General features: G+C 46.6%; 1 protein-coding gene across 1 annotated transcript; it reads right to left on the bottom strand.

The window, feature by feature from the left end:
* Window positions 1-24,999: 24,999 nt before the first annotated feature.
* On the bottom strand, window positions 25,000-60,776 carry GHRHR (growth hormone releasing hormone receptor). The gene is made up of 13 exons (XM_083406567.1): window positions 60,389-60,776; window positions 53,671-53,773; window positions 51,260-51,367; window positions 47,214-47,311; window positions 41,108-41,205; window positions 40,309-40,441; window positions 37,870-38,023; window positions 36,789-36,849; window positions 35,711-35,780; window positions 34,373-34,464; window positions 32,480-32,609; window positions 30,430-30,471; window positions 25,000-28,155 (listed from the first exon to the last, which is right to left on the bottom strand). The coding sequence occupies exons 1-13, from the start codon at window positions 60,773-60,775 to the stop codon at window positions 28,030-28,032; spliced, it is 1,602 nt and encodes a 533-aa protein (XP_083262693.1). The 5' UTR covers window position 60,776; the 3' UTR covers window positions 25,000-28,029.
* Window positions 60,777-72,089: the final 11,313 nt, after the last annotated feature.

The following is a 72,089-nucleotide window of genomic DNA, read 5'->3' as shown; positions in this document are numbered from 1 at the left end:
TTTGCTTGCCTTCTCTCCTCCGCTATTTGTAAGGCCTCATTGGACAGCCACTTTGCTTTCTTGCATTTCCTTTTCATTGGGATGGTTTTCGTTGCTGCCTCCTGTATAATGTTTCGAGCCTCCATCCATAGTTCTTCAGGCACTCTGTCCAGCAATTCTAAATCCTTAAACCTGTTCCTCACTTCCACTGTGTATTCATAAGGGATTTGGTTTAGATTGTATCTTACCGGCCCAGTGGTTTTTCCTACTTTCTTCAGTTTAAGCTTGAATTTTGCTATAAGAAGCTGATGATCTGAGCCACAGTCAGCTCCAGGTCTTGTTTTTGCTGACTGTATAGAGCTTCTCCATCTTTGGCTGCAGAGAATATAATCAATCTGATTTCGGTGCTGCCCATCTGGTGATGTCCATGTGTAGAGTCGTCTCTTGTGTTGTTGGAAAAGAGTGTTTGTGATGACCAGCTTGTTCTCTTGACAGAACTCTATTAGCCTTTGCCCTGCTTCGTTTTGAATTCCAAGACCAAATTTGCCAGTTGTTCCTTTTATCTCTTGATTCCCTACTTTAGCATTCCAATCCCCTATAATGAGAAGAACATCCTTCTTTGGTGTCACTTCTATAAGGTGTTGTAAGTCTTCATAGAATTGGTCAATTTCAGTTTCTTCAGCACCAGTAGTAGGTGCATAAACTTGGATTACTGTGATGTTAAAAGGTCTGCCTTGGATTCGTATCGAGATCAATCTATCATTTTTGAGATTGCATCCCAGTACAGCTTTCGCCACTCTTTTGTTGACTATGAGGGCCACTCCATTTCTTTTACGGGTTTCTTGCCCACAGTAGTAGATATGATAGTCATCCGAACTGAATTCGCCCATTCCCGTCCATTTTAGTTCACTGATGCCCAGGATGTCAATGTTTATTCTTGCCATCTCATTTTTGACCACATCCAACTTACCCAGGTTCATGGTTCTTACATTCCAGGTTCCTATGCAATATTTTTCTTTACAGCATTGGACTTTCCTTTCGCTTCCATGCATATCCGCAACTGAGCGTCCTTTCGGCTTTGGCCCAGCTGCTTCATCAGCTCTGGATCTACTTGTACCTGTCCTCCGCTCTTCCCCAGTAGCATGTTGGACGCCTTCCGACCTGAGGGGCTCATCTTCCAGCGTCATAACTTTTATATGCCTGTTGTCTTTGTCCATGGAGTTTTCTTGGCAGGGATACTGGAGTGGCTTGCCGGTTCCTGCTCCAGGTGGATCACGTTTGGTCAAAACTCTCCACTATGACCTGTTCATCTTGGGTGCCCTGCTCGGCATAGTTCATAGCTTCTCTGAGTTCTTCAAGCCCCTTCGCCACGGCAAGGCAGTGATCCATGAAGGGGGGCTTTTATTAGTTTTTCCTAATATTTATTCAGAATTGCATTTCTTGTCATTTGAATCCCTTGGTTCGAGTCCTGACCTCTGAAGTTGCAGAAAACCAGCTCGCTCCATCTTCCATGTGACAGCCGTTCAGGTAGTTGAAGATGGCTGAGCTAAAGGATCATGAGCTGGGTGGAGCATCACTGTAAGACAACTTCATGGACACTGAAGTCTAATACCAAATATATTGATCTGACAATCTGGACCATTGGCCAGTCAGCTCCATCTTCAATGCCAAGGATAGACAATGTGGCGCCTTCCAGATATTGGTGGACTACATCTCCCATCTTCCCTGACCACTAGCCATCCTGACTGGGCCTGGCAGAAGTCGGAATCCCAACATCTGGTGGCACAGGTCAGAGGCAGCCAAGGTGGTACGCTACAGATGTTACTGGACCACAATTCCCATCACCCTTGACGATTGACCATGCTGGCTGGGACTGATGGGACTTGGAGTCCCTCAGTGTCTGGAGGAGACCACCTTGGACACTTCTGTTCTGCACTAACATATGCCGAGGGCTGTTACTAGGGTAACTTTTGCCGCGCAAGTTCATTCCGGCTCAGTTGACAGCTTGAAATCTTGTTGATATTCTATTATCAGGTTCCTAATGAGCATGTAAAGGAGGTTGTACACTGAGATTGCATTACACCAGAGACTCACCCCTGTAGACTCGCTTTCGCTTTATAATTCTATTTCCCCACATTATAGCACTCGATGGGTATCAGAATACCACTTACACTTTTACAAGACACAATAAAGCTTGTAGGAAATCTAATTGGTTTTTCTTGCAAATCTGTGCTCCTCCCCCCACCCCCATCTTGTAAACACCGCATATACATTTAACGAAGTGCCATTCAGGACCTGCACGGCTGAGATCTTAATGGCAGGTCTTGTGTAGCATCCCAGTGTTTAAAAACATATTAATAATGTCCCTTTGACATGAGGGCATCCCACCAGGATTCTAAACAGGAGGCTTGCTTGCAAGGCAGCGGATCACAAGAGAGGGTTTTCCTTTGTGATGCCCTCTGTGTTGGTTTCTGCCGAGGCTGCAATATATGCATTAAGAACCCCTTGGAAAAGAATTGCTCCCTCTAGGTTTAATTATATGGGAGACTGGCTAAGCATATTTCATGGTTCCTAGGCTACATAAAGAAACAGGGCTAGATTAGCCAGTAAACCAGGAATGCTGCAGCACAGAGCGTCTAGGCTTGCAGCATTTTTGAAGATTTCAGCCATACTCTCCTTGGTTGTGATGGGGAAATAAAACATACTTTTCAGATGGCTAGCTTTGTTTTTCCCGAAGTTATTACTATTTTGTCCGGCCTTTCAAATAAATATATCTCTCCCCCTCACATCACGCTAGGACTTGCAGACATCTGATGAAGATTCACAACAGAGAAAACAAAGGACTTCTTCACACAGCACAGAGTTATACTAGAGAACTCCCTTCAATGGGAGATTGAGATGGCAACCAACTTGGAGGGCTTCAAAATATGATCAGACAAATTCATGGAGGGGAGGGCTATTAACGATGACTACTAGTCATCCTAGAAATGGAGGCAGTGAGAGATTTTATTTTCTTGGGCTCCATGATCACTGCAGATGGTGACAGCCATCACGAAATTAAAAGACGCCTGCTTCTTGGGAGAAAGGCGATGGCAAACCTAGACAGCATCTTAAAAAGCAGGGACATCACCTTGCCAACAAAGGTCCGTATCGTTAAAGCTATGGTTTTCCCAGTAGTGATGTATGGAAGTGAGAGCTGGACCACAAAGAAGGCTGATTGCCAGAGAATTGATGCTTTTGAATTATGGTGCTAGAGGAGACTCTTGAGAGTCCCATGGACTGCAAGAAGATCAAACCTATCAATTCTGAAGGAAATCAGCCCTGAGTGCTCACTGGAAGGACAGATCCTGCAGCTGAGGCTCCAATACTTTGGCCACCTCATAAAAAGAGAAGACTCCCTGGAAAAGACACTGATGTTGGGAAAGATGGAGGGCACAAGGAGAAGGGGACGACAGAGGACGAGATGGTTGGACAGTGTTCTCGAAGCTACCAGCATGAGTTTGACCAAACTGCGGGAGGCAGTGGAAGACAGGAGTGCCTGGCGTGCTCTGGTCCATGGGGTCACGAAGAGTCGGACACGACTAAATGACTAAACAACAACAACAACAAGCTGTCCATCTGGGTGGGTTTCCCCAGCCACTCTGGGGAGCTCCCAACAGAATATTAAAACCACGATAAAATATCAAACATCAAAAACTTCCCTATACAGGGCTGCCTTCGGATGTCTTCTAAAAGTCTGATAGTTGTTTATTTCTTTGACATCTGATGGGAGGGTGTTCCACAGGGTGGGTGCCACTATCCCTGTGAGGGAACCGCCAGAAGGCCCTCGGCGCTGGATCTGTATCCAGGCAGAAGGAGATGGAGATGCTCCTTTAGGGCATTGGCCCTTTATATGGAGTGGGGCTTGAATTTGTGGATTTGTGAGATGATTTGTGAAATGGCATATAAATATATTGTGCCCCTATCAGTTCCTCATAGCATAACCAGAACCAAAGCTGGATGATAACTCGTAACAGAAAGACCCCATCTTTGACCCTGGTCATTGGAGAGACCGACAATTAAAAAAAAACCACCATTGCATTTTATTGCATTTACATCGCACCTTCGTTCCTCCAAGAAGCTCAAGGTGCTATACATAGGTCACCTCATTTTATTCTCACAACAACCATGGGATGTAGAGTGAGTGACTGGCCCAAGGTCACCCAGTGAACATCCTGTGGGGATTTGAATTCTGATCTCCCAGGTTTTAGACCAAAACTCTAATCACTATACCACATTGGCTCCAATGGTCCCTACTTGGAACTGATGCAAATTCAGGGGACCCAACTTTTCCTGATTGGCTTCAGCTGATCCTAGCTTGAGATCTTCCCTAATCAGCCCCAGGAGCAGAGATAATGGAACGTTGAAGCTAGTCAAAAGACATCTTGTCCCATTTGGCAGACCTAGATTTCACATGACGATGTATGTTTTGACTCCACAGAGTGGGAAGTGATGGAGACAGGATGTTTGTGTTTCTGTGTTCCATGAAGTGGGACTATTGTCCTTTGTTCTTTTTCTCTTTGCTGCCTGATGCTAGAGAGAGAGGGAGCCATGTTGCAGTGCTCCGTGCGTGTCTATATGTCAATAAAGTAGATTAGCCAAAATGCTGAGTTGCTGAGGTCTGTTACGCATGATGCGCAAACTCTGCAGATCCCTAAGTGTGCCAGTGTCACTTGGCATTGATCGCTGTGATGTTTGGTCTGAAGATAGCTTTTGAAGCTCCAAAATGAAAGACCAGGAGGGAGAGAACATGCCAGTCAGGCATGTGTCTCTGCCAGGGTCCTACTCGAGTGTAGGATGAGCTCCTGACACATATTGTATGGCTCAGCGCACTGTGGCTATGGCTGGACAGCTCCTTCAGTCTTGTGGACTAGAAACCTTGATTACCAACCGGTTAGATAACTTTGCAACCTTGCTGGTAAGGTATGAGCTTAAGTCAGGTGGAAGTGGAGGTGAGAATGGAGTGAAATGTGGCAGCCGGTAGAAACATGGTAAGGATTTATCCAGATTCCTGGAATTTGAATTATGCAAAGGCAGGCGTTTGCAATTCATTTAACCCAGAGCACAATCCACCAGGACTTTCTCCTGAGCTCGCTGCATTGAGATGAATGAGAGCAGCAGAAAAACACGACACCTGGGACCTAACTGAAAATATAGTGGATGTAAACAACAGGACAAATATTGAGAATTAGGAAAATAGCTCATAGCAATGCAGCAAGCCTGGCGTTCATCTCTGTGTAAATGTCGGTAGTACAGTTGAGCAAATGAAATTAAATCCAGGCAAAGCAGATGCAGATGATGCATTAATAAAGATAACATTTGCCAGGAGGACCCAGTCATTTCCCCTATTACAATCTTTATGTATAACTTTGTGAAATCATTGCCGACCTCCACCTGAATGCATCTCCCACCACACCCACACACAAAAACACCCACACCCACAATTCAAATGTTGTATTGTGGAACGTAAAATCTCCATAGGGATCCAGTGGCCCCAGTGGATCCTGCCGCCTGAGGCAGTCATCTCGCCTTGCCTCATGGGTGAAACAATGTAGGGAAGGAGACTAGAAAGGGTTTTGGTGTAACCTAGCAAAACTCTACTTCTGCCGAAAAGAACCAGAAGCAAAATAAATCTGCCCTCTTTCCTTGACGTTGGTTTTAATGCGATGTTCATTTGCATGAACAAGACAGCAGATTTTAATGAAAACCCCAATTATCTCCCCTCCCCCCCCGCCAACTGTTTTCAGTACAATTTTGTTGGTGCTGTTGGTTTGGAATTAAAAGTAAATAAATGAAAAAGCTGATAAAGGCTACAGAGCCATTTGCTTTTTAAAAATGACTTTTCAAGCAACAACCCACAAATTAGTGAGCCCGGAATATGCGGTGTTGTTATATGCAATTAATCGATGTTTTTTAAGCTGCACAGCCCTACCAGATTAATCAGTGCTCTTTAGCCATGTGCTCGTGCCAGACCCTCAAAATTGCATAAAATCTCAGACGTCTGTAAAAATGGTAATGGGTACCCAGACACAGGGGTCACGGTTTCCTTTTGTGTTGGTCTGGCTGATGGGTGATTCCAGAGGCATTGGCGACGAAGTGTGGAAGAGAAAAGGGCCGGCTATGTCAAGTGTTTTATCTTTTAATTGAGCTCCATGGCTCTCTCTGTTTTTGGAGGGGGGGGGGGAACATCAGCGAAAGCATCTTTTAGAGTAGGAAAAGTAGCAGATACGGGCAGCTGAAGGTATCAGAGGGCTGGAGCATTTTCCAAATGAGAAAAGGTTGCAAATAATTGGGGCTTTCGAGTGCAGCAAAATAGCAAATGCTGGAAATATGAGAATGGTCCGTACAATTAGGCACAGTGTAGAGAAAATGGATAGAGAGACATTTCTCTCATAAGATTAGAACTCAGGGCCATCCATTTCTGTTGCAGGATGGAAGATTCCGGGCAGGCAAAAGGAAGGTGGTATTTGACCCCTACTATGCTGGCAAAAGGGACGCAGGTGGCGCTGTGGGTTAAACCACAGAGCCTAGGACTTGCCGATCAGAAGGTCGCGGTTCGAATCCCCGCGACGGGGTGAGCTCCCGTTGCTCGGTCCCTGCTCCTGCCAACCTAGCAGTTCGGAAGCACGTCAAAGTGCAAGTAGATAAATAGGTATCACTCCAGCGGGAAGGTAAACGGCGTTTCCGTGCGCTGCTCTGGTTTGCCAGATGCGACTTAGTCATGCTGGCCACATGACCCGGAAGCTGTATGCCAGCTCCCTCGGCCAGTAAAGCGAGATGAGCAACCCCAGAGTCGTCCACGACTGGACCTAATGGTGAAGGGTCCCTTTACCTTTACCTATGCTGGCAAAAATATATAAGTCCAAATACCTGCTGGAAGTGTAAAGAAAAAGAAATTAACTTTCATCATATGTGGTGAGTTTGTAAGGTAACAAAAGCTTTCTGGGAGGTGATATATAATGAAGAAGAAGAGTTTGGATTTGATATCCCGCTTTATCACTACCCGAAGGAGTCTCAAAGCGGCTAACATTCTCCTTTTCCTTCCTCCCCCACACCAAACACTCTGTGGGGTGAGTGGGGCTGAGAGACTTCAGAGAAGTGTGACTAGCCCAAGGTCACCCAGCATGTGGTCACTCCGCTGCATGTGGAGGAGCGGAGACGCGAACCCGGTTCACCAGATTACGATTCCACCACTCTTCACCACTACACCACACTGGCTCTTCAGTAGCTCAGGGCCTCATCAAACCTAAATCCGGCCCTGCTGATGAGCTTATATCTGGGTTGTGGGCTTCCCAGAGGCACTCTGGTTGACAATTGTGGAGAGACAGGCTGCCAGACTAGAATCATAGAATTGTAGAGCTGAAATGGAACCTGAGGGTCACCAAATCCAACCCCCTGCCGTAGAGGAATCTCAACTAAAGCATCCATGACAAATGGCCATCCAGCCTCTGCTTAAAAACCTCCAAGGAAGGAGAGTCCATCATCTCCTGAGGGAGTTTGTTCCACTTTCCAACAGCTCATACCATCATAAAGCTGTTCCTGATTTTGGGCCTCTGTTGGGCCTCCATTGGATAACAACCATTCCTAGACCTGTCCTTCATGCATGTGCCTGTTTCTGAACACATAGCTTTTGCATCTGCATCAAAGTTTCACTTGTCCTCCCAAATCTCTCTTTGTTGTTGTTTAGTTGTGTCCGACTCTTCATGACCCCATGGACCAGAGCACGCCAAGCACTCCTGTCTTCCACTGCCTCCCGCAGTTTGGTCAAACTCATGCTGGTAGCTTCGAGAACACTGTCCAACCATCTCGTCCTCTGTCGTCCCCTTCTCCTTCTGCCCTCCATCTTTCCCAACATCAGGGTCTTTTCCAGGGAGTCTTCTCTTCTCATGAGGTGGCCAAAGTATTGGAGCCTCAGCTTCAGGATCTGTCCTTCCAGTGAGCACTCAGGGCTGATTTCCTTCAGAATGGATAGGTTTGATCTTCTTGTAGACCATGGGATTCTCAAGAGTCTCCTCCAGCACCATAATTCAAAAGCATGAATTCTTTGGCAATCAGCCTTCTTTATGGTCCAGCTCTCACTTCTATCTAGATCTCTCTAGTTTCATCTAAACTCTTTTTGACTTCCTTCAAAATTCCTCAGATGTCTTGCCTGAATGGGAGAAATCTCTTGGTGGCCACTTTCAGTATCAGTTGTAATACATGTGCAGACTGGAAGAAATGATGTATCTAAATATGGTAAGTATTGCAAATAACATGCTAGATACTCTGGAGAGACAGTCCCACAACTTGACAGTCCCTGTAACTTGACTGCAATCTGGTTTCTCCATCGGCTGATGTTTCCGCTCACTTCCAGTGGGTGTTCTGGTCACGAAAACACAGTTACTCTTTTGCATCTGCATCCCATACACTGAGGTACAGAGTGAATCATCACAGGTGTGTTGAGAAGCTCAGTGTGAGCTCAAGAGATCTCATCAATATGAGAGCAATACTGCTCTCTACATGTGTCTTGCTTTGCCAACTGAAGAATCATTGAATATTCAAGTTCTTGCGGAACAGGATGACGTTCAGGAAGGTGAGAAGAATTAAGTGAAGAGGTTGTCAATCTCGAACTCTCTGGGTGGAATAATGCATTGCAAGGAACTCAGGGCAGCTAAAAACAAAAGGCATGTGAAATGTTCTCCTACGTTCAATGTCTGGAACGATGCACTCTATGACCTGACATCAGGAGATGATTCTAGCAGTGCCATAACTAGCAATGTAATTGGGTGATGTGGACGGAGGGGGAATCACAGTCCTTGAGAATGGACAAAACACCTTCTGTCTACCTTCTAAGAACATACAAAGAATTCTGCTAGCCCAGGTCAGCATTCTGTTACCACAACTGCCAACCACACATCTATGGAAAGTCTTCAAGCAGGAGCTAAACAGCAGCATTCTCCTGCGCCTCTTTCAGAGGCATGCTGCCCAGTAGCGTAGCATGGGTTGCCAGTGCCTGGGGTAATAATAATAATAATAATAATAATAATAATAATAATAATAATTTATTTATACCCTGCCCATCTGGCTGGGGAAACCCAGCCACTCTGGGCAGCTTCCAACAAAATATTGAAATACAATAGTCCTTCAGATATTAAAAGCTTCCCTAAACAGGGCTGCCTTCAGATGTCTCCTAAAAGTCTAGTAGTTGGTTTTTTCCTTTGACATCTGGTGGGAGGGCATTCTACAGGGCAGGCGCCACTACCGAGAAGGCCCTCTGCCTGGTTCCCTGTAACTTTGCTTCTCGCAGTGAGGGAACCGCCAGAAGACCAGAAAATCGCTCGCCAGCAGTGCGGCGGCAGAGGGAGGCCCCATTAGCTAAAGTGGTAACTCAGGTTAAGAACAGTTTCAGGTTAAGAACGGACCTGTGGAACGAATTAAGTTCTTAACCCGAGGTATCACTGTAGAAGGAAATATATGGGGAGGAAAGGCACCCCTTGTCTCAGACGGGAGGGCCAGAGGAGACACAATGTCTCCTACCCCTGCTTCCTTGTGGTTATATACATATACATATACTGTGGTTATATACATATACTGCGCAGAACTCTATTTCCGCATTAGCCACGTCCCCATACTTATTCGGGACTGGGTTCAGAGCAGGTGATGTTCCCGAGGTACAGCCAGAGTGGGTCAGCAGTTCCCTCCCCACAGATCAGAGCCATGGGGCAGATCAAGGTGTGCCTGTGTTTGGGCATAGCCCTAGTTAACACTGACTCCCTTTCCAGGACATGATGTGAGGAGAGGAGAGGTTATAACTGTACCAGCCCTGTGTTTTTTGATGTGCTCTATTCCATCCATCCTCTATTCCGGAATTAAGATTGCCGGAAGAAATATCAACAACCTCAGATATGCAGATGGCACAACCTTGATGGCAGAAAGTGAGGAGGAATTAAAGAACCTTTTAATGAGTGTGAAAGAGGAGACTGCAAAATATGGTCTGAAGCTCAACATCAAAAAAACGAAGATCATGGCCACTGGTCCCATCACCTCCTGGCAAAGAGAAGGGGAAGAAATGGTGGCAGTGAGAGATTTTACTTTCTTGGGCTCCATGATCACTGCAGATGGTGACAGCAGTCACGAAATTAAAAGACGCCTGCTTCTTGGGAGAAAAGCAATGACAAACCTAGACAGCATCTTAAAAAGCAGAGAGGTCACCTTGCCAACAAAGGTCTGTATAGTTAAAGCTATGGTTTTCCCAGTAGTGATGTAATGAAGTGAGAGCTGGACCATAAAGAAGGCTGATCACCGAAGAATTGATGCTTTTGAATTATGGTACTGGAGGAGACTCTTGAGAGTCCCATGGACTGCAAGAAGATCAAACCTCTCCATTCTGAAGGAAATCAGCCCTGAGTGCTCACTGGAAGGACAGATCCTGAAGCTGAGACTCCAAGACTTTGGCCATCTCATGAGAAGAGAAGACTGCCTGGAAAAGACCCTGATGTTGGGAAAGATGGAGGGCACAAGGAGAAGGGGATGACAGAGGACGAGATGGTTGGACAGTGTTCTCGAAGCTACCAGCATGAGTTTGACCAAACTGCGGGAGGCAGTGGAAGACAGGAATGCCTGGAGTGCTCTGGTCCATGGGGTCATGAAGAGTCGGACACGACTAAACAACAACATTCCCTCCTGATGTTACAGAGCATCACATCTCCAAACATTTTGGGGTGAATGGCTTGATGTTCCTTTCCCCAATTCTCTCTCCCCATCACTTCTTGCCTCCCTTAATAGGCCTAATTTCCTGAATGCACTCCACACCCCCAGCCTTGTTGTTCAGTAGCAAACTAAGTAGCTTTTAACTTCAGGCTGGATATTAATTTTACCTCTCTGAGCTTTAAGAGCTTTGGGGAGTGTGGGGTGGGGTTGGGAGAGTAGCTTTTAATAAAGGGGAAAGCATTGGAATGGCAATCATTTCACTTTTCTCCCTGCCTCTTCAGCGGCTGCAGAGAGCGCTATTTAATTAGATTAATTCACAACTCATATGCAGAAAGCTTTTCTCCCCTTCCTATTTTTCCAACCTCTCAAAGCACCTGAAAGGTATTCAGCCACCTTTGCTCAAGAGCTGCCTGTGAGCAACAAGTACCCTCATTTACTCTTTCGGTAACAAGGCAGCCGGCCAATGAGGACAGAGCTATATGCCCAATTACTCCAGAAGAGGGGAAATGGATCGCATTCATGCAAAGAGGACAGAGATGCACACACGGAAATTGAACACGCTAATGGATGGGTGGGTGCAAATGCAGACACAATCACGATAATTTAAACACCGCGCAGCACACAATAGTGGAGATGATCTCCAAAGTCCCTGCTCAGTCTGCAGTCTGCGTCTCACTGTGGATGCGTAACTTCTTCTTCTTTTTAATAATAATATTTTATTAAAGTTTTCACAAAAGAGAAAAAGAAAAATACAAAAATGATAAAGAAAAGCAATTAAAAACAATTCAATTTTTCGTAATATATCTTGCATTTGCTTGTTTCCCGGACCTCCCCACACATCCCCTCTTTGTATTCCAATTCAAATTATTTATTCAGCAAATCCTTTCCCTCTACCTTATCCTTATCTTGGTCTTAATATATTATGCCTTTAAGTTTTCACCTGTTAACTTTCCATTTTTACACATTCTTTCGTACCATTGTTACTAAAATCCCCTTAACCTCAATCCAACATCATTCTAACATTCATTAATTTTATAATATTTCTGTAAATAGTCTTTAAATTTCTTCCAATCTTCCTCCACCAACTCTTCTCCCTGGTTTTGGATTCTGCCGGTCATTTCCGCCAATTCCATATAGTCCATTACCTTCATCTGCCATTCTTCCAAAGTGGGTAGCACTTGTGTCTTCCTGTGGATGCGTAACTTCAGGGCCCCTCCAGCTCTCCCGACTTAGAATTATTGACCTGCAAACTGGACTCATACCAGACAGCCTTTCAAACAAAGGATGCCTTTGTGAGCAGAGGACATCCTCTGTAAAGTAGGACACTTGGGCACTGCAGGAGGCAGTGGGATCATAAGGTAGATCTAGGCCAGGCTATGTTTTTAGGGGGGTGCACTCCTCCTGGCACAGGGACTCGGGTGGCGCTGTGGTCTAAACCACTGAGCCTCTTGGGCTTGCCGATCGGAAGGTCAGTGGTTTGAATCCCAGCGACGGGGTGAGCTCCGGTTGCTCTGTCCCAGCTCCTGCCAACCTAGCAGTTCGAAAGCGCACCAGTGTGAGTAGATAAATAGGTACTGCTGCGGCGGGAAGGTAAATGGTGTTTCCGTGTGCTCTGGTTTCCATCATGGTGCTCCGTTGCACCAGAAGCGGTTTAGGCTTGCTGGCCACATGACCCAGAAAGCTGTCTGTGGACAAACGCCGGCTCCCTTGGCCTGAAAGCGAGACAAGTGCTGCAACTGCATAGTTGCCTTTGACTGGACTTAACTGTCCACACATCCTTTTTTTTTTACCTTGTGGCTAGTTGCCACTGATAGTGTTCTCCTCCATGAAATTGTCTAATCCTCCTTTTAAAATCTCCGTGTTGGGGGCCACCACTGCCTCCTGCACTGTCCTTCCTTTTGTCTTCCAATGTTCTAATGTTCAGGAGAAAGGGAAGAAAACCTCTCTTGTCCATTTTGCCTCATCAAGCATCATTTTGCACACAAACACACACCCACACACCCAATAATATAGACAAAACCATTTGCAAACATAGTCGTGCTTAGCTTGAGGCATTTTGCGCCTTCAGAGCATAACCATGGCTCAATTTAATCTCAGTCATCATTATCATCATCATCATCATCATCGTAGTAGTAGTAGTAATAGTAATTTTATATCCCACCCATCTTGCTGGGTTTCCCCTGCCACTCTGGGCACCTTACAGCATGTATAAGAACACAACAAAACATCAAACATTAAAAAACAAAATGTCCTATACAAGCAACAAACAAACCAATAAATCAATCGAAACCAATAATAACAACAATAGCAGTAATAATAAGCAGTTTGCAGTTATACCCAAAATAAAATAACCTCCAACCCCAACTAAACATTTAACCAACATCAGCCTGACAAAAACAAAACAGAGGAACCAAAATTAGAACTATTTTCAAACCATTTTAGCCAGTTGTATGACTGAGAAAGTAATGGGGGGGGGGGGATTTCTAGATCTGAATAACAAATGACCTGACTTGTTGCATCCAGTGACCCTCTGATCCATACTTGGTGCATATATCTTCCCCCCACTATAATATGCGCCTCCAACGTTATGCAGACATTAGCCACTGCAGAAACGATAACTCTCAAATTTAGAGTATTTCAAGGAAAAGAAACGCCTGAACATTTCTACGCTGCATGGTGGGGCTTTATCAGCCACAAAAGAAATCTGGAACTTATAATATAAATGATTCTGATACTTAAACACACACATATCCATACTGAGGCGACCGTTTTGACCTGTATATCTGTTGCTTTAGGAGTTGTTGCGTATCGGGTTCTTTGAGATATACAAGGCTAAATAAACAAAGATTATAAAATACAGTGGACACTCAGGTTGCGAACGTGATCCGTGAGGGATGCACATTCGCAACCTGCAGCTTCGCATCTGTGCCCGTGCGGGTTGCGTTTGGCGCTTCTGCGCATGCACAAAGTGCGATTTAGACCTTCTGCATGTGCGCAACTGCCGAAACCCGGAAGTAACGCAACCTGAAGCGTCTGTAACCCAAGGTATGGCTGTAAGATGAAAAGTGGAACCTAAGCTATGCACACATGGTGGCATATCTTAGCCTTCTGAAATGTGAAATGCCTCTCTCTGATACTAATATTGCTGTCGTTTTGACTAGTGACTGGGTAGACGACTGGTAGTCAGTGGCGTAGCGTGGGGGGTGCAGGGGGGGCCGGCCGCACCGGGCGCAACATCTGGGGGTTAGGGTTAGGGGGCGCAAATCCACGGGTTAGGGGGTGCAAATTACTTGCCTTGCCCCGGGTGCTGACAACGCACGCTACGCCACTGCTGGTAGTTGCTCGAATCCTCTCACAGTCTCAAGTGGTACAGTCATCTGCAGCTGATGTACTGCAGCACAACCACAAAGCCAACCTCCCCATGTCCAGCACAGCCGTAGTTTACCTGGATGAAGCAGAGGTGGGGTGGGGTGGCAAGTTTGGAGCTGGTGGTATGGGCAGAGTGGCTCAACCACTCCCTAATATCCAGAAGCTGCCTGCAAAAGAGAGAAGGAATCTTCTCCACATGAAAAAGAAGAACCCCGTTTCGCAGAAAACTTTTTTATGTAGGAAGCATTTCAGATCTTTTATTGAGATTGCCATGACAACGGCACTCCGAGCTTGGTCATCCTTATTTTATGGGCAGAAAGCAAAGGATTTCTTTGCCCTGGCTCTTTTCCTCAGCTGGATTCTAGAACATGCTGGAGAGAGAGAGCTCAGACTCCAGATTTTAGATGCTGTGCCCTCATTAAGAACTCCCCTCTCCCTCGCTTCCAGGAAGGCGATAAATATCTCGTGGAAGAGATTCCAGCTTTGACAGATGCATCTCGTGCCCAGAATTCCTTCTGGATATGTGGGGCCAAAAGCCTCATCCTATCCACCAAGCCTTTCAGCTGCATACCCTCCAACATTTCTCTGATCAAAATAGAGACATCCCGTTCCATAGCCTTTAACATTTCTCTGATTCAAATACAATGGCACCACTGGTTGCGAACAGGATCCATTCCGGAGGCCGGTTCGCAACCTGAAAAGAATGCAACCCACGTCTGCGCATGCACAGGTCACAATTCGCTGCTTCTGCACATGCGCGAGCGGCGAAACTCAGAAGTAACCCATTCCCTTACTTCCAGGTCACCACGGGACACAATCTGAAAACATGCAACCTGAAACAAACGTAACATGAGGTATGGCTGTAGAGATTTCCCCCCTCCAACATTTCTCCAGCGAAAATAGGGATGTCCTAACGAAAAGCGGGAGGGACGCGGGTGGCGCTGTGGGTAAAACCTCAGTGCCTAGGACTTGCCGATCGTCAGGTTGGCGGTTCGAATCCCCGCAGCGGGGTGCACTCCCGTTGTTCAGTCCCAGCGCCTGCCAACCTAGCAGTTCAAAAGCACCTCCGGGTGCAAGTAGATAAATAGGGACCGCTTACCAGAGGGAAGGTAAACGGCGTTCCGTGTGCTGCGCTGGCTCGCCAGATGCAGCTTGTCATGCTGGCCACGTGACCAGGAAGTGTCTGCTGACAGTGCTGGCTCCTGGCCTCTAGAGTGAGATGAGCGCACAACCCTAGCGTCTGGCAAGACTGGCCCGTACGGGCAGGGGTACCTTTACCTTCACCTTTAACGAAAAGCGGGACATTCCGGGATCTAATAATAATAATAATAATAATAATAATAATAATAATAATAATAATCTGTTATTTATAGCCCGTCCATCTGGCTGGGTTTCCCCAACCACTCTGGGCGGCTTCCAACAAAAGATTAAAAGTACATTAAAACATCTGAATATGAGACCAGGATGGCTTCTGTAAATCCGGAACTGTCCCTGGAAAATAGGGGAACCTGGAGGGTCCGGCAACTGTAGAATTGGAAGGAACCCAGAGGGTGAAATATACTCGGACTCAAGTGTGGATTTCATGCTCTTCATTCAGCTCATAGTAGTGAGGAATGGAAGTTCCCACGAAATGTCTGCTTTAGGTACATTATTTACACAATGGGTCCCACGTGATTGGCTAATTCTGGGATTTTCCTGTAGGCCAATCAGGTTGCGGATTCACTTCCACCTGGAGATGGATTGGGTGCTTCCTGTGGACCAATCAGACTGCTGTATTCTGGAGCCTATTGTTCTAGGACCAATCAGACTGCTGCATTTTGGATCCTAGTCAACTCAGTACATAACAGAGGGTCATCTAATTCAACCCCCTGGAATGCAGGAATCACAACTAACTTTTTAAGTTCTCCAACCTCATCCCCATATAAAATGGGGCTTATCGACACTGGTGTTTCCTCCACAATTTCTAGGCATGGTCCACATTCTTTTCTTCACCACAGAGCTTTCTCGGTGAAAACCGGTTCTTTCCTGCTGAATTGGAGCAAACCCAAATCCATCTGATATGCAGGCTGAGACCCTACCTGCCCACACACTGTCTTGCCAGAGTGGTGTATGCTCTAGTTATCTCCTGCTTGGACTACTGCAATGTGCTCTACGTGGGACTACCTTTGAAGGTGACTCGGAAACTGCAATTAATCCAGAATGTGGCAGCTAGACTGGTGACTGGGAGCAGCCACCGAGATCACATAACACCGGTCTTGAAAGACTTACATTGGCTCCCAGTATGTTTCCGAGCACAATTCAAAGTGTTGGTGCTGCCCTTGAAAGCCCTAAACGGCCTTGGTCCAGTAGACCTGAAGGAGTGTCTCCACCCCCATCATCTAGCCCAGACACCAAGGTCCAGCTCTGAGGGCCTTCTGAGGGTTCCCTCACTGTGAGAAGCAAAGTTACAGGTAACCAGGCAGAGGGCCTTCTCGGTATTGGCACCCACCCTGTGGAACGCCCTCCCATCAGACGTCAAGGAGATAAACAGCGAACTAGCCTTTAGAAGACATCTGAAGACAGCCCTGTTTAGGGAAGTTTTAAATGTTTGATGTATTATCGTGTTTTTAATATGCTGTTGAGAGCCACCCAGACTGACTGGGGAAACCCAGTCAGATGGGCGGGGTATAAATAATAAACTTGCTCTTTAAAACCGAAGCACAACAAATAATAATAATATATTTGTTGTGCTTCGGTTTTAAAGAGCAAGTTGTCACTGGGAAACTTGGACGGGGGCGGGGGGGAGAGCTGTCTGACATGGAGCTTTAAATCTGTGCCTGGAAAGGGTGAAGTAAAGGATAAGTGTGGATAAGCTCAGATCTAAAGGCAGATGCAGAGAGATCCTCCAGAAATGGCTGAACTACAGCTCCCATAAGCCCCAGGAAGCATGGACAATGGGCAGGAATCATGGGAGTTGTAGTTCAGTAACATCTGGAGGGCCAAATAGGACTTTAAACAATACAGGAGATGGTATACCTCCAGCACTAAAGCATTTTAAGCTTTTTCAATTTCAAAAAAGAGATAAAGGAGGAGATGCAGAAAAAAGATGATACCCCAAGCTTGATATTCATACGTCCCTGGGATCCCCAATGGATTATTGTTCAATCCATCCATGCAGCAAATCATGAGTCTGACTCGTGCCGTTTTCTCTTTAAATTTCTCCCCGCAGAAGCTATTCACCAGCCAGCTGCCCTCACGCTGGGAGACTGAGCTGCAGAGGCAGTCAAAACATCTCAGCGGAAAAAACCCAGCAGTCTGGCTTCCAGAGACTGCCTGCCACCTTGTGGCTGAGAGACTGGATAGCTGCTCAGCTCTCAGGTGATTTTGCTTCCAAACCAACAAATGGCTTCTGAAGGAAGAAGGCTTTCAGTGGACCAGTAACGCGAAATCTCCAGCAGGGCCGGCCCTTCCATTAAGGTAAAGGTAAAGGTACCCCTGCCCGTACGGGCCAGTCTTGACAGACTCTAGGGTTGTGCGTCCATCTCACTCAAGAGGCCAGGGGCCAGCGCTGTCCGGAGACACTTCCGGGTCACGTGGCCAGCGTGACATCACTGCTCTGGCGAGCCAGAGCCGCACACGGAAACGCCGTTTACCTTCCCGCTAGTAAGCGGTCCCTATTTATCTACTTGCCCCCGGGGGTGCTTTCGAACTGCTAGGTTGGCAGGCGCTGGGACCGAACAGCGGGAGCGCACCCTGCCGCGGGGATTCGAACCGCCGACCTTTCGATCGGCAAGCCCTAGGCACTGAGGCTTTAACCCACAGTGCCACCCGCGTCCCAGGCCCTTCCATTAGGCTATGTGGAAAAGCTGCCTCGGGTGGCAGATGCTGGAGAGGAGGGCGCAGGCAGCAGGGTGAGGTGTTGGAGAGCATCATAGGTGGTGTGCCACATTTCCAGCAGCTTCCCCTAAGCTCACCTGCTGCACGCTGGTGTGGTAGTGGGTGCTCACAGAAGGCAACGAGGAATGCTGGAGAATTCTGGCAAAAGCAGAAATAGGAACAGAGTTTGCTGCTGTTCGCTTGTTCAATCCATGTTCAAGACAGGATTCAATTCAACGAATATGAGCTCAGTATTGTTAGTTTGTGAGCGCAGGTAAACAGGAATATGTTGTTGTTGTATAGTCATTTAGTCGTGTCCAATTCTTCGTGTCCCCATGGACCAGAGCACACCAGGCACTCCTGTCTTCCACTGCCTCCCGCAGTTTGGTCAAACTCATGCTGGTAGCTTTGAGAACACTCTCCAACCACCTCTCGTCCTCTGTCGTCCCCTTCTCCTTGTGCCCTCCATCTTTCCCAACATCAGGGTCTTTTCCAGGGAGTCTTCTCTTCTCATGAGGTGGCCAAAGTATTGGAGCCTCAGCTTCATGATCTGTCCTTCCAGTGAGCACTCAGGGCTGATTTCCTTCAGAATGGATAGGTTTGACCTTCTTGCAGTCCATGGGACTCTCAAGAGTCTCCTCCAGCACCAGAATTCAAAAGCATCAATTCTTTGGTGATCAGCCTTCTTTATGGTCCAGCTCTCACTTCCATACATCACTACTGGGGAAACCATAGCTATAGACTGATCTATTAACAGGTTTAAGGGATGACTGCCCTGGTGGGACACAATATTCAGATGGAGGAATGGGAAAGACTATGGAAGAATGAGAATGCGCTCTGGGAAGACGGATGCCAGTGCCATTTATACTCCACCTTTCCTCCAAGGAGCTCAAGGTAGCATGCATACTTTCCCTCCCCATTTTACCTGGTGAGGTAGGCTGAGAGCGAGGGACTGGCCCAGGATCACCCAGTGAGCTTCATGGCTGAGGGGGGATTTGAAGGACCAGGTGAGCAGCCTGGGAGTCATTTTAGACTCACAGCTGTCTATGGAGGCACAGGTCAATTCTGTGTCCAGGGCAGCGGTGTACCAGCTCTGTCTGGTACGCAGGCTGAGACCCCACCTGCCCGTGGACTGTCTCGCAAGAGTGGTGCATGCTCTAGTTATCTCCCGCTTGGACTACTGTGCTCTACATGGGGCTACCTTTGAAGGTGACCCGGAAACTGCAATTAATCCAGAATGCGGCAGCTAGACTGGTGACTGGGAGCGGCCTCCGAGACCACATAACACCAGTCTTGAAAGATCTACATTGGCTCCCAGTGCGTTTCTGAGCACAATTCAAAGTGTTGGTGCTGACTTTTAAAGCCCTAAACAGCCTCAGTCCTGTATACCTGAAGGAGCATCTCCACCCCCATCGTTCAGCCCGGACACTGAGGTCCAGCACCGAGGGCCTTCTGGCAGTTCCCTTGCTGAGAGAAGCGAAGTTACAGGGATCCAGGCAGAGGACCTTCTTGGTAGTGGCACCCACCCTGTGGAACGCCCTCCTAGCAGATGTCAAGGAAATAAACCACTATCTGACTTTTAAAAGACACCTGAAGGCGGCCCTGTTTAGGGCAGTTTTTAATGTTTGGTGCTGTATTGTTTTTAATATTTGGTTGGAAGCTGCCCAGAGCGGCTGGGGAAACCCAGCCAGATGGGCGGGGTATAAATAATAAATTATATTATTATTATATAAGCCTGGTCTTCCATGTCCCATTCCACTATATCACACTGGCTCTGACCCCACAGGCATAGGTTGAGAAGGAGGTATCTGAGTCCAGGGGAGATGGGAAGCATAGGCAACTGCTTCACACCATCTGACCATTGGTCCACCTACCTCAGTATTGTCTATCTGACTGGGAGCAGATTTCCAGCATTTCAGTTTTCCCTACATTTATCTGAAAATACTGGGTATCAGACCTGTGACTTTCTGCCTGCTCTACCACTAGAACTGCATGATGCAACAGTCAACAAGGAACATTGCCTGCAAAGAATTTGCCTCCCACCGACTGAAGACATTTCCAAGAACTGCAAGCTAGATGTCATGTGAAGTCCGCCGTTCCACTTGATTGAAGAGGTACAATTACATTGTTGGGTGGAGGGCATGTCCCAAGTCCAGCGCTCACGTGCCCGAGGTTCCTATTATGAGGCACTCAAGAATGAAATTACCATCCAATTATTCCGGGGAGCATAACACATTTAATCAAGAGCTATTCTCCAATCCAAATCACACAGCCCTTGAAAGCTTGATCTGGAGTCGTTTGTGGGGGGAGAAGATGGGCTATTTGATGAAAATTGTCACATAATTTAAAGGTCTGAGACCAATTACAGATACTTTGCCAGAGGAGAAGTGGCAGTGGGGTAGAGATTTCTATTCCGTGTCAAAGCAAAGTTCATTAAACGCTATTTCTCGGGATGGCCAGAGGGGCTTACGATCCTTGGGGTTATTTATTTCTTAATTTTATTACATTTGCATTCCATTCTTTTCCCCTCCAGGGTGGGTTGAATATAGCATGCATGGTGTTTGCCTAACATCTTAGACTCAAGGAAATACTGGGGTTTGCTGATGGAATTGCAACAACTGACTCCTGGCCATATCCTAGACCCGGCATCCCCAAACTCAGCCCTCCAGCTGCTTTGGGACTACAGCTCCCATCACCCCTAGCTAACAGGACCAGTAGTCAGGGATGATGGGGATTGTAGTCCCAAAACAGCTGGAGGGCCGAGTTTAGGGATGCCTGCCCTAGACCAGTGTTTCCCAAACTTGGGTCCTCAGCTGTTGTTGGACTACAACTCCCATCATCCCTGACCACTGGTCCTGCTATCTAGAAATGATGGGAGCTGTAGTCTGAAACATCTGGAGGGCACCAGGTTAAGAATGTAAGGTGAGTCTGCTGGATCATGACCCATCCAGAAGTCTGGGAGTTGTAATTTGTTAAGGGTGCTGAGTGTTGTTAGGAGAACCCTATTACCTTCCTGGAGCTACAATTTCCAGAGTGGCATCAGTGCGTCTTTCCAGGGAACTCTGGGAATTGTAGCTTTGGGAAGGGGAAAGGTTCCCTCCCTGCGAGAAGTGAGGTTACAGGGAACCAGGCAGAGGGCCTTCTCAGTGGTGGCACCCGCCCTGTGGAACGCCCTCCCATCAGATGTCAAGGAGATAAACAACTATCTGACTTTTAGAAGACATCTGAAGGCAGCCCTGTTTAGGGAAGTTTTTAATGTTTAATCATGTATTGTGTTTTTAATATTCAATTGGGAGCCGCCCAGAGTAGCTGGGGAAACCCAGCCAGATGGGCAGAGTATAAATAATAAATTATGATTATGATTATTGCCTAACCGCTCTCAGCAACAAACCACAGCTCCCAGATTTCTTCTGAGGAAGCTATGACCGTATAAATTAGCATTATGCATTGCAGAGGATTGGACCAGATGATATCTAGGATCTTTTCCAACTCTACAATTCTATGATTCTATGACGGTATGATATTTTAAACATATGGTGTGAATGTAGCCTTAAATGACAACACTTAACAAATGTCTTTTTCTTAGTGCGGTCAAGATTCACCCACACACTGCGCAAATATAGAATTATACAGCTGCATCTTTCCTCCACTTTTATGTATAAATTTAGACAAATAAATTTTGCAGATAATGTAGATTACACTGTGGTAGTAGGGCCAGGGCGGGAGAGTGGCAGAGCTCTGTCTAGTCAAGTTGTATGGGATCAGTTTCAACCCGTAGGCTCTGAGGATGTGGACCTACTGCTTGGACAAGTGAAAGTGACCACCCATCTCCTTGATCCTTGCCCATCGCTCATAAAAGTGAGCCAGGCAGGGTTAGGCAATGGGCTCCATGGGCTGGTGAATGCTTCCCTCTGTGAGGGAGTCTTACCAGACCCACTTGAAGAAGCTGTTATTAAGCTGCTTTAAATATTTGGTTTTCTAAAAAACCACCATCTTTGGATCTGGCCGTTATGGCTAATTATCGCCCAGTCTCAAATCTTCCATTCCTGGGCAAGGTGATTGAGCAGGTGGTCTCTGAACATCTCCAGGCACACCTGGAGAATGCAGACCATTTGGATCCCTTCCAGTTGGGATTCAGGCCCCATCATGGGGCTGAAACCACGTTGGTTGTGCTGGTCGATGATCTCCAGCAGGCCACAGACAGAGCCATGTATGTGGACCAGTGGAAACAAGGAGTTGTCCGGAGTGGTCCCTGCTGGGTATGGGATTCAGTTTACCACAGCAAAAGAAAGTGTAGTAGAGATTGTTTGACTTAGTAAATGCCATCATGCACAATATAGATGTGACCAAACAGTTTTCTAAGTTCCTAAACTTTCCCAGTAGTGATGTATGGAAGTGAGAGCTGGATCATAAAGAAGGCTGTTCACTGAAGAATTGATGCTTTTGAATTATGGTGCTGGAGGAGACTCTTGAAAGTCCCATGGACTGCAAGAAGATCAAACGTATCCATTCTGAAGGAAATCAGCCCTGAGTGCTCACTTGAAGGACAGATTGTGAAGCTGAGGCTCCAATACTTTGGCCACCTCATGAGAAGAGAAGACTCCCTGGAAAAGACCCTGATGCTGGGAAAGATGGAAGGCACAAGGAGAAGGGGACAACAGAGGACAAGATGGTTGGACAGTGTTCTCGAAGCTACCAGCATGAGTTTGACCAAGCTGCGGGAGGCAGTAGAAGACAGGAGTGCCTGGTGTGCTCTGGTCCATGGGGTCACAAAGAGTCGGACACAACTAAACAACAACAACAAACACAAAACACAGTATATACAAACAGTTCCTTGAGGAAGTCTTCTCTCTCTCTGAGCCCAGAGAGGGCTTTCTCTTTCAAAGCCATTGCTTAGGCAAAGCTCACAAAGCAAGTATAAAGTCCACTTGCCAAAGTCCTGCACCACACAGATCTCCAAGTCAAGTTCTCCAGTGGTCTTCCGATTCTCCAGCTTCTCTCCATCTCCACACTTCGTGTTATGTACTGAAGTTCTCACCCTGGGCCAGCAGGGGGATACTGTAGATAGTTCAGGTCCACATATGCAAATAAGGGATCAAAAGTGACGTTCAGTGATTGGATAGTTACAGAAAGTTGCTACAGTTACGTTGTACTGGAGCTCTATATAAGCAGGCTTGCTGAACCCTTGAGTTCTGTTCTGTTCTGGCCTGTGAATAAACAAGAGCTGATTGAAGAATCGCTGTGTCGTCTGATATGTTCACCCACAACTTAACACTTTGTCTTCACACGTCTCCAGAATTTCTGCCTCAAAGGAATGCTGTGAAGTGAGCCCCTTACACAGGCCAGCAATACTTGCCAGGCAGCCCAGCAACAGAGATCAGGAATCTTGTACTGAGAGAGCAGCGCCACTCTGCTACTGGCTGGTGATGCCATCATGCTGAATCTTTTCGCTATAATGGCATAATAAGCTATAATGATAATGTCTCATCTCCTGTCAATTTGCTGGGTTTTAAATAGTTGCCGTGCTTTCATTTCACTTATTTCTTGCATGGTTGTTTTTGTATTTTATCTATTATAAGCCACCTTGAAAGGCAGCCTAAAAATACATTCATATATAAATACAATTATTTGCCTCCACTGAAATGCCGCAATTACTGTTTGTTTTTCTTTAATGCAGTTTTAGATCAGATTATCCAATGACATGCAAACATCCATAGGCAACATGTTTGCTTTCTGCCTTGAATTCACTTAACTCAGCAGAACATGTTGGCAGATTCTGCGGTTTCACCTTTTCCAACTGTGGCCGGTGTTTAGTTCAGCTTAATTTGTTGTATGTTCACTGATGTAATTGCTGGCAGCTGTATCTAACTTCCACATCGCTATTGATTTAAGGTTTGTCTTAATCTACAGTTTGTAGATAAAGATTTGAATTTACTGTGCTCGGGGCCCACTTTGCGGTTCTTTTTGTAATGAAAAATGGGCTGGAAATATTTTTCAATGAATATTCAATTATTATCATTTTAAAATAATTTGGGAGTGTCAGCTTAGGTTTTATGTAGCCTGAAAGGCTACGTTCTACCTATCCTGTCACAAGCAAGATGCTTCTGTCAATCAGTCACTGGGAATCGCAGAAGGATCCAGTGCTCTTTTACTCTGGCTTCTGGTTATTTTGAATTTGAATTCTGGTGCTGGAGGAGACTCTTGAGAGTCCCATGGACTGCAAGAAGATCAAACCTCTCCATTCTTAAGGAAATCAGCCCTAAGTGCTCACTGGAAGGACAGATCGTGAAGCTGAGGCTCCAATACTTTGGCCACCTCATGAGAAGAGAAGACTCCCTGGAAAAGACCCTGATGTTGGGAAAGATGGAGGGCACAAGGAGAAGGGGACGACAGAGGGCGAGATGGTTGGATAGTGTTTGCGAAGCTACCAGCATGAGTTTGGCCAAACTGTGGGAGGCAGTGGAAGACAGGAGTGCCTGGCGTGCTCTGGTCCATGGGGTCACGAAGAGTCGGACACGACTAAACGACTAAACAACTGGTTATGGGCTTCCAATAAGCATCTTGTTGGTCACTGTGGCAATATGATGTTGGACTAAATGGACCATTGGCCTGATCTAAGAAGGCTCCTCTGGTGTTCTTAACCAAACAGGCAGGTGTGGAGGACTCCCTGGTCCTGAATGGGGTAACTGATGTTGGGAAAGCTGGAGGACACAAGGAGAAGGGGACGACAGAGGACAAGATGGTGGGACAGTGTTCTCGAAGCTACCGGCATGAGTTTGAGCAAACTGTGGGAGGCAGTGGAAGACAGAAGTACCTGGCGTGCTCTGGTCCAGGGGGTCATGAAGAGTCGGACACGACTAAATGACTAAATGTTTAACAACAATTAAACATTAAACGCTTCCCTAAACATGGCTGCCTTCAGATGTCTTCTAAAAGTCTGGTAGTTGTTTTTGGTAGTCTGGTAGTTGGATGTCTCAAAGGGTTATATTCTGCCCATGATTTGCAATGGCAGTGACTAAAGCATAGCCGAAATGCTCTGGCTCTTTCATTCCTGAGGAATAAAGCAGCTTTTTTTCTACTTCCTGGTGTGACAAGTTCTTTATTAGGCACAAGTTTTAAAGGTATACACACATATTTTTAATGGGCACATGTCAAAATGTTGCATTCCTCTCAAGAGCGGACGCCAGGTCTATACGAGTGGTGAACACGTACGCAGGTTCAGACATGCACCTTGTAACAACAAACACACACGAAATTGTGAAAGCAAATTCATTTGGTATGGTTCTTTTGTTTCAAAGCAGACATATAAAGTAAGGGTTAGTACTTTCGCACAATTTCCAATCAATTCTTGATGCAAACTTATCCAACCTTGTCCACGTTTACTCACAGGACCCCTTGAGTTCAACAGACCCTAGGCTACGATCCTAAACACATTTATTCAGGAGTAGGCTCCATTGAGCAGAGGTGGGCTTACTCATGGGTAAATAGCACCCAGAGGATTGGGTTCCATGGCTGCTGAATCATATGCTAGCTTGCTCAGAGGCCAGACCACACTGAAGTCAAAACGAATTTAGCGGGGCGAAACAGAAGCAGAAATTGTCCGCGATGATATATCTGCGGTGATTCAAATATTCACATCAAATTTGTGTTCCGGGAGCCTCAGCGACACATTTCCAAATCTGGATTGTTTTAAACAATGCAGACAACGTCAGGCTGTTAGCCTTATCGCATCATGGGGAGAGAAGTAATCATACTGAAGCTGGATAATTTCTGTTGTCTGGGTTTAAAAACTCAATTAATTGCCTGGGGGGTTTTCATATGACAAGCCCTCTGAATTAATTCTGTTCCTTACAGATCGCACATTACATAAGGCCCTCAGCTAGGGGGAAACTCCTTCCTCTGGAGACATTTACATTTACATGATAAATCGAATGCTCCCCGCCACTTAAATGTGCGGTATATTTTCCCCCCAGGTGATCTCGGCTGAAAACCCTCAACCTTCCCTGCGCATATTAACCCGAAACGCCCTCCTAATTATGATTAACGATCATGTTCCCTCCTCCAGATGTCTGGAGGGAACTGTAAGGGGTGGCGTTGCTATGGCAACATCGAGTCCATTCCCATGGAGTCCATTTCATGAAGCAGTCCTCTCCTGAAGATTAAGGCTTATTCCGCACTTCACAGAGGGCGAAACAGCCAATGTTGACCCAGGCAGAAACTGGGTAAGTGGAAAGCTGTGAGAAATGTCCTTGAAATGTCCCATCCGAACTGGATGCGGTGGCCTCAATTCCACAATTTGACTTCTGGAATCTTGTTGCAATTCCGATAGTAAAGCATTCGTAGGGATGAGCCGAAAATCCACGTTGAGCCAAAATGGCCTCCCAGAATTCAATGCACCATTTGTGGGTGACAAAATGAAACAAATTTGTGGAGGTGAAAATCAGCAAGGGCCACCAACCCTAGTGGCTATGGTCTGCTTCCACGGCTGGAGGCAGAATGACTCTGAATTCCAGTTGCCGGAATGTCCACAGGACAGGACATTTGATGTTCTCAAACTCCAATTCCCATCAGCCCCAGGCAGCATTCCCAATGGTCAGGGGCGAGGGGTTTTGTAGTCCCTCAACATCTAGAAACGTGCTTCCCAAACTTAGGTCTCCAGCTGTTTTGGGACTACAACTCCCATCATCCCTAGCTTGCAAGACCAGAAGCATTCCAGGGGGTGGGGGTGGTCCACTCCAGGTACCATTCCAAAGGGGGGGGTGTGACAAAATGCCGACCCCTGATCGGTGACACCCCCTGGGGCGTGCGCCACGCCCCCTGGGACAAGCGCCGCTCCAGATACCGGAGCAGGTTCCTTTGCCTCTGAGCAAGACGAGTGGTCAGGGATGATGGGGATTGTAGTCCAAAAGCAACTGCAGACCCAAGTTTGTGAAACGCTGGCCTAGCGGGTTCCATGCCCCTCATCCCTGTGTTAGAGTCCTGGCTGGCGGTGACTCTACCAGCCCACAAATGGACTGGTGTGACCATGTGACAAGATGAGCAACCTCTTCCCTTATATCAAGGAGAATCAGGACATACATTTGAGGGTTGGGGAATAGTCAACATGGAGTCCAACTCCCATTAGCCACAAACAGCAGGGCCAATAGCTAGGGGTGATGGGAGTTGTAGTTCATCTCTAGAGGCCCATCTTGACTACCACTTTCACATCGCAATAGGGCACAGCTAATCTATTTTTATTTTAGTTTTTGTTCTGGGGTAAGTTTCCATATTGTGATTAGGAAGTATCATGGCAACACCATGAGTTACTATGGCTTTATCAAATTGTATTAATTGTTTGGATGAATCTGGTGTTGTAGATAAATAGGTACCACTCCAGCGGGAAGGTAAACAGCATTTCCATGCGCTTCTCTGGTTTTGCCAGAAGTGGTTAAGTCATGCTGGCCACATGACCCGGAAGCTGTCAGTAGACAAACGTCGGCTCCCTCAGCCTATAGAGCGAGATGAGCACGCAACCCCAGAGTCATCCGCGACTGGACCTAATGGTCAGGGGGTACCTTTACCTTTACCTTTACCTGTGCTTGATATTCTAGCAATTGCAATGTTTGGGACGTTTGTGTGTTTTCAAGGTTTTTGTGATTATTGGGAGCCTCCCTGAGCTCAACATTTGTCGCTGGAAAAGCAGAATACAAATATTAAATCAAATCCAAGTCAATAATCTGCTCCCTGATCTTGCCAATGGTTGAATTTTGCTTGCAAAGCAGGGGCTTGAGCCATAGTCTATTCCACAAAGCAAAACGAAGCAGCTGAAATAAGCAGAATGCAGCACTCTGTATACCACAATTTGAGGAGCGGGGGGAGGAACAAGGGAGATTTCTTAACCATCATTTCCATTTCAGAGGCAGGTGCAAGAGATCCAAAATCTGAGAAATGAGAAGGTCATAATGGTCTATGCTGAAGCCACAATCTTTAAGCAATGGAGGTGCTTGGTTTGGAGAACTAACTCTCAGCTTAGTGATGAATCTGGGTGACAGCATCTTCCAAAACTCTACATTGCTTTCTTCTGGTCCTTCCTGTTTCCTTTCACCTTATCAGTCACCCCTAACACACCGAGGTTGTCATCTTGATGCCAGAACTCGATGGCATGGTCCACCTTGTCCTCTTCCTCCAAATCGGCATAACTCCATAGCTGTTGCCACGCCATTTCCTACAAATTTCTGCCTGTACCTTTAAAAATCAAAGAGCTGCCATTACCAGAAAGCTGCCATTTCAGTTCTCAGACACAGTCAGAGTAAAAGTGCAAAGCTCTTGTTATATGTCAAGCACAGAAGGAATAAACCTAAAACCTTTGGATTATTCTTAGCTATTTTGCACTTCGACTGAAATTTGTCAGTGCCAACAAATGCAAAAGTTTAGGTGTCAACTGTTGGCATCAGAAAACACAGTGGACACTTTTTTGCGGGGGGACTTTATGGTTTTTCTAGTGTTGCATCATTATTATTTTCTTAGTTTTGCTGTTTAACGTCTACCTACCTTAGAGACAGGGACGCGGGTGGCGCTGTGGTCTAAACCACAGAGCCTAGGGCTTGCCGATCAGAAGGTCGGCTGTTCGAATCCCCGCAACAGGGCGAGCTCCTGTTGTTCAGTCCCAGCTTCTGCCAACCTAGCAGTTTGAAAGCACATCATGTGCAAGTAGATAAATAGATACCGCTCTGGCGGGAAGGTAAACGGCATTTCCGTGTGCTGCTCTGGTTTGCCAGAAGTGGCTTAGTCATGCTGGCCACATGACCCGGAAGCTGTCTGCAGACAAACGCCGGCTCCCTCAGCCTATAGAGCGAGATGAGCACTGCAACCCCAGAGTCATCCACGACTGGACCTAACAGTCAGGGGTACCTTTACCTTTACCTTTGAGACTGTTGTGATATTAAGCAGCATATAAATATATAGAAGGAAATACAGTGGTGCCTCGCAAGACGAAAAGAATCCGTTCTGCGAGTCTCTTCGTCTTGCGGTTTTTTTCATCTTGAGAAGCAAGCCCATTAGCGGCTTAGCGGATTAGCGCTATTAGCGGCTTAGCGGGCTTAGCGGATCAGCTGATAAGCGGCTTAGCGGATCAGCTGTTAAGCGGCTTAGCGGCTTGGGAAAAAAGGGGGGGGGAGGAAAAAAACCCCGCAGGAACTCGCAAGACATTTTTGTCTTGCGAAGCAAGCCCATAGGAAATTCGTTTTGCGAAGCACCTCCAAAACGGATAATCCTTTCGTCTAGCGGGTTTTCCGTCTTGCGATGCATTCGTCGTGCGGGGCACCACTGTAAGCAGAAGCTTCCATAGCACCAGGTCATCTTATTGATTGATTGATTGATTGATTGATTGATTGACTGACTGACTGATTGAATCACAGAATCATAAAATCACAGAGTTGGAAGGGCCGTCACTTGAAAGATGGAGCAATCCTGTTTTCTCCTGCTCTGGAGGGCAGGATCCAAACCAATGGCTTCAAGTTACAAGGACAGAGATTCCGACTAAACATTAGGAGGAACTATTCAACAGTGGAAGGGACTCCTTCAGAAGGTGGTAGACTCTCCTTCCTTGAAGGTTTTTAAGCAGAGGTTGGGTAGCCATCTGTCAGGGATGCTTTAGATGAGATTCCTGCATTGCAGGGGGTGGACTAGATGACCCCAGGGGTCCCTTTCAACTCTACAATTCTATGATTCTATGGCCCTGCTGATGTTGGAGGCTGGGGGAAGCAATAATTTGTGTAACCACAAGAGGGCCACATCCTCACGAAGATGAGAATAAGGAAGAGTTTATACCAGGCTTCCTCAAACTCGGCCCTCCAGATGTTTTGAGACCACAATTCCCATCACCCCTGACCACTGGTCCTGCTAGCTAGGGATCATGGGAGTTGTAGGCCAAAAACATCTGGAGGGCCGAGTTTGAGAAAGCCTGGTTTATACTCTCTGCTTCTGTGTCTTGTTGTACTTAGGATTGCCTGGCAAGATTTTGAATCACTCAACTTCGTTTTCTGTTGTGGTCGTGGGAATCGCAAGCCTTTGCTTCCTTGAAAACAAGTTGGTGGAGGAAGATTGGAAGAAGTTTAAAGACTATTTACAGAACTATTATAAAATTGGATTGAGGTTAAGGGGCTTTTAGTAACAACGGTACGAAGGAATATGTAAAAATGGAATGTTAACGGGTGAAAACTTAAAGGCATAATATATTAAGACTAAGATAAGGATAAGGTAGAGGGAAAGGATTTGCTGAATAAATAAATTGAATTGGAATACAAAGAGGGGAGGTGTGGGGAGGTCTGAGAAACAAGCAAATGCAAGACATATTATGAAAATCAAATTGTTTTTTTAACTGTTTTTCTTTATCATTTTTGTATTTTTCTTTCTTTCTTTTCTTTAGTGAAAATCAATAAAATATTACTTAAAAAAAAAAAAAAGAAAACGCAGCCAAGGGAAAAATAATGCAAAGTCCCTGACCCCAGCCCTCCTTACCTCTTGATTTAGGAAGCAGTACAGAACAGCAACAATGAAGCCCTGCATAACAAGGAGGAAAAGCACACAAGTTAAATAACTAAACCGGCAGCTGGAGAAACTCAGGTTTGCGGGCCAATTGGATTCCTCTAGACCTCTCTACCTGGTTCCTGGGATTCTCTATTGGCCATGCCTCCTCCCCAAAACCACACCACAGTCCATCTCCCACACCCTCCTCCGGTCCCCCTCCCTTAAGATGTAATATGCTCACTTCCTCCTGGAGCCGGATTGGGCGGTTCCTGCAGACCAATCAGATTGCTGCCTTCTAGGATCCTACCTGCCTATTGTTCTAGGATCCAAGCTCAGTACATAACAGTCTGGTTCCCTGTAACCTCACTTCTCACAAAGAGGGAACGGCCAGAAGGCCCTCGGCGCTGGACCTCAGTGTCTGGGCTGAACGATGGAGGTGGAGACGCTCCTTCGGGTCTACTGGGCCAAGGCCGTTTAGGGCTTTAAAGGTCAGCACCAACACTTTGAATTGTGCTCGGAAATGTCCTGGGAGCCATTGTAGGACAGGTGTTATATGGTGCTAACTAGGCTTTGAGAAGGAGGACTCTAGGTCCCTGTCAGAGCCCTCACACCTCCTTCCTGAAGCAATAGCTTACTAGGCTTTGGGAAGGAGACAGGAAGTCGCTCCTTTGGCTCATCTGTGTGGTGTAGTGGTTAAGAGCGGTAGTCACGTAATCTGGGGAACCGGGTTCGCGTCTCCGCTCCTCCACATGCAGCTGCTGGGTGACCTTGGGCCAGTCACAGTCTCTCAGCCCCACTCACCTCACAGAGTGTTTGTTGTGGGGGAGGAAGGGAAAGGAGAATGTTAGCCGCTTTGAGACTCCTTTGAGTGATAAAGCGGGATATCAAATCCAAACCCTTCTTCTTCTACCAGAAAATATGGCTGGGGCTGATGGCAGTTGAAGAGAGAAAGGTACCTCAACCCTGATTTAGATGATACCCTGTATTGTGTGAGCAATTCAGTCTGAGAGCAGCAGCAGTGAGCTAACTTGTGGTTATAAACCAAGATGAGACTCCTAACTCTAAGATTAGGAGGCCCTGACACTATAGAAGCATCAGAAACACCCATGCTGTTACACGGTTTAATCTCTGCAACAAAACAAAAAATCCTACACTAGCACTATATAAATCTTTACTTATCAGGAAGAAATACGATTTTACTACATTAGAATATGAAAGACAGAGATGGAGTAAAGAGCTAGGAGTATAGATAACAAATGATGTACGGGAGACAAGTATAAAATCAATAGAAAAAGCCTCTATGGATTTAAGGCTTAGACTTATTCAACAGAAGATAGTATTTAGAGTCAACTGGACTCCAGCAAGATTATATTAGAAGAAAATAACAAGTGCAGATAATTGCTGGAGCTGTGGGAGTAGAAATGCGAGCTTCATACGTATGTTGATTAACCGCCCGACGATCAGACCATTCTGGAGCAAGGTGAGGGTATTTATAGCAAACGTAATAAAAAGAAACTGTTATTTAGGGGAACCGAATTTAATTCTAAAATATATTCCGGAAACTTGGAAGATCTTGAGGGGCCAAAAAAAGTGGTGGTTTTGCGCTATATTAGAAGCAAAAAAAAAACTTGTTTTGATGAATTGGAAGAGTCGCAAAAAGATTCCACTGAGCACATGGATTGATAATATGGATAGATTAGCTACGTACAAAAGAGTTGCTTGCCGACGCAAAATAAGAATGGATAAATACAAAGAAATTTGGAACGAATATCTAAGTGACAAGGTGGGTGACAGTGGGAAATAGAGGGGAGAGAGAGTGGTGATAAACAAGGAGTAGGCATAGGGATATTACTGTATCTAAATTTGTGTTATTATTGTTATTATAGTTTGTTGTTGTACGTGTCTTTTTAGTCTGGTGTTTGTACTGACTGGAAAAAGTGAATGAATGAATGAATAAATAAATAAATAAATAAATACAACAACTTAGCAGTGGCAAAACACACTTGTAAAATCTGATTGATCCCTTAAGTCCATACTTCACCTGGAATGATCCGATGCAGAGCTCCAGGGAGAGGCGAACCCCCACGTTGGCGTAATCGGGAAGAAAATTGAAGATGATGTAATGCGTCCCAAACAGAGGAATGAGGAGCAGAGTCGACTTACAGAGGCGTCTGGGTTTGGGAGGAGAAATCGGGAGAAAAACACGGTCATGACACCCTGGCTTACAGAAAACGGGCACAAGATGGCACTCCCAGCATCTCAGTTGATCTAAAGTGACAGTCAGGGCCCACTGGAACTGGCAAAGCAGAAAATGAGGGAAGCCGCCAAATGGTGGAATTTGAGCCAATAGAAGAGAGAGCAAATGGATCCTAGCTTTGTCCCCACCACCTATCTGTTGATGGAAGGCAGCGCTAATGAAATATACTCGGAGTCGAGAGTGGATTTCATGCTCTTTATTCAGCTCATAGTGGTGAGGAATGGAAGTTCCCCCAGAATGTCTGCTTTATATACATTATTTACACAATGGGCCCCACGTGATTGGAGATTCCAGGATTTTCCTGTAGGCCAATCAGGTTGCGGATTCACTTCCACCTGGAGCTGGGTTGGGTGGCTCCTGTGGACCAATCAGACTGCTGCATTCTGGGTCCTATTGTTCTAGGACCAATCAGACTGCTGCATTCTGAATGCTATTGTTCTAGGACCAATCAGACTGCTGCATTTTGGATCCTATTCAACTCAGTACATAACAGCTAACAAGGAGGTGCAGCCATTGGCACCTCCTGTGCTGGTTGCAAGTAAAGAGGCAGGTGGGTGTGACGTTAACATATGAGAGTGCTGGAGGTGAAATAGTTAAACAGGTTACCCAATCAGAACCCAGGGGGTGGAGTCAGAGGGACTATAAAACCGGCTCTGGGAGGGGCGAAGTGGGGAGTTCGTTGGGAGTTGGGTGGTTGGTTGGAGTGGGAATGAATTGGGATAGAGTCTGTGGGTAGGCTGAGTGAGTGTAGCGAAATAAGCTGAGTCAGGAACAGTTAGGGGCTAGGAAGACAGGTAAATCTCTGAGAGGTGGTTTAGTGAGTGAGAGCAGGTAGCGGAAGTTATAGGTCTGGATAGGCACCCCATGATGGTAATTGACCAATACCATTTATGAAACCACACGCTTGTTAAACTGCAATAAATAAACAGAGGTTTATGTTCCAATTTAACCCTGATTGGACTCAGTATTGTACCAGGTAGGGCCTGGGTGGTGGCAGCGAGAAATAAAGTGGTGGTACAGGGATAAAGAGACGGTGAAACGTCTGGGGACCTTATGTGATCGCCACAGTGGGGACTGGCTGAATTTGGTGGATCAGTGCCCCATTCCCTCATACTCTGTGGCCAGGAATCCTGTACATTTGCTAAAGGAACTCCATTTCATCCTAAGCTTTCTACCACTCAGGCAGAGGGAGAGGTCTGGAAAAGGACCACACTATTGGCCGAGAGACTAGAAACATTTGGCTTCTCCTCTCCTCGAACTGTTTATGCTCCAGTTTTATTACTAAGAACTAAGTGCCAGGGTTTGCTTGCTTTTCCTCCTCCCTCCTCCTCCCTTTTTTCCTTTTGTGCTGTGCCTCTTAGATCACAAGCCTGGGAGCAGACACTGCCTCATTACTGAAATGTACAAGCCATTCTAGGAGCCTTTTTAGCCAAAGAGTAGGGTTGTTGTTTTTAATGCCGGAAATAAATAAAATAGTACATAAACAATCATTCCCATGGTGTCACACCCCACTCCAGATGTTCTAGAATTAAGGAATGAAAAAGAAACATTCCACTACCTTCACCCTATTCCAAATTCATGTGAACCTCAGATCTTTCTCTAAGCCCTCTGCTCAAAAATATGTTCACACTATGCAGCCTGCCAGCACTTCATGCTGGCTCGTTCCACTCAATTCACCTGTACTGAGATGAGTTGTTGAAACTGATTTGTCCCGGGTCCAGTTTTTTCAGCAGGATTCTGATGATGTTGATAAAAAGAATGAAGTTGACCTGTCCCAGATGTAGGGAGGAGAGAGGGGAAGAGGGAAAAAGAGAGCACAGTTAATGTTAACACAATAAAAAATTTTATTGATTGATGGATTGATTGGCCGCCCTTCACCAGATTTAAAATATAGCCTCAAAAATGTTCTGGATGGAGAAATGATCTTGAGCACTGGGGTCTGCTTTGGGGAAATGGGAGAGAATATTCTGGAAAACAAACTTGTTTCCTTTCTTTTATTTTCAGATATATTTACAGTGGTACCGCTGGATGTGAACGGGATTCATTCCAGAGCCCCGTTCGCATCCTGAAAGGAACGTAAGACGCGATTGCGCATCTGCACCTGTGCGGGTCGCGTTTGGCCACTTCATTGCATCATTTTGAGCATCTGCGCATGCGCGAGCGGCGAAACCCGGAAGTACCGTGTTCTGTTACTTCCAGGTCACCACGGAGCGCAACCTGAAAATGCTCAACCTGAAGCGTATTCATCCTGAGGTATGACTGTATTGATACTTGCCCAAAGATATACAAAAGTTCATACCCAATACAAGCACACTTTTTCTATGGGAGTTAAAAAGAAAAGAAAAAATCTCAGAAAACCCTCTTCCGAGAAGGTTTGGCTTACTCTGCAATAAACCACGACATTAACAACAACAACCAAATAACCACTAGAACCACCAGATAAAACTAAGCTGTAGGCAAGATTTAAAAAGGCCTTGATCAACAGAGACTGGGATGAAGCGTTAGCAGTCTTTGACTTTCTCTCTCTCTCTCTCTCTCTCTCTCTCTCTCCCTTAACACACACACACACACACACACACACACACAGTTATGAAAGCCAGAACATCCCACCATTCAAGTGTAAAGGTAAAAGGTAAAGGGACCCCTGACCATTAGGTCCAGTCGTGGCCGACTCTGGGGTTGCGGCGCTCATCTCGCTTTATTGGCCGAGGGAGCCAGAGTACAGCTTCCGGGTCATGTGGCCAGCATGACTAAGCCGCTTCTGGTGAACCAGAGCAGCGCACGGAAACGCCGTTTACCTTCCCGCCGGAGCGGTACCTATTTATCTACTTGCACTTTGATGTGCTTTCGAACTGTTAGGTGGGCAGGGGCAGGGATCGAGCAACAGGAGCTCACCCCGTCACGGGGATTCGAACCGCTGACCTTCTGATCGGCAAGTCCTAGGCTCTGTGGTTTAACCCACAGCACCACCCGTGTTCCCATTCAAGTGTACAAAAAGGCAAATAGGATACATACCCCAACAGAAAAGATAATGGGTCCTTTGATTAGCCACCAGTAAGGAGAACCTTGGTTTGCGTCCCAGCAACTGGAAAGAACATGCAATGGTTAATGCAAATGAATGTGCAATCTGAATATTGTATGACTGAATTATTTATCCTTCCTCTTGTGCCTCCCTCTCCATTGGTATTGGTGGAGTGGGGGGGTGGTCCTACTATTTTACAGAGACAGCTGCCTCAGGTGACAGATGCTGGCAGCAATGAAATGTGGGAAGACAGTGCTAGTATGTGCAACACAGCTGACCTGTGGCACCCTCTAAACAAGGCAGTCTTCAATTGCTTTGTCTCATTTTTGCATCACTTTACAATCTCTTTTGTTTAAAAAGTCCTCCCCAAAAATTTGCCAGCATTTTATCGTGTATTTTTAAAAACTGTTTTGCCCAAATCAGGGATGTCCCTGGAAAATAGGTACACTTGGAGGGTCTGAGACGAGAAATGCCATAAGGGACTTCCGGTGTGGTGTGGTGGTTAAGAGCGGCGGACTCGTAATCTGGGGAACCGGGTTCGCTTCCCCGCTCTTCCACATGCAGCTGCTGGGTGACCTTGGGCTAGTCACACTTCTTTGAAGTCTCTCAGCCCCACTCACCTCACAGAGTGTTTGTTGTGGGGGAGGAAGGGAAAGGAGAATGTTAGCCGCTTTGAGACTCCTTTGGGTAGTGATAAAGCGGGATATCAAATCGAAACTCTTCTTCTTCTTCTTTACCTGAGCAATAATGATCTTCCAGGCAATTTTTTTGGATTTTTGTGTGTGTTAAGCATCAGCCCAACACTAATTTGACCACTTTAAGCCTGCACATCTTGAGATACACACACACACTACAATCCAAACACAGGTCAACAGCCACCACTTGCAACGTTTGCAATAGCAGGTTGACCACCGAAAAGCAGATGAGCAACTCCAAGGTGAGTAACCATGCATGGCTCATTGATCCATTGCTTGGTGGGCCAGTATTTCTGGAAGCCTGGATTACTTTCTTGCTTCCTGTGCCTTCCCCCCGCCCTCATTTTTATGAATCTGAACACAGGACATGACTCACGAAATGTCTTCGAAATGCACCTTGACTAATATCCACAGTATGGTAAAAAACGTTGGAACACCTGTAGGATTGAAAACAGAGGACATGGTGATTTTTATGGATGCAATCAACCCCCATAATTTTCCAAAACCAACCACCTACTTGTTAAGGGGACAGATCCTTGATCTGTGTCTCTAGAGCAGGTGTGATGAACCTTTGGCTCTCCAAATGTTGCTGTACTGCAATTCCCATCATCCCTGGCCATGCTTGCTGGGGGCTGATGGGAGTTGTAGTCTAGCAACATCCAGACAGCGGTGGTGCATATGCCTGTGCTGCCCAGGGTGGGCACACTCCCGAGGGGGGGGGGCATGACATGCTCCTGACGGGGAGTGTGGTGCGGAGGGTGCCCTCCCAGGCACGGGACAGCCGCTCGGGTGCCTAGTGTTGGGATTCCATTCCACCCTTTGCTGAAGACATGGGATTGCTACATGTCACATGTCTGTTTACATTCCAGCACAGATTGCTGGCGTGAGAGGAACTTCCGCTCTGTGTGGCTTTTGTTTTCTGTCTCTTTCCAAGAAGACGGCAAGGAGAGATGCCATGTTTTCTTTGCCCTGATTTATGTATAATAAATGCGTAGTTTAGTATGTGTCTACAGCCTCAAGCCTCTTCTGTTGTGCAGTTTACACTGCTGAGTAAAGTGTGCTCAAGTCTGCAAGCTCTGCATGTTGGAGCAGAGGTTGATGGATCTCCGCAGTGGTTGGGCTGAGGGGCGACGCTCCAGCCGGGGCCGAGCCAACTGGCCTTTTTGACCCCCGATTCTGACATTGAGGTTATGGGCCCAGATCTGAGGCTTTACACTGGAGTAGGACTGCTGTTGGCTGCTGCGGCGTTCCGGGGATTTATGAGGTAATGTGCAGCGTGCACAGGATCAGAGTTCAAGGGCAAATTCCAGCCAGGCAAAAGCACTTGGGGGTGAAGCAGAGTTAGTGAGGGGAGTGGTCTGGAGAAACGTCTAGGGGCCAGACTTGGGGTGGCTTGGAGAGCAGCATTTGGCTTGCCAGCCTGAGGTCCACCACTGCTGCAAGTCCTCCTCACTTACCCCAGCCAAACAGCATGAGCCACCAGTAATATTTTCTTCCATGGGGAAAGGACGACAGCAGCAGGCAGTTGAGGTAGAGAGCTTCCACCAACAGCCACATGAAGTTAGCCATTGTGAAATATTGACAGAAAACCACCGAGATCTTGCATTCGGTCTAAAGAACACAGAAAGTGAATCTTCAATGAACACCTTCATTTGTAGGGCATTGCTTTGGTTTTTTTTGGTTGTGTGTGTGTGTCTGTTGTTATTCTTACTATTATTTCTTCGATTTGCATACTGCCCCTCATCAAAGATCTCATGGCAGCACAGAAATACAAAACAGAAACACAAAAGACATAATATGAACAAGAACAAACCAAACCCATTACCCTTCTATAGGTGCCCTGACATATTGCACAAACTACCCCTGAGTTTCAGGGGAGCTTCAGAAGGAAATTATGGAGAGGGTAGAAACATTCATTCAAATCTGAAAGCAAAGGAAAAAACCTCCAGGTATTATGGACTACAACTCCCATAATCCATGGCCATTGTCTGTGCTTGCTGGGGCTGATGGCAGTTGGAGTACATTTGGACACAGGTTCCTCACCCCAGTTCTAACAGCATCCATGTGTAGGATTTGTAGATTTGGGACATATCCGTTTCTCATTTTTCAAATTCTCCACATTTTGCAGCAATTTGTGAATTTTATTTTTAAAAGATTCGTCAGCCTAACCTTACTGTATGCTTGTGAAACATGGACCACTTATAAACGCCATCTCCAACTCCTCAAAAGATTCCATCAACGGTGTCTCCAAAAAAAAAAACACATCACTTGGGAAGACAGGCGAACTAATATCAGTGTAATAAAAGAGGCAAAGATCATCAGGGTCAAAGCAACGATTCTTCAACATCAACTTCGTTGGACTGGTCATGTTGTGTGGATGCCTGATGATCGTCTTCCAAAGCAACTACTCTATTCTGGACTTTAAAAATGGAAAGCGTAATGCTGGTGGTCAACAAAAGAGGTATAGAGACTCTATCAAGGCAAATCTTTAAAAATGTAGTATAAACACTGACAACTAGGAAACACTTGCCTGTGAACGCTCCAATTGGAGAACAGCCTTTACCAAAGGTGTCACATGCTTTGAAGACACTCGAACTCAGGACGAAAGGGAGAAACTTGCTAAGAGGAAGGCACGCTTGGCAAATCGACACCGTGATCAACTCCCACCCGGAAACCAATGTCCCCACTGTGGAAGGACGTGTGGAACCAGAATTGGCCTCCACAGTCACTTACAGACTCATTGTTAAAACCGTGTTTATGGAAGACAATCTTACTGGGCTACAAGTGATCACCAAAAAAGAAGAAGAGTGCAATTTTCTTTCACCAATGCACACGTTTCCACAAGTAGTTTCCCCTAATATAATGCATTTTGTATGTTATTTTTACGAATAAGTTCCTTTTTTATGTTTGCTTCCTCCCAGTGCTATTTTTCTAGATAAAGAAGTTCCAGAACTCACCATGAACGCCTCCCTTGTTTTCTTAGAACGGCAATGGTGCCCAACCTGAGAGGTGCTGGAACAGAGTTCTGGTGAGTTCCAGCTGAAAAAAAGCCTTACTTCCCCTGATATGTGCATTTTTGTAAACGTTGTTTGCAGTTGGAGGCAAGAAAGCTTCCAAATTTGCTGGAAACCAAAAGAGGTGAGGGCTGCTTGTGGGTTTCCACAGGCATCTGGTGAGCACAGGATGCTGGACTAAATGGACCGCTGGCCTCATCCTCCAGGCTCTTATGTTCTTATGTTTGGAGAACTACACCACAAAATTCAGATAAGTGTGAATTTTGAAAACTAGCTGTATTTCGGTTTGCATTTTATCATCATTATCGTTATTATTAAATTTATACTCCAACCTTTTCCCTCAAGTTAGTTTACAGATTAAAAAATGAAAACAGCTAAAAACAAAATGTTTTGGAAAATTCTGATTTGATAGATTCAGCATTAAATGAGTGTTGAGTTGCTCTTTTCCTCCCATCCCTCTCAGGGACTTGTTATACCCAGAGAAGTGGTGGTGAGTCAGGGACATTCAGACTCGGCAACCAATTCATGAAATTGAGCTGCTGTGTTCCTAAGGCCTGACACCCAGCCATGGCTGTGAAGATTGTATTCTTGTTAATAAAAAGTTAACTCCGACTTTGAATGGTGTGATTTACTGCTGGCTCACTTTGTGACAGACTCTGTCTCCAGCTGAAAGCAGAATGCCAGATTACACGAAGCTTTGTTCTGCTAGAACCAGGCAGTTGGTGTGCCCCCCCTTTAAGTTCTTCAGAAGGTTCCCAGGCTACAATTTGTGCTTTAGGAGGAGCAGCAAGCAGAAGAAAGCAGCCCTGGTACCCTTGTGGCCATGACACACACAGATGAAAACCAGAGATAGAAGCAAGTCACACTTTTTTTACACCTTACCGTGGAAAAGCTACAATAATCAACATCTTCTGTTTTGAAAAGAACCTCATCCTTGACGAAGACGGCAATGGTCTTCAGGATGAAGGTGAAAAAGAGATGGACATGGATGTAGTTTCTGGGGCAACGGAGCCTCCTGCAGGAGCAGAACATGGAACCATAAGAGGCTGAGAGCAGAAGCTAAGAGACCGTCAGTGTCAATCCTACTTAAGTAGTAGTAATAGTCGTCATCATCAAAATTTTATTATTTATACCCAGACATTCTGGCTGGCTTCCAATGCATATAAAAACACCAAACATTAAAAAACTTCCTGATACAGGGCTGCCTTCAGATCTCTTCTAAAATGTATGTAGCTCCTTGACATCTGATGAGAGGGTGTTCCACAGGGCGGGCACCACCACCGAGAAGGTCGTCTGCCTGGTTCCCTGTAACTTCACTTCTCACAGTGAGGGAACCGCCAGAAGGCCCTCGGAGCTGGACCTCAGTGTCCGGGCAGGACAAGGGGGTGGGGACGGTCCTTCAAGTATACTGGGACAGAGACCATTCAGAGTTTTAAAGGTCAGCGTCAACACTTTGCTCGGAAGCATACTGGGAACCAATGTAGATCCTTTAGGACTGGTGTTATATGGTTCTGACAGCCACTTGCTGTCACCAGTCTAGTTGATGTGATAAAAGATAGCTCAGTGTTCAGGCAGAAATGGAATCCCTTTGGAGGAAGGGGTTCTCCTAAAGTCATATACCTCTCGTGATTCACCCCTCCCTCAGCACAGCATGCTACCTGTCAGGTTCCCATGAACATACCTGAATGTGATGAGGACCATGATGGCCATAGCAAGGGAGGTGGTGGAGATACTGTAGCCCACAGTGTAGATGGTTTTGACGGTTGTCAGGTAGGCATGCTGAAATGGAAGGAGAACAAGGGCATCAACAGGATGAATCTTATTACAGAAAAGTATTGGATAGCCGTTACCAGACGAACCCAAAATATTGAACCATTTGAAAGATGCCGTACTAGAGGAGGACTTGGCAGTAACGCTGAACTATCTCCTGCAAAATAAAAATGGCTAAATCATGGGGGGGGGGGGAGAGAGCCACCAGCAGCAGCCCCAGTCTCAGAATGGTTTGAAAGAATATGGGATATTGTAAAGTCAATTGAATACATGTCCTACAATAGAGCAACGAATGTACAAAGAAAGAGATTCTTGCAAAGAGGGGCACCATGGGTTATGATCTGGGAGGATAAATGCCCTGTGGTCTGTTATGCAATGGTCTGAGAACCTCACTGGCCTGGCTGCATTTGAACGTCAGTTTCATGTGGATATCTGGACATCTGGAGGCCATACGTTAACTTATATGTTTGACTTAAAGTATATGTATTGGTAGTGTGCGGGTGGCACTGTGGTTTAAACCACTGAGCCTCTTGGGCTTGCTGATCGGAAGGTCGGTGGTTCGAATCCATGCAGTAGGGTGAGCTCCCATTGCTCTGTCCCAGCTCCTGCCAACCTAGCAGTTCGAAAGCACACCAGTGCAAGTAGATAAATGGATACTGCTGCGGCGGGAAGGTAAACGACATTTCCATGCGCTCTGGATTCTGTCACGGTGTCCCATTTGTGCCAGAAGTGGTTTAGTCATGCTGGCCACATGACCCAGAAAGGTGTCTGTGGACAAACACCAGATCCCTCGGCCTGAAAAGCGAGATGAGCGCCACACCCCATAGTTGCCTTTGACTGGACTTAATCGTCCAGGGGTCCTTTACCTTTACTTACAAGTATTGGTGGCTTCTGTGCCCACTGATGGTGGGGTTTTGTTATTTCTTATTTGTTTAATGCATTTCTATTCAACTCTTAAGCCAGGAAGGTTCCCACAGTGACTTCCATACATCCAATTAAAGCAGGATTGTCCCTGCCCACAGGCTTACAATCAGAAGAAACACAACACACTGGTTTCCCAGGGTAAGAGGCTGGGAGGAGAAAGGAAAAATACCAGGTGAGAGCTGGGAGGAGCAAAGTAAGAATTACTTTGAAGAGACGACTCCATATTGGACTTATTTTGTTTGAATTTTCGTAACCGCTATTTTATTGTATTATGGAAAACTTTAATAAAAATTGAATTACCAAAGGAACATGATAACACAAGGGGAAAGAGGAACGGGAGTGGTGGTGAATGAAAACCCAGGCACCAATTCTTAAACAGTTATTATTAGTACTATCTGTAAATTATTTCTCTCCCTCTCTCTCTCTCTCTCTCTCTCTCTCACACACACACACACACACACACTTCTTTCCCCTTCTCTTTCTTTTTGCGAACTTTGTAAGTATTTTCTTTTTAAGAAAGAAAATATATGCTTTTAAATAACTAGCAATTCTCTGTGGGCTTTAGCTACTGTTCCAAAACACTATCCGCTTCCCGTTGAATTGAAATATTGCAAATAGAAAGCAGGTTTGACGCTTAATGGTCAATTATAAGCAAATGGCAGACAACAATAACACGTGTGAGCCACAACAATAATTCAGATTTCCATTCTACTGCTTGGAATAAGATGTGCACTTTTGAACAGGGAACACAGTGTGCCTTTCAGACCACTGTGGATAATCTTTCCTTTGTGGTTGTTTGTTTGTTTACTGCCGCCATCCCACTCTTTGGCCCCGGAGGGTTGCCAGCAAACAATTAAATACTGAAACTACTAGGTTAAAAAAAAAGCAAAAACAACAACCCACATGAACAGAGCATATAATTATAAAATAGTGGAACGGTAAAAACAAATACCATAGGATCATAGAATTGTAGAGTTGGACGGGACCATGAGGGTCATTGAATCAAACTCCTGCAATGCAGGAATCTTTTGCCCAACGTGGGGCTTGAACCCACAATTCTCATGCTATAAATAACTGAACAATCTGGGACAAGCAAGCATAATGTAATGGTTCTAGGGATTGCTTGTGCGTAAGTTGCCTTTACTCATGGCTAGGTTGCATGGCTGAACCCTTTCTGACCGGACAGCCTCTATTTCGTGGCTGCCTCAGTCGCTGGCAGAATCCGTCAGTGGGTGTTTCTTAAACCGCTTCCAACATAAAAGCTGCTTGACGCCCAGTCTCCTCCCCCGTTGCCTGCGCGAAAGCTTTCTGCACAGGGTGGGTGTGGGCAAAGGAGCACTTGTCCCCTCTCCGCTGGTCTCCTGCGAAGAGTCCTGGAGCCACCTCTCCGCTTCCTCTATCTCCTCCCCTTCTCCACTGGTGTTACGCTGATTTCCTTCCCCAGCGGATGGGCTATCCCTCCTCCTACTGGGGCCCTCTCCACCATCATCCGGGAGCCCTCTCACTGCCTCCCGCTCCGATGGCAGTTCCCTGACACATAAGCTCCTGAAATTCTTCAGGTATAGATTCCAACAAATCTTCAGAAATATTGTGTGCTCTACAGTGAACAACCAAACGGTTTTGAACCTCAGCATCCCTCCCTGCAGCCTGCTTCGAAAACAGCAATTATTAGAGATAGTTTTTTAGTCTTTGAAACCTCAGAGGAGGCAGGAACACCACTGAGCTCATAACCTAGAAGCCTTGGAGCCAACCCTCTCAGCATCAGCAAGCGCCAGGGGGTCCCCAAGAGGGTTGCTAGGCAACAGGGCTTTCCTTCCCAAACAGAGATCTGCCACTATTAGCAAATGTGTAGCAGTGGGCCAAACCTCTGAAGAGAAGCAGGAGATTGGCAGATGAAAGATATAAAAGAAGCATGAAGACCAGTCTTCCACAGGACAGGAAACGTATGGTGCTTTGTTCCACAAAAATATAAAACATGGCTGGCGAAACCTGTGGCCCTCCAGGTGTCACAATAACCCCAGCTCATGTGGATTATGGTCAAGGATGAGAAAACCTGCAATATCTGGATGGCAACAGCTTCCCAACCCTGGTACAAAACCAAGGAAGTGGCCCAGACTTTGTGGGATGTAACGTCACTGGAGCAGTCAAATACAACATTTCCTGTTTGGCCAGAGTGGACACACAGGGGAGTGTTGCTCCAGCCAGGAGGACCTCCTGTCTCACCTGGTCTGGAGCATCCTCCCCCTGCGTGTGACTGGGTAGGTGGGCGTTACGCTGGCAGACCCTACAAAAGGGCCAGTCACACAGCCATCTTCCCTTCTTCCTTCTCTCTCTTGACTCTTCCTGGTGTTCTTATGCTGTCTGCTGGTCCTCAGCCAGCAGCACATGGGCTCATTCACCACATGAGTTGAACCCACACTCTCTTCTGTAACTACAAGCTAAAGCCTGCCTTCAGGGGTCTTGCTGTGAACTGAATGTAAGTAAACTTCTTATTACTTTTAAAAGAAGACTGTTGTGTCATTGTTGTTTTAAAGAGGGAGTTAAAGGGAGTTAAAGGAGTTAAAGGGAGTAAAAGGAGTTAAAGTTAAAGGGAAAGTTTAAGGGACGTGGGTGGCACTGTGGGTTAAACTACAGAGCCTAGGGCTTGCCGATCAGAAGGTCAGCGGTTCAAATCCCCGTGATGGGGCGAGCTCCCGTTGCTCGGTCCCTGCTCCTGCCAACCTAGCAGTTCGAAAGCACGTCAAGTGCAAGTAGACAGATAGGTACCGCTCCTGCGGGCAGGTAAACGGCATTTCCATGCACTGCTCTGGTTCTCCAGAAGTGCCTGAGTCATGCTGGCCACATGACCCAGAAGCTGTCCGCTGGCTCCCTCAGCCAATAAAGCAAGATGAGCACCACAACCCCAGAGTTGTCCGCAACTGGACCTAATGGTCAGGGGTCCCTTTACCTTAAAGGGGAAATTACAAGGAACAAATCCAATCTGTACAAGCCAGACTGGATTGCTTAACTCAAGAGATTCTAACAAATCTACCAACTAGCTTCCTGCAATGTACAGGGAATGTGCTCTGCTACTAGCTCACTAGCATGAGTGAGGAAGGATAATATTTAATCAGTATATCCTCTCCTACTATCCACAACATTCCCACGGACTTGAGGCTGGTAGAGCTGGGAATGGTTCACACCAGCAAGGCCTTTGATGTTTACAACAGAGCAGAACAGGGAGCTGTCCGCCGGTTCCCTGACACCAGTGGTGCTGAAGCTGAGTAGTAGCCCTTGTAGGGCTACTCAGAATATGTTGGGAACTTAGACCAGAGGCCTGGGCTAGGGAGAAGGCAGGGTGGTGCCATTCTAGACTCTTGAGTCAGAAGCCAAACTAAGCATCCCTTTTGAATGGTAGCAATCTAATGCCAAAGCAGTGTAGTGGCTAGATCAGGAGAGGGGGACTTATGGACCTCCATATGTACTTGGACTTCGGTTCTCAACAGGCCTAGCTGGCATGCCCAGTAGTCAGGGATGATGGGAGTCCAACAGCATTGGGAGAGCTTCAAAGTCACACTCAACTATGAACCTAAGCCAATTTCTCTCTCTCTCTCTGTCAAACTATGTACAGTGGTACCTTGGGTTAAGTACTTAATTCATTCTGGAGGTCTGTTCTTAACCTGAAACTGTTCTTAACCTGAAGCACCACTTTAGCTAATGAGGCCTCCTGCCGCTGCTGCCACTGCACCGCCGGAGCATGATTTCTGTTCTCATCCTGAAGCAAAGTTCTTAACCTGAAGCACTATTTCTGGGTTAGCGGAGTCTGTAACCTGAAGCGTATGTAACCTGAAGCATATGTAACCCGAGGTATCGAACCCTATTCTGAATTTCTTGGAAGAAATGGGGGGATGTAAGACGCCTTCATGGATCACTGCCTTGTCATGGCGAAGGGGCTTGGATAACTCCAAGACACTATGAGCTATGCCGTGCAGGGCCACCCAAGACAGGCAGGTCATAGCCAAGAGTTTAGACTAAATGTGATCCACCTGCAGAAGGAACTGGCAAACCACTCCAGTATTTTGCCAAGAAAACTCCATGGACATAAAAAAGAAGCTTTGAGAAGAAAGCGGGAGTTTTCAAGGCAAGCTGTGGTTCATGTTGTCACGGAGAGACGAACAAGACTAAGATGACTAAACAACAACAAAGAAATACGTTAAGTGTGGTACCCAAATAGTAGGAGGAAGAGTCCTTCCCTGACTTGAAAGGTGTGCCAGTCGAAGAGATTGTGATGGCCTGGGACTTGGGTTCGGACTCAGAACCAGAGGAGACTCAGTCTGCACCAGATCCTTTGCCTCAGGCATCATCTGAACCAAGTCTGGGGCCTGATCCTGAAGAGTCCCAGTCTGCACAGGTTCCCCTGCGACAAACACCAGCTGGGCCAAGTCAGGGGCCTGAGCCTGCCCTGTCTCCAGATGCAGGGATTACCTCCAGCTGCGCCATCACTTACAGCTGCTCCACTACCAGTTGGGTCAGGGGAGGCTGAGGCAGCCTCTGGGTCTAGTAACCCACCAGCATCTCCCGAGCTGCAGAGACTAAGCTCTGAGAGAAGGAGAGACCCGAGTACTCGCAGGAGGAGTGCTCGCCTTCGGGTGAAACAGGGAGGTGAGTCGCCGGGGGATCAGGACCAGCCGCTACCCAGACAAAGATAAAAGGCTGTCGGACCCCGCCCCAGGTTGCAGGAGCAACATTGCTGTATGCTAGATCCTGCCTGAGATCCTGTACCTGTCCTTGCCTGGTTTCCTGCCTCGTGTCCTGCCTTGGCCCTGTCTGACTGACTCCAAGTGGAACCTCTGGATTCTGGTCCGGTCCTGGACCGCGTTTCACGGGTTACCCCCAGGGCCAGCACAGAGATCCCCTATCAGCAAAAAAACTTGAACTGCAGAGTTAATTCAATGCCAACTTTTTGAGGCACCATTCCTTGCCATCCATCATGCTCTGCCTAATCGCAGGAAGCATTGATCTCCTGAAGAAGTTGCCCCCTTCCACCTCGCCTTCCCCCTGCCTCCCAAATACCAGGGAGTATCATTCTGAGGTACTTATTCAGCTCTACCCACCTCAGAAAGAGTAACCTCATCTTCCACTGGACATGCTGTGGAATAGGGAGGAAATGGTTCGGACCAGCCCTGAGCCGTGCAGCTTCTTTTCACTGAGCCTGTGAACAACAAGGGGGAAAGAAGTCAGAAATGTAAGATGAATTTATTATTTCAGTCACAGACCAGTTCCAGCTCACATACAATATCAAGGAAGTCATAAAACACAATAGGGATACATCTGAATTTGCAATTGGGTATAACAGGGACAAGACAGATATAGCAGCAGTTAAAAATATATGTTAAATCTTAATCACTAAAATATAACCTAAAAATTTTCATTTAAGGCCTTAAGTCAATCAATCAATCAATCAGTTTATTACAGTCATAGACCAGCAGTCAGAGAATAGAATATTAAGTGGATAAAAAAAACAAAAACTGATAATTAAAACAGATAAAATCTAAAAACAAATAAAACATTCAGTAAAAACAACTGTAAGAGCATAAGAACTAAAAGACTCACAGTTAAAACAACTGTAAGAGGCGGCAGAGTAGAAGCCTCTGAAATAGAGGGCATTCACAGTATTACAAACTGATATGCAAATATGGTTAAAACAGACAATTAAAACAATGTACAACAATAAATTTAGACACACTGTGCAACAATAAACTATCCCAGGGAGTTGACTCAGAGTCACCCATGGAACCGGGTTTGGGGATTTTCATGCCGGACTATTTTGAGTTGGGCGATGGTCTGCGTCTACAGATTTGCACACATAATCTGGCGACCATCCAGGTCTTCTTCTGATCTTTGCCTAACAGCAAAAGGTCAAATTTTTGCTTTTGCGGGAGGTCGGCTAGCCTCACCAGCAGGGGATCAATGAACTTACTGCGTGCCTCTTCGTAAAAGGGACATTTAAAGAACAAGTGTTCTGGGCTTCCTATCTCTCCCAATGGACAGGTGCAAAGTCTCTGGGCATAGGGGACTTTTCTGAAGGTTCCATCCAGGACCGGCGAGGGAAGAGCTGCGCTTCTGGTGAGTTTAAAGGCCCTTCTTGCATTTCTAGATACAAGAAAGAAGAGATATGCTGCCGGTGCAGCTATGTATCTCTCGATTTCTCCAATTTTATAGTCGAGGCACCTTGAGCAGTCCTGTTCTCTCTCGGTATCTAATATTCTTTGCCTGACCGTGGCACACTGAGACAGTCAGTGTGGTGTAGTGGTTAAGAGCGGTGGACTCGTAATCTGGGGAACCGGGTTCGCATCTCCGCTCGTCCACATGCAGCTGCTGGTCACACTTCTTTGAAGTCTCTCAGCCTCACTCACCCCACAGAGTGTTTGTTGTGGGGGAGGAAGGGAAGGGAGAATGTTAGCCGCTTTGAGACTCCTTAAAGGGAGTGAAAGGCGGGGTATCAAATCCAAACTCCTCCTCTTCTTCTTCTTCTTCTTCTTCTTCTTCTTCTTTTGCCTGGTCCAGGCCCAGACTTAGAAGGGCTTGAGGGGCAAAACCCAGCTTCTGGAGGGTGTTCAGAACTGCAGTCTGCCAGCCTGACTGGAATTGGTCACAGAGGACCAGTGGGGCTATCCCTCAGGGGAGCAGATTCAATGTCAGCCATTTGTATATTGATGTTAAGCAAATGCTAGCCTCCACTCTCATCCAACTGAAAATGGCCAAAACCCCAGGCTCAGACAGCATTGTGCCAGAAATGATTTAAGGCCTTAGTCATTATGGTAGCACAGCTTGTTCCCTAAGTTTTATGGCAGTCGCACAGAATTTGGCCACCCTTAGCGTGATCTCTGGATCCTTGTCCTCTACCAGAGATTTTAGGCATTGAAGTTAGGACCCATTTGGAGATTTTTGTATAGCAGGGATGATAAGTGCCAAGCGTATATCCCCATAGAAATGACAGTGTAACAAGGCATGAGAGACAGTTTCTTCCTCCATCAAGCCGGACTGACTGAACCCAAAGGGTGCTCATCAATGGTTCCTCTTCATCCTGGAGAAGAGTGACTAGTGGGGTGCCACAGGGTTCTGTCTTGGGCCCGGTCTTATTCAACATCTTTATCAATGACTTGGATGATGGACTCAAGGGCATCCTGATCAAATTTGCAGATGACACCAAACTGGGAGGGGTGGCTAACACCCCAGAGGACAGGATCACACTTCAAAACGACCTTGACAGATTAGAGAACTGGGCCAAAACAAAAAAGATGAATTTTAACAGGGAGAAATGTAAAGTATTGCACTTGAGCAAAAAAAATGAGAGGCACAAATACAAGATGGGTGACACCTGGCTTGAGAGCAGTACATGTGAAAAGGATCTAGGAGTCTTGGTTGACCACAAACTTGACATGAGCCAACAGTGTGACGCGGCAGCTAAAAAAGCCAATGCAATTCTGGGCTGCATCAATAGGAGTATAGCATCTAGATCAAGGGAAGTAATAGTGCCACTGTATTCTGCTCTGGTCAGACCTCACCTGGAGTACTGTGTCCAGTTCTGGGCACCACAGTTCAAGAAGGACACTGACAAACTGGAACGTGTCCAGAGGAGGGCAACCAAAATGGTCAAAGGCCTGGAAACGATGCCTTATGAGGAACGGCTAAGGGAGCTGGGCATGTTTAGCCTGGAGAAGAGGAGGTTAAGGGGTGATATGATAGCCATGTTCAAATATAGAAAAGGATGTCACATAGAGGAGGGAGAAAGGTTGTTTTCTGCTGCTCCAGAGAAGCGGACACGGAGCAATGGATCCAAACTACAAGAAAGAAGATTCCACCTAAACATTAGGAAGAACTTCCTGACAGTAAGAGCTGTCCGACAGTGGAATTTGCTGCCAAGGAGTGTGGTGGAGTCTCCTTCTTTGGAGGTCTTTAAGCAGAGGCTTGACAACCATATGTCAGGAGTGCTCTGATGGTGTTTCCTGCTTGGCAGGGGGTTGGACTCGATGGCCCTTGTGGTCTCTTCCAACTCTATGATTCTATGATTCTATTATTCTAAGCCACAGGGGCAGACTCGTTCCGTGTATGGTTTACCCTCGAATCAGCCCTGCAGTAAGGCAGATGGCAGAATGTTGAATCTTGTGAGGGTAAACGACCGTCTGTATTTAGGTATTTGTAATTTTGGCAAATATATTGCTGAGGTGAACCCTCTCCCATTATCTTTCATTGCTGGGTGTTTGTTCATCTCTCTCACGTGACATTGCAGTTCCACATCCCAAATTCATTGGCATATTATTGCTCTAGCTTTCTCATAACCAACAGCTATCAGGGCCTGTGGGGAAAACCCCAAGCCTCTTAGCTTTTTGTACAGTGTAGCTTTCCATTTGGATTGGTAGGAATCCAGTAGGGTTACGGGAGCCAACCTGACAGGGGAAAATGTAAAATGGGATTCTCTCAGTTCTAAACTGCCTCTTCTGAGTCCTGTTCTCTTGCAAACTCTGTGTCTCTGCTGCTCATTACAACACTTGAGACACCCCTACCATTTACTGTATTTTTTGCTCCATAAGATGCACCTGACCATAAGACACACCTAGTTTTTAGGGGAGGAAAGGGGGAAAGCCCCGTTTTTGGGGGGATCAGCTCAAAGTTGTTGAACTTACTTTGCAAAGGGAAAAAATCATGTTTTTATGGGGTTCAACTCATAGTTCTGCAGCCTCTTTAGGAAAGGAGAGTAGTTTCTACAGTTTCCAGACAGATCTAACCAGCCAGTCACATGTTGCTGGGGGAACAAACAGCCTCCATCTGCAGAACATTCAACAATGGAGGCCTGGGCAAGGCGACGGGGCCAGAAAGGGAGCCAGCTATCAACCACACATTCGCTCCATAAGACGCACAGACATTTCCCCTTACTTTTTAGGAGGAAAAAAGTGTGTCTTATGGAGTGAAAAATACGGTATGTCACTTCTGCGAAAAACCAGAAGTTTCACTGGAGACGGTGTTCTTTGAAACATTGGGGGGAATTACCGAAAAAGATACCTCAGGTAACAATATGCAAAGGGTTAAGCACAATTGTAAATAATGCCTAGGAACAAATCAACATAATGAGGGTCATGGCAAGCTACAGCGCCCTCACCTGGATGCTTTGTGAAGTGGAGAAGGATGCCCGGGCAGGTAAAGGTGAGGGTTTGTCCAGCATTTGTATCCGGCCAGCACAGGAGTTGGTCCCATATTCTCTTGCAACCTTTCAAAGGGAGGGGAAAAGGCACTTTGAAATCTCACATCTTTTCGCCATGCTTGGAAATGGGAATGCAAAAGCAAATAGGATTATCCCAGTTCCCAAAGGCTGATTTCTAACCTCTGGAGCTCCTTCAATATCATGGCTATAATATTCCTAAATCCATTAGAAGGCATCTCAACCAAAATGTCTCAAAATAGCATGCTTTCAAGGACCCAGAAGTTATTGTCAGGCTAGACGTTGGCGATGGGGACAGGACCACGGGGGGGGGGGGGGGAGAAAAAGCTCTTGGTATTAGTTAAGCTGTCCATATACAGTGGTACCTCTGGTTGCGAACTGGATCTGTTCCAGAGCCCCATTTGCAATCTGAGCAGAACGCACCCCGTGCATGCGCGAGTCGCAATTCGCCGCTTCTGCGCATGCGCATGACATCATTTTGAGCATCTGTGCATGCGCGAGCAGCGAAGCCCAGAATTAACCCTTTCCGGTACATCCGGGTTGCCGCGGGACGCAACCTGAAAACGCTCAACCTGAAGCAAACGCAACATGAGGTATGACTTTAAGAGGGAATATGGGAGGAGCTAAGAGCCATTCAAATGAGACACTTTCAGATGCTTTAGGTTTAGGGAAATTCTTCCCAGGGAGGTTTGGTGAAACCTGTAAGCACATGAAATGCTCTGTTTGAATGTCTGCTAGCTGCTCCCTCATTCCTTCTTAGAACTTGTCAAATGCAGACGTCATCGGATGGAGTGTCTCCAGCTGCCTTTTCTTCCATTTCCCCTTTTTAAGTTAAACTATAGTGATGGCCACCAAGCTGGATGGCTTTTGAAGATGTTGAGACAAACTCACAGAGGGTAAGCTTATCAATGTCTACTAGCCAGGATGGCTGTGATTGTCTCCATGGTTGGAGGCATCTCTGCTTCTGAATGCCAACTGGAATACTGCTGGAAACCATGTAAGGAGAGAGTGCTCAAGTCCAGCAAGCATCTGTTTGGCCACACTGTGAGAACAGGATACTGGCCTCCTCTTTTTTCCTTATGTTTGGGTTTTTAAATATCTAGGCTTGATGGAGAACTCTGCAGAACTAGGAAGCTTGTACACTATTTTGTGGCATTTTGGTTGGCCTAAAATCAAGGGTTTGCTCTAATATCGAGATTGGGATTTCCCTTATGAAATCCCGGCTTTACCTTTACATTTTGTGCGACTGGTGTAATGTACTCACTGAAGTTCACCCTAACCAGTAACCAGGCAGCCTCATTCTGCACCCTTTGAAACACCCAAACTATATTAAAGGGTTTTCCCACACCAAGTGAAAGTTAGTAATCAAACTGCAAAGTGAATGAAGGTAACACCAGGCTCCAGGACAGTCACCTAAGCAAAATACAGGCCACACACTGTGGCCCAACACCTTAATGCTGACTAGGTAAAGGGACCCCTGACCATTAGGTCCAGTCGTGAATGACTCTGGGGTTGCAGCACTCATCTCGCTTTACTGGCCGAGGGAGCCGACGTACAGCTTCCAGGTCATGTGGCCAGCAAGACTAAGCCGCTTCTGGCAAACCAGAGCAGCACACGGAAACGCCGTTTACCTTCCCGCTGGAGTGGTACCTATTTATCTACTTGCACTTTGACGTGCTTTCGAATTGCTAGGTGGGCAGGAGCAGGACCAAGCAATGGGAGCTCACCCCATTGCAGGGATTCGAACCACCGACCTTCTGATCAGCAAGCCCGAGGCTCTGTGGTTTAACCCACAGCGCCACCCACGTCCCTTAACACTGACTACATCTCTCTAAAATAAATACATGCGGGCTACCTGCACACCCCTCTCTGCCCTCCATTCCTGCAAGTGAAAGACATAATCAGTGTTTGAGGACTTGTTGTTTCAGCCAAACAAAGGACACTGTCACAAGAGACTAAGGCCCTGTGGGACTTGACATCTTTCTGCAAGACAGAGCTGTTCCACCAGGCCTTTGGCCAAGGCACAGCCTGACCCCCTCCTTTGGCAATCCTCACAGAACTCTAGCCCAATGGTTGCCATTAATCTGATTTGAATTGATTTTATAATGAAATGATTTTAGAATGTTGCATCATTTTAATGTTGTTAGCTGCTCAGAGCCTGGCTTCAGCTGGAGAGGGAAGGATATAAATAAATTATTATTATTATGTGAAGCAGAAGTGGTGAGGGGCACGGCTTGGGGCGCGCGTCAAGAGCTAGATTGGAGGTCTGGGGGTCCCAAGGCATGAAACTCCCCAACCTTGAGATATCCAATGCCTCTCCAGAGATCCAAACACTTCTCCTTCTAAGGTACCTGCTGTTTCATTCATGTGCTGCCGAATCTCCTTGAGGCATTCACTCTCATTTTTCTTCCATTCTGTTAAAGCTTCGCATTCTGCTTGAGACATTCCAAGACCCTGGAAACAGGGGAGAAATAAGAGCCTGGGCACATTGATACAACCTCACCTTCTTTCCCTCCCTGTACCCCCTTCAAAAAAACTCCTCCTTATAGTACACTCCTAACCACAGTCCCATCTGCACCTGTGCTGGTCCCGGGGGGAGGTTACCGTGGGGCGAGGTCCAGGACCTGAGTTGAGGGTCGGTAGACAGTCCTCCACGGGCGAAGCGGGGTCCAAAGCGAGGAGCCAGGCAAGGACAGGAACTCTGGAGGAACAGGACTGGGTGCTGGCTGAAACAGCTCTTCAACGACGTTGCTCCCACAACCTGGGACCGGGCTGACTGGCCTTTATCTTCTCTGAGGCCAGGGGCTGTCCCGACCCCCAGGAGACCCGCCTCTCCTGGCCTTAAGGCGAGCACTCCTCCTGGGAGAAGCCAGTTCCCTCCACCTCTCTGCCCTGAGCCTCTGCAGTTCAGGAGAGGCTGGAGGGTTACTGGACCCAGGGGGAGACTCACCTGTAGGCACTGTGTCCTCAACCACCTCCGGAGCCAGAGTGGATTCACCTGGTGCCTGCTCCTGAGGATCCGGCACAGGTGCAGGCACTTCAGAATCAAGGCCCTGCCCCAGTTCAGCTGGCCCTGGAGGCGGGGACTCCTGTGCAGGCTGGGATTCCTCCGGTTCACCCTCTGCATTGGATTCCCAGGCCATCACAGCACCATACATCTAAAGTATTATGACACCACTTTAAACAATCATGGCTGCCCCCGGCAAAGAATCCTGGGAACTGTAGTTTGCTAAAGACGACGGTGAGAGTTATTAGGAGATCCCATTCGCCTCCTAAACCTACAATTCCCAAAGTGTTCTATCAGTCCATCCCTCTTCCATGGTAACTCTGGAAATTGTAGCCCTGTGAGGCAAATAACAGTCCCCTAACAACTTTCAGCATCCTTAGGAAACTACAGTTCCCATGATTCATTGGGAGGGGACCTATGGCTGTTTAAAGTGGCACGATAGTGCTTTACATGTATAGTGCCCACGTCTACTCAAATGCCCGTCCTACTGAATACATTGGGACTTACTCTCAGGGACGTAGGGTGAGGATTGCAGCCTTTGTTGTTTGTGATGCTATTAACATTTGAGTGATGTATTCCTCCCCTCTTCTTCCTTGCACATCCTACATCAGTTCACTACGTCAATCATCATTCAGTTGTTGAAAACGGTGTGACATGTAATAGTTATTACTGAATAAATGACTCAACATTAAGTATATCTGGTGCTCGGAAAAAGGGGAAAATGTCATAGAATCATAGAACTGTAGAGTTGGAAGGGAAACTGAGGCTCATCTAGTCCAACTGCCAGGGCCGGCTTACCCATAGGCGCTAGGGGTGCGGGGCACCTGGGCACCCGGGCGCCGGGGTCACAGGCGCCAGGCCAAGAGTCAGGGACAGAGATTTGGAGTCCGGGGATGAAGAGCCAGGCCAGCCGACAGCCACTGCCGAGAGGAGCAGAGCTCATTGGAGTGCCACAGGTTTTTCTGCTGCGGGCACTAAGGTGGCAGGCCAGCTTTGCCCTCCTGCATGCCTGGGATTGGTGGGCTGTCGAGAGGCACACACACACTGCTCACATGAAGCGCGCAGCTTCTGTCCCAATCCTCTGTGGGGATTGCTCTCCTCCCTCCACCCACAGCAGAATGGGCGAGAGTTGCAGCCCCCCCCCCTAAAAAAGCTGGACAACTCTGAGCTGCCCCCTTGAAAAGCTCAAAAACTTTGGCCTGCCCCCTGTGGGATGTAAGAAGCAGGTGCAGTCAAACACAACATGGCTAGAGTAGACATGAAGGTTATCTCAGTCCTCTAGCCGGAACTTCCTGCTTTCCAGGACTGAGACGAAACTTCCTATGTTTAACTTGAGATGGGTATGGCCTCTCCTGAAGTAGGAAGAACCAGAACCACAGACCAGAACCACAGACTGGCGACCATCTTGTCTCTTCTTGTCTCTGTTGATGCCATCTTAATAACAGCACTACTAAAATGCACCGTTGACTCCAGGCCAAGTGAAGAAAAGGGGGGATAGTCACCACATTTAAAATATGTTATAACCTTTTAAGTCTGCCTTCTGGGAACCTTTGTGTGAACAGATGATTACTTGTGAGTAAACGTTTTATACTTTACAGAAGACTATGTAGCGTCTTATTTTAGGAGGAATTAAACGGGGGAAATACCAGGAAATATTTACAGAGACTCTAGCAAGTCTGAGCAAGCTATCTGCTGTGCGTGCGTTTAAAAAAAGAGGGATGTTAACTCTGCTGATTTTGTTGAACTTGTAAAGACAAGTTGGGATAGGTTATCTTAGACAATATATCCTCCCTCGCACCCCTAAACATTCCCACACCCCCCCAATTGAGGGCGCTGGGCAGTTTTTTGCACCCCAGCACCACATATGCTAAAGACAGCCCTTCCAACCGCTTACAGTGCAGGAATATGTAGCTGACCCATACGGGGACTGAACCTGCAACCTTGCTGTTATCAGCACCAGGCTCTAAAGAATTGAGCTATGCAACCTCTCCTTCCTGGAGACCACCGCCTTTTAGGAACACAAAGGATGCTGCCTTATGCAGAATCAAAACAGTACTCCATCAAGCCCAGCATTATCTACTGTGATGGCCTGGGACTCGGGCTCAGACTCGGAGCCAGAGGAGACTAAGTCTGCACCTGATCCTTTGCCTCAGGCATCATCTGAACCAAGTCTGGGGCCTGATCCTGAAGAGTCCCAGTCTGCACAGGTTCCCCTGCAACAAGCACCAGCTGGGCTGAGTTAGGGGCCTGAGCCTGCCCTGGCTCCAGAGGCGGGGATTACCTCGTTGCCTTCAGCCAGGCCATCACTTACAGCTGCTCCACTACCGGTTGGGTCAGGGGAGGCGAGGTGGCCCCTGGGTCTAGTAACCCACCGAGATCTCTTGAGCTGCAGAGACTAAAGTCTGAGAGAAGGAGAGACCTGAGTACTCGCAGGAGGAGTGCTCGCCTTCAGGCAAGACAGGGAGGTGAGTCACCGGGGGATCAGGACCAGCTGCTACCTCAACAAAGATAAAAGGCTGTCAGACCCCGCCCCAGGTTGTGGGAGCAACATAGCTGTATGCCAGATCCTGCCTGAGATCCTGTACCTGTCCTTACCTGGTCTCCTGCCTCGTCTCCTGCCTTGGTCCTGTCGAACTGACTCCCAGCAGAACCTTTGGATTCTGGACTGGTCCTGGACCGCGTTTCATGGGTTACCCCCGGACCCAGCACATCTACAGTGACTGACAGAGGCTCCCCAACTTTGACTGGCATTGCAAGAGATTGAACCTGGGACCTGAGATGTTCTGCCTATGACCTTTCCTCAATTGTCAGCCTGATGCAGCTTTCGCCATTTTTACCCCTTGCAAATTTGGGAAAGCTTTGTAAGGCTGGCCTTCCATCCCTTAGCGAACAAGTAAATTAGCACCACCAGGGGCTCTTTGCTAATTCCACTTTTGGACCACCTGATTTTCTGTGAATCACAGCCAATTTAAAACCTAGACATGCATATACAGAGGATGTTATATATTATTTTGCTTTTTAAAAGGGCAAAGAGATCTTCCTCCAAATGTACTGAGCCATCTACAGATGACAATACAGTGGTACCTCGGGTTACAGACGCTTTAGGTTACATATGCTTCAGGTTACAGACTCCGTTAACCCAGAAATAGTACCTCGAGTTAAGAACCTTGCTTCAGGATGAGAACAGAAATCGCGCAGCGGGAGGCTCCATTAGCTAAAGTGGTGCTTCAGGTTAAGAACAGTTTCAGGTTAAGAGCGGACCTCCAGAACGAATTAAGTTCTTAACCCAAGGTACCACTGTATAACACCGGTCCTGAAAGACCTACATTGGCTCCCAGTACATTTCTGAGCATAATTCAAAGTGTTGGTGCTGACCTTTAAAGCCCTAAATAGCCTAGGCCCAGTATACCTGAAGGAGCATCTCCACCCCCATCATTCAGCCCGGACACTGAGGTTCAGCTCCCAGGGCCTCCTGGCAGTTCCCTCCCTGTGAGAAATGAGGTTACAGGGAACCAGGCAGAGGGCCTTCTCAGTAGTGGCACCCACCCTGTGGAACACCCTTCAGATGTCAAGGAAATAAACAACTACCTGACTTTCAGAAGACATCTGAAGGCAGCTCTGTTTAGGGAAGTTGGTAATGTTTGATGTTTTATTGTATTTTTAATATTTTGTTGGAAGCCGCCCAGAGTGGCTGGGGAAGCCCAGCCAGATGGGCGGGGTATAAATAAATAAATAAATAAATAAATAAATAAATAAATAATAATAATAATTCCCCCCTTGCATTCTGGGATTCAGCACATGGCTACAAACCTTCCTTTTGGCCTCTGCTCCTGATTCTTTTGACTAGTCATGGCTCAATGCTACAACCCATTGATTTGTTCTTGTTTAGGGGCGGGAGAGAATGAGACCCAGAACAATCAAAACACGGTGAAATCGACCTACTTGACAGGTGGCCTAGCTGATGCTGCTCAGCTCATTTCCACACCAGCGGGATAAATATTCAGCAAGGTTTCCAGATCTCTGGATCATATATTTTTTTTCGGGTCACAAAGAGTGCAGAAGGCAATGATTCCCTAATGCATGCGCTATTCATATTCACAGCCTTCTTCATTAATGAAGAGGCCTCCAGCCCAAAACATGGCTGGAGATGGCAAATACTTCACCCTCTGCAAGTCTTCTATTTGCCACACTCCTCTCATTTCTGTAAGAAAGTAAAAATAGCCTGCTTCTCCCCCCCCCCCTCCACACACTGTCCCAAGAGCCTGTGCTGTACTAAACCTTTTGGGTGCCTCTAGATTAGGGATGGGGAGAATTTCACAACCGATCCCTTTTTCCAGGGAACTCTGGGAACTGTAGTTCCGTGAGAGGGGAAAGGGTACCACTCCAGTGGGAAGGTAAACGGAGTTTCTGTACACTGCTCTGGTTTGCCAGGAGCGGCTTAGTCATGACCCAGAACCTGTCTGTGGACAAACACCGGCTCCCTTGGCCTATAGAGCGAGATGAGTGCCGCAACCCCAGAGTCATCCACGACTGGACCCAAAAGTCAGGGGTACCTTGGTTTACGAACTTATTCCGTTCTGGAAGTCCGCTCTTAAACCAAAGCGTTCTTAAACCAAGGCGTGCTTTCCCATAGCAGTGGGGGACTCAATTTACAAATGGAACACACTCTGCCTTGGAAGCAGAACATGTTCTGCTTCCAAGGCAAAGTTCACAAACCAAAACACTGACTTCTGGGTTTGCAGCGTTCTTAATCCAAGTTGTTCATAAACTAAGCTGTTCTTAAACCAAGGTACCATTGTATAGCCAGAGCAGAGGTTCCCAACACTATGACTAACTGGGGGTGGGGTGGGGAGCTTAAACCCTCAAAAAATCCTCCCTGGATTTGGAGGTGTTTGATAACAATGGCTAACACCCCCTTTAATGGATTTGCTCATCAATGCGGTTGGTGGGACAACTTCAGATGGGCTTGGAGGCGATGGGTTATCAGGACTCACTTCAGTCTAGCTTCAGGCAAAATCACTGGATTCAAACTGGGAGCCAATTTTTTTGGAAAGATGGATCGTCCCAGCACTTGAGAAAAACATTGCATGAATTAAGCATTTAGTTTATATGCTGAACTGAAACTTTGGGACTCTCTTGGGCATCTTTCAGATTTTGCTTCCGAAACAAAGCTCTGAGGCTCACTCTGAATGAAGTCAGACCTCAAGCTTTGGCAGTGGGTTTTAAATGGCAACTTGCCACTGTGAATATTTTCACAACCATCACAAACACCCTCCCCTTCAATCCTCAATTTATACACAGCTGCAAATCTTGGGAACACTCTGAAATTAGGAGAATCTGTATCTGGAGTTTTTGCAAGCTAACTGACTGGAGAATTTCTTTCTCCCAGATTTGCCACAGATGGAAATGGTGATGGCAGAGTGGAAAGCGTAGGTGGATTTTGTAGACAGGCTTGGCAACTTCCCCGATTACTTGATTTATATTTCAAATAATGTACAAGTGACCTTTAGCAGAATACCAGAAGGGGTGAGGTAGTTGGAAGGGCAGCCTGGTACATAGTCAAACCATCAGTCCACCCAGTTCTGAATTGTGTACACTGACTGGCAGCAGCCCTTGAGGGTTTGGGGCATCTCCATGCCTATCCGTAGATGCCGGGACCACTCAGCAAGACACTTTAAGCAATACTCAAGGCGACAAACCAACAGATCACACAGAGTTGCCACTATGTCCCCACACAATGTTTCCCAAGCTCTGTCCCATCATTGTATCAGAAGAAGCCCTTAAATTTCCTCATTTATTCCTCTTATCCTTAGTGCTTCTGAGAAACACAACTGCATCTCTCTAAATCAGAGTTTGCGTTCACAGGAAACATTCGCAGGTAAGCGATGCAATTTGACAGTCAAAAGAAATCCCTGTTCCTCTGCCCTTCTCTGATCACCTTCTGCCAAGTCAACGCCAAAAGGAAGAAAGATTGATGCGATATCAAACAGGGATCTGATCTGAGCAGAAGTGGACAGATGCACGGGAACAACGACAACAAGACTTTTGGACTGTTTACTTACAAGAGACGGCAGAGTCAGCAGGAAGAACATCCATATAGTTCCCGAGTTCATATTGCAGGAGTTAGAGAGGCACCCCCACTTCCGAGCATCCCTCTCTCCTCTCTCCTCCCTACTGCCTGTTACTGATCTGAAGCACACAAATGACCAACAGAACCGGTGAATATGTGTAGTGGAAGTGAGGAGGGGGAGTGGTGGAGAGAGAGAGAGAGAGAGACTCAATATTATTAGCAACTCTCCTGGCTGTGATTGATTTGCCTTCCACCTGTGTGCATTCGGAGAACTCTGCCAATTACTGCCAACGGGAGCTGGCAGGTCCCTCAAAAATGCAACGCAAACAGCGACAACACAAAAGATGTGCACAGACCTGCTCAAGTTGACTGCTTTCATGCAAATCAATGCAACTTGCACATGCAGGAAACATATGAATTGGGAAGGTGGGTGTTCCAAGCAAGGAGCTGGATTGTTTGGAGCTATGGGTGAAGGCAGAAGGAAAGCAAATTTCCCCAACCTGATACTGTGGGCTGCTGCTTTGGACTACAACTCCCATCACCCATGACCGTCGGCTATGTTGGATGGGCCTGATGGAAGTTGGAGTCCAACAACTGGGCTGCATCAATAGGAGTATAGCATCTAGATCAAGGGAAGTAATAGTGCCACTGTATTCTGCTCTGGTCAGACCTCACCTGGAGTACTGTGTCCAGTTCTGGGCACCACAGTTCAAGAAGGACACTGACAAACTGGAACGTGTCCAGAGGAGGGCAACCAAAATGGTCAAAGGCCTGGAAACGATGCCTTATGAGGAACGGCTAAGGGAGCTGGGCATGTTTAGCCTGGAGAAGAGGAGGTTAAGGGGTGATATGATAGCCATGTTCAAATATATAAAAGGATGTCACATAGAGGAGGGAGAAAGGTTGTTTTCTTCTGCTCCAGAGAAGTGGACACGGAGCAATGGATCCAAACTACAAGAAAGAAGATTCCACCTAAACATTAGGTAGAACTTCCTGACAGTAAGAGCTGTTCGACAGTGGAATTTGCTGCCAAGGAGTGTGGTGGAGTCTCCTTCTTTGGAGGTCTTTAAGCAGAGGCTTGACAACCATATGTCAGGAGTGCTCTGATGGTGTTTCCTGCTTGGCAGGGGGTTGGACTCGATGGCCCTTGTGGTCTCTTCCAACTCTATGATTCTGTGAACTTTGGGAGAGCATCAGGTTGTGTCTCTGGACTCAGTCTCCCATCCCTGGGCACTGGAACATAGGAAGCCAACCGTGGTCCATGTGACCCAGTAGTGTCTGCACTGACTAACAGCAGCACTCCAGGGTTTCAGATATCGGATATTCCCAGGGCTACCTGAAGATGCTGTGGTTTGAACCTGGGACCTTCTGCAGGCGAAGCTGGTGCTCTGTCATTGAGCCATGGCTCTTCCCAACCTGGGTGCCCTCCTGTCATCATTGAGGTTGAGGACTACAACTCCTGTCATCCTGAAGGAGTGTCTGCGCACTCATCATTCAGCCTGGACACTGAGGTCCAGCTCTGAGGGCCTTCAGGTGGGTCCCTTATTGTGAAAAGTGATGTTACAAGGAACCAGGCAGAAGGCCTTCTCGGTGGTGGCACCTTCCCCTGGGGAACACCCTCCCATCAGGTGTCAAGGAAATAAATAAATTGAAATACTTTATTGTCACTTGTACAACTTGTATACAGTGAGATTACACAATCACCCCCCACTTAGCTCTATTCGTCTTAATTCCCCTTGTTTACTGACACACACACACACCAAACCCGAAAGTCAGTTGGTCTCTTGTTATCTTTTCATTCAGCAGCCTAACAGCCCATGGATAGAAGCTGTTCTTTACCCTGTTGGTGCGGCTAATCATGCTTCTATATCTTCTGCCTGAAGGCAGGAGATCAAGAAGGCCAGGGTGTGAATCATCCCTGAGAATTTTCCTCACTCTCCTGAGGCAACGTTCTTCCGCTATTTCATCCAGCGGATTCACGGGACAGCCCATAATATCTTGTGCTGTATTCACCACCCTCTGTAGGCACTTCCTATCAGTTGATGTCAAAATAACAATGCAACTTTAAGAAGACATCTGAAAGCAGCTCTGTATCAGGAAGTTATTAATATCTGGTGTTTTATTATGCTTTTATGTGTGCTGGAAGCTACTCCGAGCAGCTGGGGAAACCCAGCAGGATGGGCAGAATATTATTATTATTAATTATTATTATTATTATTATTATTATCCTTGACCATTGGCCATGCTGGCTGGGGCTGATGGAAGTTGCAGTCCAACAACTTCTGTAATTCAACAGGTTCTGTTGCTGGACTGCAGATGATAATAATAATAATAATAATAATAATAATAATAATAATTTATTATTTGTACCCCGCCCATCTGGCTGGGTTTCCCCAGCCACTCTGGGTGGCTTCCACAGAGACCAAAAATACACTAAAATGTCACACATTAAAAACTTCCCTGAACAGGGCTGCCTTCAGATGTCTTCTGAATGTCAGGTAGTTGTTTATCGCGCCACCACCGAGAAGGCCCTCTGCCTGGTTCCCTGTAGCTTTGCTTCTCGCAGTGAGGGAAACGCCAGAAGGCCCTCGGCGCTGGACCTCAGCGTCCGGGCAGAACGATGGGTGTGGAGATCCCATCAGTCCTAATTTTTGGCCATGCTTCTTGGGGATGAAGGCAGTTTCATATAGTCATCTGAATTTTTATGGCAGGGAGAAGCCATAGTTCATCACTCACCTGTCTGCTGAAAGACCTGGCTTATTGTGGCTGAAATGGCCAGATAAAGATCAATTCACTGCCTGCAGCTGCACACCAGAAAGTGCAATGGCCCTTAGTGCAATGACAACACCCTACAATGATGGATTCTCTGGGTCACAAAGCACAGTCAGATTGCAACGGGGAGCGGGGAGCGCCCTCCCACCTCTGAGTGTGCAGGAAGAGTAAATGGAGGCAATGAATTCATTTTAATTACGCATAAAATGGGCAGGTGGGTTTTGATGAGTAGTGGAGTTGATTCGAGGAAATGTTGAATAGGAAGCTTTAAATCGCACTAAGTAGGAGGTAGCTACGTTCAAGTGAGTGAGTGAGATATAGAGCTAAGAGGAGCTGTTTTTCTGCCCTAGTTAGAAATGTTTTCTCTCCTCCCACCCCCCATGTTATTTTATGGGGAGAACTGGGCTCCATCCTAGGGGATTTCCCTAATTGCATCCTTTCCCCTCTTCCCGCGCCCCAATCCATGCATCTGAATTGAATGAAGAGGGAGATCAATAATGTCTGTTTCAGCAGCAATATTACAAAAGGCCCATTTTTGTAAGATCATGAATTTAAGCCGTACTTTAACTTTTCACGGTCGGAATTTGGGGGTGGGGGGTGGAAGTGTGACTTATATTCAGGCCAATACAGTATGGTGTTATTTACACATAGATACAACCTGAGCATCAAAAAAACGAAGATCATGGCCACTGGTCCCATTACCTCCTGGCAAATAGAAGGGGAAGAGATGGAGGCAGTGAGAGATTTTACTTTCTTGGGCTCCATGATCACTGCAGATGGTGACAGCAGCCACAAAATTAAAAGACACCTGCTTCTTGGGAGAAAAGCAATGACAAATCTAGACAGCATCTTAAAAAGCAGAGACATCACCTTGCCAACAAAGGTCCGTATAGTTAAAGCTATGGTTTTCCCAGTAGTGATGTATGGAAGTGAGAGCTGGACCATGAAGAAGGCTGATCGCTGAAGAATGGATGCTTTTGAATTCTGGTGCTGGAGGAGACTCTTGAGAGTCCCATGGACTGCAAGAAGATCAAACCTATCCATTCTGAAGGAAATCAGCCCTGAGTGCTCGCTGGAAGGACAGATCCTGAAGCTGAGACTCCAATACTTTGGTCACCTCATGAGAAGAGAAGTCTCCCTGGAAAAGACCCTGATGTTGGGAAAGATGGAGGGCACAAGGAGAAGGGGACAGCAGAGGACGAGATGGTTGGACAGTGTTCTCCAAGCTACCAGCATGTGTTTGACCAAACTGCGGGAGGCAGTGGAAGACAGGAGTGCCTGGCGTGCTCTGGTCCATGGGGTCACGAAGAGTCAGGCACGACTAAATGACTAAACAACAACAACAACAACCTGAGCATAAGATGGAAGAGCTCGCAGCTTCGACACACCCAAAATGATCTTCCTTCTTCATTCATTCAGCCCAGAGCAAGCATGTCTTTTTGCCTCCAGCTGCCAGCCTGCTTCCTGCTTCCTTACTCTCACATCTCTGGACTCTGCCCCCTTCCCCTGGGAGACTTTGTCTCGACTGAATTCTCAGTTGCCAGCACTGGCTTTCCATAGTCTAGGGCAAACACTTCTTGAATTTAACAGCCAAGTGGGTATTTTCCTTCCAAATAAACCACAACAATATAAAGCAGAGGGTCTTATTTTGCACACTACTCCATTTCTGGGCAAGAACATATTTTTGTGAGCCAGTGGTGGTATGATGGTTGGGGTGTCAAATCAGGATCTTGAAGACCCAGGTTCGAATCCCCCACTCGGCCATGAAGCTTGCTGGGTGACCTTGGGCCAGTCACTGTTAGGATTTCATCTTACACTTGAGTAGGAACCTGGCAGAGACACATGCCCGACTGGCATGTTCTCTCCCTCCTTGTCGATCGTTTGGGAGCTTCTAAAGCTTTCTTCTGCCCGAACATCACAGCGACTGATACCAACAGACACTGGCACACTTAGGGATCCGCAGAGTCTGCGCACTTCGCGTGACAGACCTCAGCAACTCAGCATTTTGGCTAATCTATTTTATTTACGGATGGGACATGGGTGGCACTGTGGGTTAAACCACAGAGCCTAGGACTTGACGATCAGAAGGTCAGTGGTTTGAATCCCAATGACGGGGTGAGCTCCGGTTGCTCGGTCCCTGCTCCTGCCAACCTAGCAATCCAAAAGCACGTCAAAGTGCAAGTAGATAAATAGGTACCACTCCGGCGGGAAGGTAAATGGCATTTCTGTGTGCTGCTCTGGTTCGCTGGTTCGCTGGCCACATGACCTGGAAGCTGTATGCCGGCTCCCTCGGCCAATAAAGCGAGATGAGCACTGCAACCCCAGAGTCGTCCTAATGGTCAGGGGTCCCTTTACTTTATTTACATATAAACACACATGGAGCACTGCAACATGGCTCCCTCTCTCTCTAGCATCAGACAGCAAAGAGAAAAAGAACAAAGGACAATAGTCCCACTTCACGGAACCCAGTAGCACAAACATCCTGTCTCCGTCACATCCCACTCAGTGGAGACAAAACATACACCGTCATGTGAAAGACAGCAATCCCATGACTGCAATCACGGAGCAGGAATTCTAACAGTCACTGCCTCACTGTCTACCTCATGGGGTTTGTTGTGGGGATTAAATGAGGGTGTGAACCGCCACCTTGAGCTCCTTGGAGGAAAAGGTGAAATATAAATGCAATAAATACAAAAAAATAAAATATGAACACATATTTCACCATGACAAGGTAAGCTTGAAACACTTCACTCGCTGAAGTTCTAAATGACTTCTGTAATTGCCCTGAGAATTAGGCAGAAACATTGAAGCCTCTCTCCCGGAGGAAGAAAACTTTTAAGAAACTGATTTTGACACTAAGCTGCATAGCTTGCATAGAACATGGACTCTGAAAATGGGATTGTTTACAGGAGCTGTAGCTCATGGATCCCATCAATATGGAAATTAACAGCGCTGACACTAAACTGGCCTATTTATATCTTCCACGCAGGAGGAACATTTTTGCATAGAAACCAGTAACCAGAAGAGCTCACTCCCATTGTAGCAACTTAGCCTCTGGCCTTGGACGTATCAAAAACAACCGTAATCAACGCACCTCAGTGTAGCCAGCAAAGTACATAGATTAATCTGTTTGTGAATGAAGGGACTTAAAAAAAGGAAAGGAAAAAAGCAAATAGCAGCTAACCAGGTAATTTGAAACAGTTCCATGGCTGCCAGGGACCAAATCCATCCCAAGTTCTGTTGCTGCATACAAAACAGTTCCTTAAGATTCATTGCAACGAGCAAACTTCAATCAAAAGCTCTGACACCTTTCTGAAAGCAAAGGCTGAGCTTTCTCATCTGCCATCCAATTAAACCAAAGCTCAGGAGTTTTGAGAAAGAGCTCCTTGTGTGCAGTTGCTGCCTGTGTGTGTGCCTGGGCATGTGGATGTGTGTGTACCAAGACATATTTGCAAGGAACCTTCGACAGATAGATGTGCATCACAGGGGGCTAGATGATCCTTGGGTTCCCTTCGAAGTCCACAATTCTATGATTCACAAGACCAGCTTAACTCAACAGGCACCTAGACAGCATCTTAAAAAGCAGAGACATCACCTTGCCAACAAAGGTCCGTATAGTTAAAGCTATGGTTTTCCCAGTAGAATCATAGAATCATAGAGTTGGAAGAGACCACAAGGGCCATCGAGTCCAACCCCCTGCCAAGCAGGAAACACCATCAGAGCACTCCTGACATATGGTTGTCAAGCCTCTGCTTAAAGACCTCCAAAGAAGGAGACTCCACCACACTCCTTGGCAGCAAATTCCACTGTCGAACAGCTCTTACTGTCAGGAAGTTCTTCCTAATGTTTAGGTGGATCTTCTTTCTTGTAGTTTGGATCCATTGCTCTGTGTCCGCTTCTCTGGAGCAGCAGAAAACAACCTTTCTCCCTCCTCTATGTGACATCCTTTTATATATTTGAACATGGCTATCGTATCACCCCTTAACCTCCTCTTCTCCAGATGCTCCTTCAGGTATACTGGACCGAGGCCTTTTAGGGCTTTAAAGGTCAGCACCAACACTTTGAATTGTACTTGGAAAAGTTAACCATATTGATTTGTATGCTGTTAGTGGATTCTTGTTGTTGTCTTGTTGGGCTGTGTATGTGATAAAAGGGAGCCATACCGGGGTGGAGGCGTCTTCTATTTGTCCCCGTGTCAGTTTCAGTTTATTGGTTATTTTTTTTCTAATAAGGCTGTTTCCCATACTATTTGGTACCATTGGCCCATGCCTACTCCTGACAGGTTTCTCCAGTGTCTGGCTATGATGTTTCTGGTTGCTCATTTGAGAGACTAATGTCCATTACTCTCAGCACAGAGACTTTTGTAGGCCACAACCTACTTCGTCAGATGCGTAAAGCTGGAATCAGTAGATCAATTCTGGGAACGGATGGAGCGTGAGCTTGCAGGGCACACATTGATAGAGATATTTGTTTGTCTGGCTGACATGATTAGAGGGTTCTTCTTCTGTCAAAAGCACACATCCCCAGAGTTTAGCTCATGTCGTCTACTTGCCGTGACTTTCAGGAGTCTCATCTTTTGTGCTTTTCAGTGGGGGTCAACATCTACTAGCTCATGGGCCCAAGGGATGTAGGCTGCTGTCTTTTTACACTGAGTTAGGCCATTAATCTAGCTAGCTCATTATTGCTGGCACTGACCGGCAGAGTATCAGGAAGGGGATGATTCTCAGTCCTACGTAGGAGCATAGCTGTCAACTTTCAGATTTGAAAATAAGGGATCAGCAGCCTCAAAAATAAGGGATCAGTAGCCTCACCTGTCCCGGGGACAGTCTACGGGATATCTAACAATCCGGGATAGCAGCGGGAAGCAGCGGAAACGGCGCTGGAATAAGGGAATTTCCCGCAAAAAAGGGGAAGGTTGACAGCTATGCTTAGGAGATGCCAAAGATGGAGCCTGGGACCTTCTGCACACAGAGAAAAAGCTCCTGGGAGCAAAAAGGTGTGATGTAGATGCAGTAAATAATATATATATATACAAATACAGTCATACCTTGGATCTCGAACACCTTGCGAGTCGAATGTTTTGGCTCCCGAACGCTGCAAGCCCAGAGGTGAGTGTTCCAGTTCGCAAATGTTATTTGGAAGCCAAACGTCCCGATGCAGCTTCCGCGGCTTACGATTGGCTGCAGGAGTTTCCTGCAGCCAATTGGAAGTCGTGCCTTGGTTTCCGAACATTTTGGAAGTCAAACGGATTTCTGGAACAGATTCCGTTCGACTTACAAGGTACCACTGTACACACAAATGCGAATGCATGTATTTCTTAGAATTCTCACTCCATGATTGCAGTCATGGGATTGTTGTCTTTCACATGACGTTATATGTTTTGACTCCACAGAGTGGGAAGTGACGGAGACAGGATGTTTGTGTTACTGTGCTCCGTGAAGTGGGACTATTGTCCTTTGTTCTTTTTCTCTTTGCTGTCTGATGCTAGAGAGAGAGGGAGCCGTGTTGCAGTGCTCCGTGTGTGTTTACATGTAAATAAAGTAGATTAGCCAAAATGCTGAGTTGTGTGAGGTCTGTCACACAAGCTGCATAGACTCTGCAGATCCCTAATTGTGCCGGTGTCTGTTGACATTGGTCGCTGTGATGTTCGGGCTGAAGAAAGCTTTTGAAGCTCCCAAATGAACGACCAGAAGGGAGAGAACATGCCAGTCGGGAGGGTCCTATTCGAGTGTAGGCTGAGCTCTTGACAGTATTGCCTACTAATCGTACAGTTCAAGAATTGCTCAATAAATTTCAAGTGTAAAAAAGTTGTCAGAGGGACATGCCACAGACCTGTACCACTGAGAGAAGCCTGCTTTTGCATTCGGATATGAACTCTGCGTGGGATGTGGGTGGCGCTGTGGGTTAAACCACAGATCCCAGGGCTTGCCGATCAGAAGGTCGGCGGTTTGAATCCCTGCGACGGGTGAGCTCCTGTTGCTCGGTTCCTGCTTCTGCCAACCTAGCAGTTTGAAAGCACATCAACCTGCAAGTAGATAAATAGGTACTGCTCTGGTGGGAAGGTAAACGGTGTTTCTGTGTGCTGCTCTGGTTCGCCAGAAGTGGCTTAGTCATGCTGGCCACATGACCCGGAAGCTGTACGCCGGCTCCCTCGGCCAATAAAGCGAGATGAGTGCCGCAACCCCAGAGTCGTCCACGACTGGACCTAATGGTCAGGGGTCCCTTTACCTTTACCTTTATGAACTCTGCAAGACAAGGTTTTGAAAGCTTCTGGAACGCTGACTCCATTCATATCCTCCTTGTCGGTTCGTGCTATGAAAGTACAGCTTGGTGTTCTGGCTAATTTGTCCCTAACTGGAGAAGCATGAATATTGCTCTTCCTAGAAAATAGAAGCCTGTGGCCAGGCAATTTATTTTATTAAGTCTTAATTAACCAGACTCGAACTACGTTGGAAACTCGGTGCATGAAATCTCTAGCTGACCATCGAGTTCCATTTCTGTTTTTCAAAAGAAAAGAAAACTGGGGGAGAGAGGAAGCAGAAAAACAAAAGGCTAACGCTACCTCCAGGAAATCCTAATATGTCTCAAATCATTTCGTTATTCCTAATGATACTTGGGAGTGATGACTTGCCGCTAAGCGGAAATGTACCGATCTTGTTTTCAGCTTGGGAGATGAACAACAATATCAGTGGTCCAGGCATTTCTGGTTGGGGACTGAAAAGCCCCAAGTCAAGAGACACTGCCTGCTCTCCCTCTCAAATCTGGAGCAAAACAAGGTTGTGGAGTAAACAAAAGCCAGTTTTATTTATTCTAATTCTTAGAGGGCTGGTGCCAGCCCTGGATTCATACCCTCCAAGTGTCCCTATTTTCCAGGGACAGTTCCGGAATTATAGAATCATCGAATCATCGAATCATCGAATCATCGAATCATCGAATCATCAAATCATCGAATCATCGAATCATAGAGTTGGAAGAGACCACAAGGGCCATCGAGTCCAACCCCCTGCCAAGCAGGAAACACTAACAGAGCACTCCTGACATATGGTTGTCAAGCCTCTGCTTAAAGACCTCCAAAGAAGGAGACTCCACCACACTCCTTGGCAGCAAATTCCACTGTCGAACAGCTCTTACTGTCAGGAAGTTCTTCCTAATGTTTAGGTGGAATCTTCTTTCTTGTAGTTTGTAATAATAATAATAATAATAATTTATTATTTATACCCCGCCCATCTGGCTGGGTTTCCCCAGCCACTCTGGGCGGCTTCCAAAAGAATATTAAAATACTGTAATACATCAAACATTAAAAGCTTCCCTAAACAGGGCTGCCTTCAGATGTCTTCTAAAAGTCTGGTAGTTGTTGTTCTCTTTGACATCTGGTGGGAGGGCGTTCCACAGGGAGGATCCATTGCTCCGTGTCCGCTTCTCTGGAGCAGCAGAAAACAACCTTTCTCCCTCCTCCATGTGACATCCTTTTATATATTTGAACATGGCTATCATATCACCCCTTAACCTCCTCTTCTCCAGGCTAAACATGCCCAGCTCCCTTAGCCGTTCCTCATAAGGCATCGTTTCCAGGCCTTTGACCATTTTGGTTGCCCTCCTCTGGATACGTTCCAGTTTGTCAGTGTCCTTCTTGAACTGTGGTGCCCAGAAATGGACACAGTACTCCAGCTGAGGTCTGACCAGAGCAGAATACAGTGGCACTATTACTTCTACTACTTGCTGGTTTCTGATACCATCCTGGTTTCTGATTTGATTCTGGAATGTTTTCCTTTTTCCTCCCTTCCATGTCTCGGAGAACAATTCAAAGTGGTGAGTGGGTTTAGGTGCAAAAACGGAGAAGAAAGAGAAGCCGTGGGTGAGAAATTGTAATGACCCGGTGACTCACAGCTGCCTGTCTCGTGTCCCCTGCCACTGCCACCAACGCTGCCATTAGCACTTTGGAGGGGGCACAAGAGGATCCCCTTGCAGGAGAGCTGTAGCTCAGGGGTAGAGCCTCTTGCATGGAGAAGTTTCCAGGTTCAATCCCCGGGAAGGACTGGTGATCTTCCCTGCCTGAGATCGTAGAGCACCTCTGCCAGTTAGTGCTGACAGTGCCTCTATTCCAACCATGGAAGGCTTAAAAATGGTATGCCATTTTCAAATGCTGCCCTCACCTGCCGCTGCCACATAGAAATCCTCTGCAAGAAGAAATCTAGTTCCTCAGGAACAAAGTGTTAGGATATATCCGTTCCACCTTAAAAGGGAGCAGGATGTTTGTGTCACAGCCTGCACATTTCCTGTTTCACAGGATGTTTCTGTTGTGTCTTTGCTTTCGTTTTTCTCTCTCTCTCTATGCCGCAGACATTGAAGCAGGCAGTCATGTTTTTCTTTGTTCTGATCAACGCAGAAATAAACTTGTAAATAATGCTGTCCTGAGTGCATTTTCGCTGTGCATTATCTGCTGATAGAGCGTGCACGGCTCTGGAATGTGGCAAGCTAGATCTGGAGCTCGTGTCGCTAATTGCTGATACTGCGTGTCTACGGGAGATCAATGGACGTCTGGAAACGACGTGGAGTCAAGATGGACTTTGTTTCCCTGGCAGTATCCCAACACAAAGATTCGATTGTGGCTCTCAAGGAATTGCTGCACTCCTTTATGCTACACCAGAGGCAGGAGGCACCGTCTTGTTTTCTAGTGTAGAGGGGGCTTTCAGAACTGCATTTCCGCACCTTTCTAAGAAGCCCTACCATTTGGGTGTGTGCATTGTCCCTCACCCAGCTGCATGCAAAGGTCTGGCCTATTTCTTCGCTCTGTAGCCCAGCTGCAACCCTGCTGATTCTGCTGCACTCATTTCTTTTTTCTTTTTTTTAATAATATTTATTAGAAATTTAACAGTTACAGAGGAAAAAGAAAAAGAAAAAAGAGCAATAAAAAGTTTAAC

This window comes from Podarcis tiliguerta, assembly GCF_965153285.1.
Source record: "Podarcis tiliguerta genome assembly, chromosome: 12".
NCBI lineage: Eukaryota > Metazoa > Chordata > Lepidosauria > Squamata > Lacertidae > Podarcis > Podarcis tiliguerta.
The sequence above is the reverse complement of the archived record's forward strand: the minus strand, read 5'-3'. Positions and strand labels throughout refer to the sequence as shown.

Bases quoted from the DNA above. Each gene is read 5' to 3' on its own strand.
- GHRHR (XM_083406567.1), bottom strand. From the start codon at position 60,775: ATGAAAGCAGTCAACTTGAGCAGGTCTGTGCACATCTTTTGTGTTGTC. The intron at 41,206-47,213 runs GTGGGTAGAGCT...CTTCCATTTCAG, and splicing joins ATGAGGTTACTCTTTCTGAG to CATGCCTACCTGACAACCGT. The intron at 32,610-34,372 runs GTGAATTGAGTG...TCCCAAACCCAG, and splicing joins AACAACTCATCTCAGTACAG to ACGCCTCTGTAAGTCGACTC.